The sequence below is a fragment of the Carassius auratus genome, chromosome 47, assembly GCF_003368295.1.
Source record: "Carassius auratus strain Wakin chromosome 47, ASM336829v1, whole genome shotgun sequence".
Classification (NCBI taxonomy): Eukaryota; Metazoa; Chordata; class Actinopteri; order Cypriniformes; family Cyprinidae; genus Carassius; species Carassius auratus.
The window spans coordinates 14,329,535-14,401,623 of record NC_039289.1 but is presented as its reverse complement, the minus strand read 5'-3'; the positions used below and the strand labels follow the sequence as shown (position 1 = coordinate 14,401,623).

General features: G+C 37.7%; 3 protein-coding genes and 1 long non-coding RNA gene across 4 annotated transcripts; 2 read left to right on the top strand and 2 right to left on the bottom strand.

Moving 5' to 3' along the window:
- Positions 1–19,278: 19,278 nt before the first annotated feature.
- Positions 19,279–24,085, top strand: LOC113065191 (mitochondrial import inner membrane translocase subunit TIM14-like). Its single transcript, XM_026236439.1, has 6 exons — positions 19,279–19,433; positions 21,494–21,545; positions 21,651–21,721; positions 21,812–21,891; positions 23,770–23,840; positions 23,935–24,085. Exons 1-6 carry the CDS (start codon positions 19,431–19,433, stop codon positions 24,003–24,005), a joined length of 348 nt encoding a protein of 115 aa, XP_026092224.1. The 5' UTR covers positions 19,279–19,430; the 3' UTR covers positions 24,006–24,085.
- A 231-nt stretch (positions 24,086–24,316) lies between these two features.
- Positions 24,317–35,274, bottom strand: LOC113065190 (fragile X mental retardation syndrome-related protein 1-like). Its single transcript, XM_026236438.1, has 17 exons — positions 35,152–35,274; positions 33,084–33,136; positions 32,901–32,994; positions 32,756–32,827; positions 32,534–32,682; positions 31,422–31,515; positions 31,219–31,335; positions 30,961–31,131; positions 30,796–30,874; positions 29,907–30,016; positions 29,742–29,828; positions 29,504–29,666; positions 29,203–29,412; positions 25,809–26,009; positions 25,507–25,590; positions 25,327–25,412; positions 24,317–25,242 (listed from the first exon to the last, which is right to left on the bottom strand). The coding sequence occupies exons 1-17, from the start codon at positions 35,200–35,202 to the stop codon at positions 25,096–25,098; spliced, it is 1,968 nt and encodes a 655-aa protein (XP_026092223.1). The 5' UTR covers positions 35,203–35,274; the 3' UTR covers positions 24,317–25,095.
- Positions 35,275–47,371: 12,097 nt separating this feature from the next.
- ttc14 (tetratricopeptide repeat domain 14) lies at positions 47,372–57,875 on the bottom strand. Its single transcript, XM_026236437.1, has 12 exons — positions 57,453–57,875; positions 55,689–55,807; positions 55,312–55,511; positions 54,892–54,976; positions 54,687–54,816; positions 54,452–54,607; positions 54,265–54,336; positions 53,552–53,671; positions 53,313–53,435; positions 49,940–50,057; positions 48,732–48,838; positions 47,372–48,319 (listed from the first exon to the last, which is right to left on the bottom strand). The coding sequence occupies exons 1-12, from the start codon at positions 57,587–57,589 to the stop codon at positions 47,638–47,640; spliced, it is 2,049 nt and encodes a 682-aa protein (XP_026092222.1). The 5' UTR covers positions 57,590–57,875; the 3' UTR covers positions 47,372–47,637.
- A 4,448-nt stretch (positions 57,876–62,323) lies between these two features.
- LOC113064636 (uncharacterized) lies at positions 62,324–63,820 on the top strand. Its single transcript, XR_003278863.1, has 3 exons — positions 62,324–63,163; positions 63,328–63,413; positions 63,545–63,820. It is a non-coding gene; the product is annotated as an uncharacterized LOC113064636 (long non-coding RNA).
- The last annotated feature ends 8,269 nt before the right edge of the window (positions 63,821–72,089 follow it).

Below are 72,089 nucleotides of genomic sequence, written 5' to 3'. Positions count from 1 at the left end.
CCGAGCTTTGGCCTAATTTTCACGCCAAAGTTCAGATGTGGGCCGGGACTCAGGCCTATTTTAAGCTTTTCCTTATTTTTATATTTTAGACATCCATCAGTTAGAAATGAAAACAATTTTATTTCATTAAGAAGTCATTTAAAGCTTTCTATAGATATATTTACATGTCTTTGGGACATGTATTCACTGAGTTTCTGTTCATTTTTGTGAACCGCTCCTGATAAAGACGAGACGGCAGAAAGCGCATCATGTTTGTTTTCTTTATTTTATAAAAGTGCAACATTTTGTTGATATTGAGAGTGCACACAAATAAAAGTAGATGCTTTACAGTTATTTGGCTGCTTGGTCATTAAGAAAAGCAAAAACTTATATTTAATGAACAAAAAAAATGCTCCAAAAGTTTTTCTAAATTAATTTAAAAAGATAAATAAAATGAAATTAAATATATTCACTTTGGACTCGGGCCGGTATTTCTGATAAGCTGTTGGTCAGGGGCCAGTCTAGGGCCTGAGCATCTCGGGCTAGGGCTTAAATTTGACTCTAGGCTGTAGGCTGTGGTCCGTGGTCCAACAGCACTCATCAATGTCAAAATGAATTAGACAGCCAGTCAAATCAAAGAATGCAGGTCTTACTGTCAATGTCACAATGCAACTAGAGTTCGTGGAAAGATGTAAGTAGTACTGTATTAGAAAACTGTTTTACGATAAAAATGTTCAGTGACGGACTGTAACAGACTATGTAGTGACGCAAACTACTCAACTTTTTATTAAATTTCGCTGTTTTGAATTGAAAATATGCGATCATGATTCATGTAGCCTAAATCACAAATTAATGTGGCAAGAGACGTTTAATTTTTGACTATAGACAAAAGGTGAATGTGCACATTTTAAAATAAAAATTTTATTTGAAATAGTGTAAATTGATTACTACTTCATATGAAGAGTTCAGATGCAAAAGCACCTAAGTGCCTAAGTGTTTTTTAAGGCTCCCATTTGTAGGTTCAGTAATTTCATTTTAATGGCAATGAAAAGTTTATTTTATTTCACACTGCAGTAAAATAACTGAACCTAAGCATAGGAGCATGACAAAATAATAATTTTGGAATAAAATTTTGGATGGCACTCTTCATATATAACTACAAACCTAGAACTTTTAGCATTCTTATTTACTTAATTAATTGCTTTATTGTTGTTATTATTATTACACACACAAAATCGAAGGGCCTCGCACGTCAACTTTGCACAGAGCCTCGCACTCCCCTTGTGATGGCCCTGTATACAGTACATGCAGACAGGACTGTAAATAAATGCTATCAATATTGCAATCAGTATTTTTCATATTCTATATGAAGCAATGCGTGTTTGTAATTTTACACATACAGTACACTATCAAAAATAATAATAATTCATGCACAACTCCAACATATACATGTATATATTTGAAAAATTCTATTTTACAATTGTATCTACATATATTTGTTATATATGTCATGTATCTTTCAATTGAATTGTGAATGTATATGTGCACACCAAATCTAAGAGTACACAAAATGTTACTGTGATCACATTGCAATGCTTCTTTAAAATGTCAGTTTAAAAATGTTGTATAAACATTTTACAACTACTGCAAATATATCTCATCTATAAGTCTAACCATAAAGGTTGGAAAATCAAGTGTTTTCTCACTAAAAACAACATTCCCTGAAAATGTTCCTGTGAGCCGATGTTTATTGCATGTTTCTGGCTCTTATTTTGTGGCTGTCATCCACACAGCATGTCTACGACAGACAATTACCACATCTGTACTGAGCCAACCTATAATCAGCATTATTATTTAACAACTGCCACAATAAATGCACTTCTGTTGATCAGATATTTTGCTTTTAGACATGTTGTCTCGTGTCATCTAGGCTCTGCATGCTTCCGTTTAATGGGAGCAAAGTACAATCAATAAAAAATAAATAAATAAATAAATGTTGCAAGGAAAAAGAAAGAAATAAAAATGTTTTGTGTGTCATTACTGCATAACATAACATTTCCCCCCCCACTAAAACAACTACAAATTAAGGTTTGTGAGTTTTCAGTGTGAGACTTTCACAAGTCCGTTTACTTAATAAGACATAATGTTAATAATTCAGTGAGGGACTGAAACCTTAAATAATAATAAATAAAATTTAAAAAAAACGTTTAGTCATCGACTGAATCATTACATATCAAATTACTGGAGTTGAATTGGAGGGGTTGGAAAATAAAAGAGATTTGTGTTGTCAGAGATTCCTTCAGAGCCAGAGAAAGTCTTTTTTTTAATGCACACTGAAATATCATTGAAAATAAGACCAGGCACATACAGCAAGAGCATAAACAAGGTCAGTTTCACCACCAATCTCACAACATTGCAGAAATAAAACCCGACCAGCTTTACTTGCATGTTCTAGTACTCATATTTCCTGACAAGAGCGGCTTTGAATTCCATTTGCAGTCACGCAGCTGAAACTTTAGCACATGTTAGGGTCAGTTAGCATGTCTTATGGTTCTGTTTGCAATTTTAGTCACTTTGTCGCAGCAAACTTGGTTAAAATCTTATTTCACTAATGAAACATCACAGCTGAAGAATTGAAATAGACCGTTTTTTTGTGTCGAGGAAGATACATTTGAACTGCTAGCACCAGTAAATTTAATATTAAGCTGCCGTAGCAAACGTGTATTAGCCTACACATTAGCCTGCTAACTGCTCGCTATCACCGGTCCTGTATTTCCCGTATCAGGTGAACCTGAAAAAACCAAGACTGAGCTCCTAATTCTGCAGTGTCTCCTGGACGTCCGGTAACATCAGCGCTAAAGCCCTCATTTACATTTGAAGATAACAGAGAGGTGAGACTCCAGTGGGTCTTTGGCCCTATTAATTACAGCTTTCCAGGTGGAAGCACTACTTCTGGGCTTAAATGTAGGGTTAGGGCCCTCTTTGCCGGGGTTTGTCTATAAATCTTTTAATTTCTGGTTTTAAGGCAAGTAGGTGCTCGAGACGCCGTGGCCGGAGAGCTCTGAGAGAGACAGAGTGCTCTCAGATTAATCCTCCATCAGTGTTGCTGTATTGAAGTCTAATAGCACAGGCTCCTCTGATCGCTCCTGCTAACCCACACCGATCGTTTCGGTCCATTTAGACTAGAGTCTGTGTTTTATTAACTGAAGTACGCTAGCATACATGTTTTTATGCCAAAATTATATCTTGCTTTCCAAAAACTAAGCCTGCTTTTAGGATCAGTAACATTTTTGCATTGTGACATTGTTATAATGTAACTATATATATATATATATATATATAACCATACTTCCCCAATTGATTGATTACAGTAGAAATTTCATTTTTATTACAATTTTATTTTAAATCCTGAAAGCATCAACATTTTGTTTCATGCTGTTAAAATAAAATAAAATTGTTTGTCTTTCTGTCTTTCTTTCTTTTCTTTTAAACGCCATACCAAATGTATTACTTTGCACTACATGAACATTCTAAACTTTAAATCACTGCTACAATGTAAAACTGACCCAAACCACCCTTTCAATCTACTATATTTGATATAGTTAACCCAATATTAGAATAACATACTTCATAGGAGAATCAGAATAAAGTGGCCTGGGGTCAGACGGTTGAACCCAATATGGACTGCGAGGCGATGGCTCCTGTGTAAATAGACTGTGATCAGCAGCAGTTGACTGGCCGTGGCTCATTGGGCTGTAATTGGTGGTCAGCGCCGCCCACTCCCTCCTTTAGCAGCCCATTAAGGCATTGGCAATGACGCCCCTGAGGGGGATGCGTTCATGACACATGATTGAGACAGATTTATCCGATGAACCTCCACCGGGTGACACATGATTACACACGTTAAGGCATGCAGCACTCATTCATCAGATTGTATTAGTGTACTGATGAATCACATAGGGGGAATGCCTTCTCAGCAGCTGAAAATGAATGAAAAACTTTTATGTCGAGAAGTGTGTTCAGCTGAAATGTAATTTATACGTACAAAAAATAATATCCCAGTTAAATATAAGTCTGTCAGTCACCATATACAGTAATTTTAACCCATAACTCAGTATGTAAAAAAAAAAAAAAAACACAACATTTAACAAATATGATTCATTTTTTAAACAGATATTTCAAACATTGTCCAAAAGGAATATTCCAGTTAAATACATTGACTTCCATTGCAAGTGCATTTCAATGCACGTGTTTGTTTTGAAATGTTTTAAGCATGAAATGAAGAGTAAAGGCATTGTAACCCTGTATCAATGCGGATTGCATAATTTCTGCTATAATGCACACATGAATGATCCCAGAATGCAATCTGTACAGAATGAGCAGTAAATGATGCACTCCGCCTGACTGACTGAGTCTCCCATGGGCGGCCCGACGCGGAGACGCTCATGCTTGGGTGGCGGTAGAGAGTCGACTTATTTAATATAGTCTATTCAGACTCAGATTGAATTTTGCCCAGATTTTGTTCCAGTGCAAATTCTGACATTTCAATACAGTCTCATTTAAATATGCCGCTGTTTGTCTGTTGTTAACAGAGGCACGAGAACGAAACTACTGCTATGAAACTTAGCTAATAAAAATAAAAGTAAGTATAAGTGAAAACTTTTGCCAATGAAAAGGTGAATGATGCATGGTGTGCATATGCATTAAGCATTGTTCAGTGCCATTTAATGTTATAAATATGTAATAAGCTCTGTCAATCACAAACTCCCAAAGATGACTTGCTCATTGCAACAACAACAAAAAACTTTATAGTTAGAATTCAGGGTTATTTGGGAATTCATTCTCCAAATGAAACCGCTAAACCGAAAACAATAGTCCTACTTAATAAATAAACAAGACTGTTTGATTTCCCAACAACCTGTGTGAACTTTCCAATACTAATTGTTAAGTATTTAGTGACTAATCTCAGTGAAGAAGACCGGTAGCACCGAAATCCCATAAGTATGTTAACTTCAGTGAAACAATCAACATATTGATTTGTAATTTGACAGATTGTGGTAAAAGCCCTTGAAATAAGAGGTTACCCGCTCTGCCCTCTACAGCCATAAAAAACTCATTTACATTTTGGCGCGAACTGACAGGAATCATCAGGAGAAGAAATCCCGAGGGACTCACCTTCCGGGAATATTCCACCATGAAGCAGCAGGAGCAAAAAAAAAAGAAGTACAGCTCCCTCCGTAAGGCTCAAGTCCTCTTAGATTCCCACGTTTAATAACGGTTTCCAGCTGAAAGCGTGCGTCCTCCTTCGCCGACTCGCCCCGCGTCCGTACCGCGTTGAAGACTGGATCTGCTCTCCCCACAAAACAAACACACGCAGGTTTTTTAGCAGTGTAACCCTGAGTCAGGCCTGCCTTTGAAATGCTCTCTAGCCCACAACACAGACGGCTTTCATTATCTGCCGAGTCGCAGCGAGGCCTAGCTTTAAAAGCTACTGATTTCTTTTTTCCTTTAGCCTCCCACACAAAGGAAGGGCAGTTTGTAAATTACTTGCTCGTTTCAGCCCAACAAAAGGTACTTTCATTGAAACTCCCCCTTCCATTTGATTTTGCTCAAATTTGATTACAAGGATTGAAAACGTAGAGAAGAAAAAAGAGGAAATAGAAAGAAAAGAAAAAACAGATGGCGTCTGCATTCAGCGCCTTGAATGGCTTTATCTGGGTGCCTTTTTAAACTGTGGCAATCCACAAGCATTTCGGTCGGCTTCAGAAAAGATCTTGACAAAAATGATCGGTTTGCCATTTCTCGTAAGGAAAAGTGCAAAGAAAAGCCTTTTCTCCCGCTTCCCTCCTTTTCTTCTACACTACAGCCCGGCTGGATCAAAATAATGGAGATTAGGTGTTTCATTAGAAATTATAGCTGGAAATGGAGTAGGCTGTCATATTAATAGCAACCTGCCTGTGGCCCTTCACCATGTGCAATTCACCTAGACAATAGACTGAGGGAGACCATATATTGAACCTCTGATTCAAGCCTGATCAATTTTCCATCATCAAGACGTTTAACAAAGACGTCGCATGCGGCTGGCCCATCGAGAGCCCCCTCCTTGCCAAAACAGTTCAAACTAAACTAAACACACATTCTCCGCCACAAAAAGAAGCATTCTTTCTGCAGAGAAAGGAAAGCGTTGCGGGCTATAATTCCATTTCTATGGCCCAACAGGCATTTGAGCATGCACTTGTTTTCAGCTGTAGATAATTACAGGCTGTGGCAGACGGGAAAAGAAGTGGGAACAAACAGAGCGCTGGGCTGTTATTCTGCATTTGTGTTTAGCAGAGGATGGTTGCACACTTGAATACGGAGGGCTGGTGGCTGCAAGACCGATAAAACGCACCACTGATAACAGGAATGTTCAAAACCATATTTGACAGGTGCTTTTATCTTATCAATATGTGTGGAATCCCCTGGAAATCAAATCCATGATCTTGCAGTTGCAAGCACCAAGGAAACAGTTATTTGGTTACGTCAAGAGTAATTTCGTTGCAAATCATCTAAAACATTCAATCTTTACCAAGAGTTTGTTCATCTGTACTCACAACCAATGGGAAAACAAAGGGTGCTTTCACATCTCTAGTTCAGTTCATTTGGTCCGAAACAAGGGCAAACAATTATATATTGAAGCATTTTTCAGCTTTTTTGGTTCCTTTTCACTTCACGCCACATTGATTGCTTTGGACCGAACCAGTTGAAACTTACCAAAATGCAGTCACTACTGTTCGATTGGTCAGAATTTATGTGCGGGATAATTCTAACATAAGAGGAAAAGCCAGCAAACAACACGGAGACAACACAACTATGGAGAGATGATTGCGCGGGCTGGTTTTGTCCCTCCAAACAATACATATATTGCAAACAATACATTTCTATAATGAAGCATGGATGCGGCTTGAAAACAATGTTCTAATGCAAACGGTGAGCGGCCATCGCTCGTAACTTCAAGCGGAGGCGTGCATTAATTCTGCTTAACCCTGACATGCTCATGGTCATCTGACCAAATTTCTATGAGGCTCCGCACCTCCTCACTACACCAAGTTTGTCCACGAGCTGCCATGCTAAAGTGCAAACTGTCAACAAACACTTCCTCATCACATAATGCACAACTCAACTGACTATGGCAACTGGTTTAGTCCAAAAATTATCTGTACTTTTTGCAGTTGGGTCTATCCGCTCCAGAGTTCGTTTGAAAGCGTACCGAGACCACCTCTTCAAGCAGGTCTCGGTACGCTTGTTTGGTCCACTTTTTGTGCGCACCCAAGTGCAATTGCTGCTTTCACACCTGCCCAAACGAACCGAACCAAAGGGGGAAACGAACTCTGGTACGATTCAACCGAACTAAATGAGGCAGGTGTGAAAGCACCCTAAGAGTTTCCAAGTAAGTTTTACTTGCAGCATGTTTTGCAGAAACCAGCTGGAATGCTATTGATGTTTCTGATATAGTAGTTTTGGTGGCTTTATAGCAGGAATATACATGGTTACATGATGTTCTGAAGTAACAACAATAAAAATTAAATGGGTCATGCAAAAAGCAAATGAGATCATGGCACATATTAGGCTTTTGGTGGGGTGGGGTAATACTGATTATGGGGGAGGATAATTGCAACAGAATACGGTGTGAAACTTCCAACCCAGGCTCATTGGATATATGTGCATATGTTCCTTTGTGAAAAGGAATTAAAGTTGTTTGTTTTAATGCCTCTAGTGTTCATTTCAACTAACTGCAATGATTTATACGAATACAGTATACATTTTGGAGTTCTGCAGAAATCTAGGTAAAGGTACATATTTCCAATAAGCCTGGGTTGGAAATTTCACACCGGTTTAAGGGGGGAAATGAATGAAACTTACTTGACAATGACAGCTCCTATTGTATATCATTATTTTAACTAAAGGATTAGTCTTACATAATGAATATTTGACAATATGCTGTGAGATTTTGAAAATATGCCACCTCCTATGTGGTAAACAATATGACATCTGTGAGTGAAAATATCTTGCATCTGATTTTACGATCGAAATTCATTTGATCTATTCATTTGAGTGAAAAGTGCTCATATAAATAAAAAAAATAAAACTGCAGCGGCTAGTCTTCCAAAGCATGGGAGTATGTTACATTAATGCTTCAAAGATGTGAGCATTTCACTTGTTTTAACAAGTGTTTAATTTCATGTGACCAGTATGTTGAGTCGAACTGCTTTATTCTTATTTTATTAACAGAAATATGATAAATTAATTGAATTAATCAACAAATTAATATCAAAATAGATGTTATGCGACCCTGGACTGAAGTATGCAATGTTAATTTGTGGTCACATTTACCCTTGCTTGGTGAAATGAAGTGCACAACACAGCTGACAACTGAGGTTTTTATTTTTATTTTTTCAGATCGCAAAACTTTGCAGAAATTTTAGTGGAATTTAAGTAAAAGTAGCAAAAAAAACTTTCAGAAGTGTGACACAGCTGTCAAAACAAAGTAGCTTTTTCCAATTAAAAAAAAACCTATGTTCTCTTTTCAGCTAGTAGAGATGTAGTACTTCGAAACGCTACATCAATGGTTTTAATCAGAAATTGTTTTGCACATATAGCTTTAGAGCTTCACAAAGCAGTAATAATTCATTCTAGTGAATCAGTTAGCAGACATTGCCTCTTAAAGTAGCTTCTTCTTTTAAACTTGTTTTTCTAAAAAGCACTTTCACAAATTATTGTGCAGTTTGTAACATAAAAAAATATATAAGCAGAATATAACTGCACGGATCTATATTTCCCCTCTAAGTAGCATTAGTATAGCTAGATACTTTTTGCTAGCAGCTAGTCGTGTAGCTAACTACTTTTATTTTTTTTAAGTAGTTTGACAAAAATAATTCAATTATTAGCAGGTTGTAACTTGACAAATTATGAGTGGCCCATCAGTGTAGCTAGTATTATAGCTAATTACGTTTTCTAAATGATAGCTTGACAAATTCAACAAATCTTGATTAGCTTGTAGCCCGATAAGCTCCGGTTTCAACGTAGCTTCCACAACACTGACAGAATGATGATTTTTCTTACTTGTAATCACTTGAAAAACCCGATATACATCAATGCAAAGAGAGAAATAGAGGGTCAGTGAGTGATTAGCCAGTGAGAGGATGTGACACTTCCTGTTTGAGATGGTTGAATCAACGGCTGATTCAATAGGACACCTGAACGACGCTCACTTACAGAAGGTCGCTGTGGCAAACACTGAGCAAAGCGAATGCGGCAAATTGAATTCCTATAATTACAGACTTTTGCCTTCGTCGCCATTCGCATGAGCTTTTGATAAGCTGAATGGAAAAAGGTCCAATTTCATTGGCAGGCATTCACATTTGGATTCTTTTCAAATCGTACGAGCCACAAATGTGTCATTCTAAGGAACAGCTGTTTGGATGTCATTCAGACATGTTCTAGCACGTTCTCACACACTAGGGAAAGCACTGACGGAGACTGTGACTGATACGACTGCTGTATAAGGACTTGGAAAGAGTGGCTCCGTTTGAAAACTGATACAGTTCATCATTTTCAGTGGAGTGGAACAATGTCAGTTTCAAAACAATGAACCAATCAGATGAGTCTGGGGGCGGGGCAAACATAATTGCACATGGATAAATGGTTTGAATGTTTATCTGCCTTATGCTCTGTTGAGCTCCATCTAATTGTTTTGGAGGTACACATCCTGTATGAACGCCCCTCTGAGGTGTGGACCCACTCACCGACCCATTCTGTTTGGGAAATTTTTACTGGCAAATTCCAGTCGGGAAAATGTACACGTTTGGGACTTTTTGGATAAAGGCCTTTTTTGCCAGCTAAATTTTGGCGAAAATTCATAAATGTGTTCCAACCTCTAGACTGACGTAGATAGTTTCTTAAAAGTCTCACTAACTTGATCATGATGTCATTGTGTGAACTATAGGGGGTCTGAGGCTTAAACTTCCCCAATATAAGTCAAAATTAAAGTTTGAGAGGTACTTATTAAACAGTTTTAATTCTACACAACACATACACGTTTCACTATGTTTATGACATGTTTTACTAGTCATTCGTTGCACATGTTTTACAAATGCTGCTGTTGTTAATGGAAGTAGCCACTAAACAGTACCGTTTCCATTACGTTATCAGTATCTAGCTGTATTTTCTAAACATATGTACTGTCATTATTTAGCAATCTGTTGTAGGATTGCATATCCTAACTTGGCTGTATTACAACTTAAAAAAAAAAAAAAAAAACATAATAATAATTTAACGCTTGTTTAACCTTTCTCATTTTGAGCCATTAACACAAAATTCAGTCGTCAGAAATACTGGTTAACCTAGAAATTATTTATTTATACTTTTGAGACAATTTTCTCCTTTAGGGTCATGAACATATGACCTATACATATTAATATATTTTCTTATCTCAGGTTCTCAACTACATTCTGACGGTACTTACATTTACAGGTATGCATTTAGCAATGCTTTTATCTGAAGATAAAATACAAATAAAAATTATAATAATATAAAAAGTTGCAATAATTTAATTTAATTTAATTTAATTTAATTTTAAACCAAAAATGTTAAACAGTTTAAAAAATCAAATGGTCTCATATATATATATATATATATATATATATATATATATATATATATATATATATATATATATATATATATACATACATACATACATATTAAAAAGACCAAAAAAAAAAATATATATATATATATGTATGTATGTATATGTATGTATGTATGGTTATATGTATTTATCTTGTTATATGTTAAATTATTTGATAAATGTCCTATCTACTGACAAACTGTCTATTTTATAAGTCTGATATGAGGATATGAAGTTAATTTATAAACTTAATTTATAATTTTTATTTTATTTTGTTTTTATTTAACACAAACAGCATACATCTCATTATAATAACGTGAATGATTTAGCAGTTCTGAAACAAGCTGAAACTCTCATTTTGAAGAGAGACCCTCACAAAATCTTGAAAAACTACATCAATATGTGAATTAAGTGTCACATGTTTGAAATCTCAGCCATTTTGTCTCTTTAGATTAAAAAAGCTGCACTTCTAATATAAATTTGACTAGGTGATAGAGCGACTTTAAATATAATTACATATCTTGTCAAATAATTTTTTTTTTTTTGCCAGCTTCCAGTAAACGCACTTAATCTCAGTGTTAGATAAAGGGATTATTAAAGCACATTACGCTTCTGCAGAGAAATCAGCAAATTTGATTCAAGATTTCCTGTTTCCTTTTGGCACACGTGGAAGTAAAATTGAGCAGAATGTGAGCGTGACGTGTGTGTGAGATTTTCTCATGACCTGATGTTCAGCCATTATCTGTGTAAAGAGAGACTCTCCGATCTATAACTCTCACAAACACAGACAGCAGACGGTGACGTGCTGGACTCCGTCCTCCTCAGACCGGCTTCAGAACAATCACGGAAGTCACTTAGGATTAAAAAAAGATGACCTACACTTCACTACCTAATGTGATGTTCTATGGCATTGCCAAAATGTGCAATCAGTTTATTTATTTTTTATTATTATTTAATGTAGATAAAACAATTTATTACACCCAACTTTTTTAAAGATGCAATCAATAATAATAATAAAACCACTTGTAAAGTTCACATATACTCATATATAAACTCATATATTCATAGCTCCATACTAATATATATTGTCAAAATATTTATAAAAATATAAAATTACATACATATATATATATCCACATGCATATAGAGACAGGAGAAAGAAAAATGTTTAGATAGATAGAGTTGAGCATTAGACATAACCCTTTAAACTAAATCAAGTTTAGTCTTTTGCATTCCTTGTGAAGCTGAAATATATATATATATATATATATATATATATATATATATATATATATATATATATATATATATATATATATATTCCTAACTGTGCACCCAAAACTGCCATTCTGTCCTTTTTAAACCAAATATACTGATACCTAACCCTCACTTTACTCCAAACCAGATCTAAATTCTGATCTGAATAACTGTCTGTGATTTGAGGGTTAATAAACCCCGTCGCCAAACTTCCACAAGTAAACACGCGTGCAAACAGCAAGCCCTTAAAGATGTCCTCTGAAGCGAAAAGCATTTGCAGAAAAACTCCCCACAGCAAGAGCCTTGAGCAAACGGCGAATAAACACCTCGCGTCCCCATAGTCACATCCTCAAGCCCAGTTATCAAAGTGTGCATCATAAACAAGCCCAGAACTTTTGATTTGCACTCCATTCAGGCGGCTCCCGGCAGGAATAGCCTTTGATATTAAAGCAAATAATTATCCAAACAAACAACACACATACAAAAAAAAAAAGATCCCCAAATACCTTGAGATGCCTAAAGGAAGCCTGCGGCCGGAGAGATGGGGCGATACATTTCTTCCTCTCATTCTCAGCAGCTTCCTCTCTCTGCGGCAGAAAGCAAATGCTTTGAGACTCGGTGGCATATTTAATTAGAAGCACTATCAGTGTGAGGATCTACCTCGCCAATCTCTCTCGAGTCAATCTTCCCCATCTCTGATTTTCTTTTATATTTATGCTGGAATATTTAATTGTAGACAAAAGGTTACTCAGGCTGCATTCACTGCACACAGGCAGAATAATCTGCTTTAAAAGGCTTGACATTTCAGGCTTTTGAAAAAGGCTGAACAAAAAAAATTATATCCCTGCTTTTGTTAATCAATGAAGTAGAACTCTCCTGAACAAAAGATTTAAATTGCTTGGTTGGTTTGATAAAACCAATAGAAATGGCTGCTTCCTCTGGGCTTTTTGTGTGGAGATGCAGTGCATGCACCCTCCACTGTAATTCCATGTGATTTGGGGGCAAAACTCTAATTTTTCGCCCGCCGTTGGCTTTTGCGATCCCTTTGAAGCTCCAGCCGTGCCAGGAGTTTGCAGGGGACGTGTTTGTCATTAGATGTGACTTTCGCCCCATCCACTACAATTTACAATTTCTATACTGTCCTTTGCTGGAGAATAAGCACTGTAATTATGCAAATGATGGGGGAAATAATTAAGACCTTCAACCGTTTATTTGTTGCTGGAGTGAAATCCATCTCGATGGGAAGAACCCTCTGAGTTTTGTCTTGTGTTTACTGCGAGTTTCCTGGATAAACCTACAGTTGATCATTTCTAGGAACAATTTTAAATGAAATGATATTTTCTGTGGAAGCACGTTCCAACCACATTAAAGGGGGTAATAAATGGTTTGGTAAATTATCGTTATGATATTAAAGCTCAAAGTTATGAGCCATGACTATGAGATAAAAAGTGAACACTGTGACACACTAAGCCATAAATATGGCAAAAAAAGTCTAAATTATGACAACAAGGAATGGGTTGTCACTTGTCTGAGGAATGGGTTTGAGGGTACCCACCTGGTAGTGTACCGTGGAACCAGGGGAGGTCGCTCAGGAGGGAGTAGTCGAGAGGAGGTGAGGCAGCGATCTCCACTGTGCCCTCCCGTTGACCCGCCAGCCCAGCGCCAAAGCACAAGATGGCCGCCAAACCAGCGTCACGAGGCAGGATAGACGCCAGCACAGTGCCACAGCACAAAGTGGGCACCTGTCCAGCCCAACGGTGCAAGATGGCCACCAGCTCAGCGCCAACGCCCAAGATGGCTGCAGAGACATTTTTGGATTATTTCTCCATGCTGTCAAAGATCCTAGAGATTCCCAAAACTGTTCACGTCATGTCTGCTGAGCCAGCACCACAGTATAAGATGGCCACCAACCCAGCACCGCTGCGCAACATGGGCGTCAGCCCGGAGCCACTGCAGAGGATGGCAGTTACAGTGGGTTTTCCTGAGTCGAGTCAGGTGCCCGTTGACTTTCCAGAGTTGAGTCAGGTTCCGGTTGACCCTCCAGAGTTGAGTCAGGTGTTCATGGACCCTCCAGAGTCAGGGTTAGTCACCGTCGATCTTCCAGAGTCAGGGTTAGTTACCGTTGACCTTCCAGAGTTAGGGCTAGTTCCTGTCGACCTTCCAGAGTCGAGTCAAATTCCAGTTGACTGTCCAGAGTCAAGTCAGGCTCCTATTGACCATCCAGAGTCAAATCACGTTCCAGTTGATTCCCCAGAGTCAAGGCAGATTCCTGTTGACCTTCCAGAGTCAAGTCAGGTGCCCATTGACTTTCCAGAGTTGAGTCAGGTTCCGGTTGACCCTCCAGAGTCGAGTCAGGTGCTCGTGGACCCTCCAAAGTCGAGTCAGCTGCTCATGGACCCTCCAGAGTCAGGGTTAGTCACCGTCGACCTTCCAGAGTCAGGGTTAGTCACTATCAACCTTCCAGAGTCAGGTTTATTCATTGTTGACCTTCCAGAGTCAGGGTTCGTTCCTGTTGACCTTCCAGAATCGAGTCAGGTGACCGTTGAATTTTCAGAGTTGAGTCAGGTTCCGGTTGACCCTCCAGAGTCTAGTCAGGTGCTCATGGACCCTCTAGAGTCAGGGTTAGTCACTGTTGACCTTCCGGAGTCAGGGTTAGTCAGCGTTGACCTTCCGGAGTCAGGGTTAGTCACCTTTGACCTTCCAGAGACAGGACTAGTCACAATGGACTTTCCAGAGACAAGGCTAGTCACCGTTGACTCGTCAAGGACAGAGTCAAGTCACTGGTGATCTTCAAGGACAGAATCAAGTCACTGGTGATCTTCAAGGACAGAGTCAAGTCACTGGTGATCTTCAAGGACAGAGTCAAGTCACTGGTGATCTTCAAGGACAGAGTCAAGTCACTGGTGATCTTCAAGGACAGAGTCAAGTCACTGGTGATCTTCAAGGACAGAGTCAAGTCACTGGTGATCTTCAAGGACAGAGTCAAGTCACTGGTGATCTTCAAGGACAGAGTCAAGTCACTGGTGATCTTCAAGGACAGAGTCAAGTCACTGGTGATCTTCAAGGACTGAGTCAAGTCACCGGTGATCTTCAAGGACTGAGTCAAGGCACCGGTGATCTTCAAGGACTGAGTCACGGTGATCTTCAAGGACTGATTCAAGTCACCGGTGATCTTCAAGGACTGAGTCAAGGCACCGGTGATCTTCAAGGACTGAGTCACAGTGATCTTCAAGGACTGATTCAAGTCACCGGTGATCTTCAAGGACTGAGTCAAGTCAATGGGGATCTTCATGAACAAATGCAAGTCATCAATAATCTTCATGAGCAGAGTCAAGTCAGCACCGATCCTCTGGAATCCAGTATAAACACCATGGGATTACCAGAGTTTCGTCCTCCCGTTGGTCTGGCCGCACAGATGTGGTGGTCTTCTGCTCCACCCTGGGGTGCTTCCGTCCTCGCCATACGGGTGTGGTGGTCTTCTGCTCCGCCTTAGGGGGCTTCTGCCTTAACCACAAGTATGTGGTTGTCTTCTGCTCCGCTCTGGGGGACTCCGGCCTCGACCACAAGGAGGTGGTGGTCTTCTGTTCCGCCCTGGGGGGCATCCATCCTGACCACACGGCTTTGGTGGTCTTCTGCTCTGCCCTGGGGGACTTCCACCCTGACCACACGGTTATGGTGGTCTTCTGCTCCACCCTGGGTAGCTTCCTCCTTGACCACATGGTGGTGGTTGTCTTCTGCTCCGTCCTGGGGGACTCCGGCCTCGACCACGAGGAAGTGGTGGTCTTCTGCTCTGCCCTGGGGGGCTTCAGCCCTGACCACACGGTTGTGGTGGTTTTCTGCTCCGCCCTGGTGGGCATCACGTGAAGTCCTTCATGGACTTATATTTTTGTGTTTTTGTTTTCTTTTGTTTTTTTCTGTCTGTTTCCCTCTAGGACCTGGCCCTCCATCCCTCCCCCTTATCCTCCGCCAGTTCACCTCCCTCCTGGACTCCTTGTTTTGTGTTGTCCTTCTCTTGTGTCTGTTTCCCCATTTTACCTGGTTGTCTTGTCTCTGTTTCCCCATTCTACCTAGTCCTCCTATCTCTGTGTACCATGTTATCTGTCCCTCCGTCCCTCCGTCCCTCCCCCTAGTCCACCGCCACTCCACCTCCCTCCTAGTTTCTTTGTCTGTTGGTTTTCCCTTGGTTTCAGGTGGAGCTTCTGGCAGCTGCTCATTGGAGGAAGGGGTAATGTCACGCTGTCAGTCTCTGTTTCCCTGGGTGTCCACTAGTGAGCTCACTTCTCCTTAGGCACTTCACCATAGGCACTATTATTCCTCTAGTCTGGTCCTGTCTTCACAGTAATTGCACTCCAGTTAATTGCACCAGGTGCAGGCAATCTATTGTCATTAGTCTCCTTATAAATACCTGTCTTTCCCTATTGTTTGTATGGAGTCCTTACCCTTCGATGTTCCAGTCTTCTCGTTCCCCGAGATTCTCCATTCCTCACATTCTGAGTTCCCGTTCCGTCCCTTTTCCTGTTCCCTTCTCTGTTTTGTTATTTTGTTTGTTTGGACTGCATTTCTGGTTTTGACCCTGCCTTGTCTGACAACGAATTTGGATATTCCTATTAAAGCATACCTGCGATTGGATCTCTCCCTGTGTTTTCACTGGTCGTCAAATCGTTACACACTGTTGACACTGTTAATGCTTTATTAGGTGGTTGTTCTGCACGCTTAGTAAACAAACTACAGCTAGTCCAAAATGCTGCAGCAAGAGTTCTTACTAGAACCAGGAAGTATGACCATATTAGCCCGGTCCTGTCCACACTGCACTGGCTCCGTATCAAACATTGTATAGATTCTAAAATATTGCTTATTACTTATAAAGCCCTGAATGGTTTAACACCTCAGTATTTGAATGAGCTCCTTTTACATTATAATCCTCTACGACTGCTACTTTCTCAAAACTCAGGCAATTTGATAATACCTAGAATATCAAAATCAACTGCGTGCGGCAGATCCTTTTCTTATTTGGCGCCTAAACTCTGGAATAACCTACCTAACATTGTTCGGGAGGCAGACACACTCTTGCAGTTTAAATCTAGATTAAAGATCCATCTCTTTAACCTGGCATACACATACCATATTAATATGCTTTTAATATCCAAATCCGTTAAAGGATTTTTAGACTGCATTAATTAGGTAAACTGGAACCGGAAACACTTCACATAACACCGTACTTTCTACATCATTAGAAGAATGGCATCTACGTTAATATTTGTCTGTTTCTCTCTTATTCCAAAGTCACCGTAGCCACCAGATCCAGTCTGTATCCAGATCAGAGGATCACTGCAGACACCCAGATCCAGTACGTATCCAGACCAGATGGTGGATCGGCACCTAGAAAGGACCTCTACTGCCCTGAAAGATAGTGGAGACCAAGACAACTAGAGCTCCAGATACAGATCCCCTGTAAAGACCTTGTCTCAGAGGACCACCAGGACAAGACCACAGGAAACAGATGATTCTTCTGCACAATTTGACTTTGCTGCAGCCTGGAATTGAACTACTGGTTTCGTCTGGTCAGAGGAGAACTGGCCCCCTCCCTGAGCCTGGTTTCTCCCAAGGTTTTTTTTCTCCATTCTGTCACCGATTGAGTTTCGGTTCCTTGCCGCTGTCGCCTCTGGCTTGCTTAGTTGGGGTCACTTCATCTACAGCGATATCATTGACTTGTTTGCAAATAAATGCACAGACACTATTTAACTGAACAGAGATGACATCACTGAATTCAATGATGAACTGCCTTTAACTATCATTTTGCATTATTGAGACACTGTTTTCCTAATGAATGTTGTTCAGTTGCTTTGACGCAATGTATTTTGTTTAAAGCGCTATATAAATAAAGGTGACTTGACTGTTACTATGGTTACCTTACATCTCAGCACATCATGAGACCAAGGAGCTCTACAAAAAAACTTGTGACATGGGCTGTGTTCGAAATGCCATACTATCATAGTACTCTTATTATTTCTGCAGTATCCAGTGTGTATGTAGTGCATAGTATGCACAATTTATTTTATTTTTTTTTGTATGCATGGATTACCTGGACGACCAGAATCTGCTAGATATAACTCAAGTACACTGAAATCTTCTGTGTTCATAATGGCATACTACCACACAACTCCTACTATACTGAAGTACACTGTGAATAGTAAGTGAATGTTCTGTATGCATGTAATGCCCGGATTACCTAAATTTCCTGAAATTAGATGTAAAGTAGGCATCTGACACTGCATGGAATACTGCTTCCCAGAATGCAATGCGCTCATTTGACGTTTTAGGAGATTAATTGTAATTAAACTCTGCGGCACGTTTCCGATCAAGTCAGATTGACGTTTCGTTTATCATAGCGTTTTATATACGTTATGTATGTACGTTACATACGTTATGTATGCTTAGCTGTAGTTAGGTTTTTGTCCCATTAAAGTGGCATTTATCTAATAAAATGTATGATTTCAGAATGTTATTGCGTAGCCTACTGTTTTATAATGCAGGCCTACTACAGTACTGAAGTATAAATATCTGCCTGTTGCTCTAGAAAATGCTGCTATAACAGAATGTATCACGATTTGCAGTTAGTGTAGAATATATTTCTTTTTCCACTGCCAAAAATATCATTGTTCTGTTAAAGAGAGCTCAGTTCTGTCCAATATGCAAATTTAATCAATTATGAAATGAGTTAAGTTGGGCAATGTGGCATTATTTGTAGGGATGCACGATAATATCGGCACAATATCGGTATCGGCCGATAAAAGCTTAAAATGACCATTATCGGTATCGGCCGATATGAATATTTCTGCCGATGAGCCAAACCGATATTCTCCAAGTGAAATAATTGACCTGTTTTTCAGATGTGAATGTCTGTCTACATTTGTAAAATAATAAATTTATGGTAGAATCAGTACAGAAGAGATACATGGATTTCTCTTCAGTAAAATTAAAGTTTAAATATATCAGTATATATTTGTATATATATCGATATCGGTATCGGCATCGGCCAAAATTATTTTGAAAATATCGGCATATCGAATATCGGCCAAAATCCAATATCGTGCATCCCTAATTATTTGGTACTATGAAGCCTTATCAAGCCTTTGTGAAAAGAAGGGTTAGCACATTTGTTTGTAAGATAATATTTCATGTGACAACACTTAAACATACTACTCTGAAACATCTGCTGCTTATTGTATACTGTTTGACACGCTTCCTTAAAAAATAGTAGGGCAGTATGCACTGTGTACTTGGTAGTAAGTAAGTATGGCATTTCATACACAGCCCACAGGCATGCTTTTGCGCCTGACGATTAGACGTCAGTTCGGGCTTTGCGACGTACTGGCTCGTTTTGCGGCAGCAGGTCGCTCTCTGAAGTTCAGAAGTCACCATAACAACAACAACACGTGAGCCAGACATTTAGCATTCAGATATGAATAAAGTTATGATTAAAGACGATTACAACACAGGATCTTAGCAGAGGAAAGCAGAGATAATGGTAAGTGTTTCCTCTTTCACTTTAACCCAATGTGACGCGATTTTTAATGCTTTTATCAAGCAGTTTAAAAGCAAAAGGGACATAGCATTAGCATATTGCTAACTGATAGTGACATTCAGTCCTGTTTTAGATTGACACCCTGAGCAAATCATCCATGTTTATAGATATTTGACGTATGAATATATTCCACATCTGTTTATTAAACATAGTATATTTTTACACTATAGAACATACATCTTCAAGTGAAACTTGTGCAATCTTAAATGGGTTAATATTGTATGCTACTGTGAGATATGATTATGATATATATATATATATATATATATATATATATATATATATATATATATATATATATATACAAACCCAATTCCAAAAAAGTTGGGACACTGTACAAATTGTGAGTAAAAAAGGAATGGAATAATTTACTTATCTCATAAACTTATATATTATTCACAATAGAATATAGATAACATATCAAATGTTAAAAGTGAAACATTTTGAAATGTCATGCCAAATATTGGCTCATTTTGGATCTCATGAGAGCTGCACATTCCAAAAAAGTTGGGGCAGGTAGCAATAAGAGGCCGGAAAAGTTAAATGTACATATAAGGAACAGCTGGAGGACCAATTTGCAACTTATTAGGTCAATTGGCAACATGATTGGATATAAAAAGAGCCTCTCAGTGTCTCTCAGAAGTCAAGATGGGCGGAGGATCACCAATTCCCCCAATGCTGCGGCGAAAAATAGTGGAGTAATATCAGAAAGAAGTTTCGCAGAGAACAATTGTTTGAAGTTATCATCATCTACAGTGCATAATATCATCCAAAGATTCAGAGAATCTGGAACAATCTCTGTGCGTAAGGGTCAAGGCCGGAAAACCATACTGGATGCCCGTGATCTTCAGCTCTTAGACAGCACTGCATCACATACAGGAATGATACTGTAATGGAAATCACAACATGGGCTCAGGAATACTTCCAGAAAACATTGTCGGTGAACACAATCCACCGTGCCATTCGCCTTTGCCGGCTAAAACTCTATAGGTAAAAAAAAGAAGCCATATCTAAACATGATCCAGAAGCACAGGTGTTTTATCTGGACCAAGGCTCTTTTAAAATGGTCTGTGGCAAAGTGGAAAAGTGTTCTGTGCTCAGACGAAACAAAATTAAGTTATTTTTGGAAAACTGGGACGCCATGTCATCCGGACTAAAGAGGACAAGGACAACCCAAGTTGTTATCAGTGCTCAGTTCAGAAGCCTGCATCTCTGATGGTTTGGGGTTGCATGAGTGCGTGTGGCATGGGCAGCTTACAGATCTGGAAAGATGAGCACCATCAATGCTGAAAGGTATATCCAAGCTCTAGAACAACATATGCTACAATCCAGACGTCGTCTCTTTCAGGGAAGACCTTGCATTTTCCAACATGACAATATCAGACCACATACTGCATCAATTACAACATCACGGCTGTGTAGAAGAAGGATCCAGTACTGAAATGGCCAGCCTGCAGTCCAGACCCATAGAAAAGATTTGGCACATCATAAAGAGGAAGATGTGACAAAGACCTAAGACAGTTGAGCAACTAGAAGCCTGTATTAGACAAGAATGGGACAACATTCCTCTTCCTAAACTTGAGCAACTTGTCTCCTCAGTCCCCAGACGTTTGCAGACTGTTATAAAAAGTAGAGGGGATGCCACACAGTGGGAAACATGGCCTTGTCCCAACTTTTTTGAGATGTGTTGATGCCATGAAATTTAAAATCAACTTATTTTTCCCTTAAAATGATACATTTTCTCAGTTTAAAAATTTGATATGTCATCTATGTTGTATTCTGAATAAAATATTGACATTTGAAACGTCCGCATCATTGCATTCTGTTTTTATTCACAATTTGTACAGTGTCCCAACTTCTTTTGTAATCAATGCTGAAATAGTCTGTATATAAGCGATGTGTTATGATTGACGTGTATGATGTGTGGTTGCGTTAAATAATGCAAATTGCCTCTCAATTAATGCAAATTGCACAATCAAGGGTTATTGTTTTGTGTATTTTAGGCCAGTACCATGGTGGCCGTGGGCATTACCCTAGCAGCAGCAGGGTTTGCAGGTAAGAATCCAGTACATTACGATAAATCTGCACAGGAACATGACACATTCCACATCTGCTGATTAATTATGCCTGATTGTTTTCTAATGGCCCATTTTTTTACAGGTCGCTATGCAATGCAAGCAATGAAACATATGGAGCCGCAAGTGAAACAAGCTCTGGAGGCATCCAAATCTGCAAGTTATATTCTTCCTATCATATAATCCATACTTTATCTTAATAAACTCAAGACAATTTTATTTTAACAGTTTACATGTGTGTGACAGGCATTTGGTAGCGGATACTACAGAGGTGGTTTTGAACCAAAGATGACCAGGAGAGAAGCTTCTCTTATTCTTGGTGTCAGGTAGTCTGTTTTCACAAATTATGTCTTTGTCAATGAAAAATAAATATCATGTTATACACTACAACTGCTTATTTCAAGTGTACATATAGCCTTTATTTACACAAAATAATGCACTTATTTAATACATTATAATCACTGTGTTATCAGAGGATACATGTGTATCCCTAGTACTGCTTTCCACCCCGTTAATATTATTTTACAACATCTTAATTTCCAAAATGTTATGTTCAACCCTTTTACACAACACTGAATATCTAAAATATATTATAGTGTGGTTGTTTTTTGTTCAGCCCTGTTATTCCACATTTCATAATTAATATCTAAAACATGCTTACTCTTACTTTACATCATTTACATTTCCACCATGTTGGTTTCCATCCTGTTACACAACACTAAAATATATTACATTGCGGTTGTTTTTAACGACAATAATTGTAATCAGGGAATAATGCACAACTGATAAAGTAGAATCTGAGTATTCAACTCTGTTATGTCACATTTCATCATTTATTTTCAAAAAAGCATTTACATTTCTACCATGTTATGCTCCACCCTGTTATATAATAGTGTACAGTATATTATGATGTAGTTGATTTTAACAGTCATTCGTTTGTATTCAAGGAATATGTCAAAATGTCAAAGTACAAACTTGGGTCTTGTTTCAACCCTGTTATTCTACATTTCATAATTAATATCTAAACTCTGCTTAATCTTTACATCATTTTTATTTAATTTCAGGTTCCATCCTGTCTCACAACAGTGTATATATTGTAATATCGTTGTTTTTAATAGCAGTCATTAATTTGTGTTCAAGGAATACATACAGCTGTTGAAGAAGAAATGCAAATGTTTCTTCAACTCTTTTATTCCACTTTGTATGATTTATTTTTCAAATCTGCTTATTTTACATTACGCACCAGTTACATGACAGGGTAGAATATTACAGAGTAGTTGCTCTTAATAATGGTTATCAATTTAAAATCAGATATGTAAAATAAATTTGAGTATTCAGCCCTATTACACCACATATTGTATGCATTTCTAAAGCATTTTCACTTAAGTTCCATTTTAAGTTCCATCCTGTTACACACATATGTAATTTTAAAATCAGAGAATATGTACAGCTGACAATTTGAGTATTTATTAAATACTGTTGTGCCATATTTTAGACTTTTCTAAAATCTGCTTAGGGGCTGTTCCCACAGAATGCAATTTTTTTTCTGTTTACTATAAGAGCATGTTGCAATTGTGGTCTGCCCTAATAACTATGGCAATAATGATAAAGTTTTAATCATTTAATCAATAATTTAGTCTATAAAGTTTTAATCACTCTTATTCTTTGAGAATAGTGAAGTCCACACCGTAACTATAATGGAAATGAAACAAAGGAATGATATCAATGGAATCATTTTCAGAACTACATTTTTCACCAAGTGCTGAACACTTAAAAACACCGACAGCCAATTAGAATCCATCCTGATTTAAAGCGCTCAAACATTTAAAGCGGCAAACAACATCAATGCATCACATTTTTATAATAAAGAGAATGTTAAAAATCCATTGGTGTGGATGCTAATAGTTACCGCAATCTTTCTTTGTATGAACAGGTCTGTATGTTATGGCAGTAGTGAGGACCCCACTATTCTCATAACACTCATTTCATCACAATTTCACAGTACTTCTAGGATTATTAGAACCTTACATGTATTATTATAGTTAACATCTTTGGTGTGAATGAGCCTTTAATCTGCTTTCTGAGTTAGTAAAATGTTTACGTAAATGGTAATCTAATCCAGATTAAGTATCATAAGATTAAAGGGAATTTACAAAGTTTGACCCATGTGTATTTCTGAACAGTTTTCATTCTCTTTCATTTAGTCCTACCGCTAACAAAAACAAGATCAGGGACGCACACAGAAAACTGATGATATTAAACCATCCGGACCGAGGTGAGACCTCATGTTTCGTAAAAGGCATTACATACAAAACTCTTCAGGATCTGAGTTCCTCTGAGCTTTCGGTGTATCTGTGTTTCTTCGGCAGGCGGAGCCCCATATCTGGCGGCAAAAATCAACGAGGCTAAAGATTTACTTGACGGACAGATGAAGAAATAGATCTTCGTCAGATGTTTGAACGAGCGCTGTCTGATGAACTTGAATTCTTACATGATCATTAAACACCATGTTGTCCTCTAGATCTGATCTCCTCTGTATGAAAATGAATTGATGCTGAATGTGGCAAAAACTGATTGATTACCTTTTTATTGTTGAAAAACCTGCATTGAGAATCTCTTGCCCTCATGCAAAATTCTCAACCCCATTCAGATTCCCTAAATAATTTCAAAAGTTACCACACCTTTACACAAAGCTGAAATATTCAGGAGCCTTGTTTGACCAAGAAAGACAAAAACAACTGATACACCAACTTTGAAAATTTGGCTGGAAGATCAAATGTTTATTTATGAATTACCTGCATACAAAAAAAACATATTGCACATCAAACAACCAGAATGATCTTAAAAAGAAAAAAACAAGGACTAAAGAAAGTAGTTTACAGAACAAAACATCTGGAAATTGATCTTTCAGTAGCCCAGATTTGTAATCTGCGTGCTAAGAAGTTTAAACAGGCAGTTTAGTGTTAAAAACCACTGCGTTGTTAACTTTAAATACTGTACATTTTAAAATAAATAAACCAAATAATTGGTTGCCACCATTACAACAACCCAACAGGCAAAAGATGAACCCAATGCAATCATTCAGGAAGTGTTGTACATACAGCATTTAAAATGGACAGTTGGCAGACCAGTTTCCAGACTAACGTTATTCTAAAAGGTCAAGAAATTATTTCAGTGCAAAACCTCCTTTTTCCCATAACCCCTCGTGAAGAAGTGGTTGCATATTAAAAACGTAACAAAAAGCAGCTAAGAATGTCTGCAAATCTTTCTGTATTCAGACAAGTGTTTTTTTTGTTTTGTTTGTTTGCTCTATAGCCAGCCAACAAAATGTTGAAACTATGCTCTGAAGGCACAACATCCGATCAGGAATACAGGTTTATTTGTTTCATTGTAATTATCGGTTCCATAGTGAAGGAACTGAAGAGTGCAATCGAGAATGTGTAAGTCCGTACGTCTATCTTTGGCAAGCTTGTACAAGCACTATTGTAAAACTGTAGAGGTTATGAGTTTGGAGAAAAGAAGCGGACGGATTAGGAGACTCCGTTGACGACGGCTGGCTTGGCTTTGGGTGTCTTCTCAGCAGAAGCTCGTGGCATTTTGCTCTGATCGTCTGCTTTGGTTGGGCCATTGCTCACGGCTTCAGCGGGGCCGTGCTCCGATATGAGCTCCACTTGACCCTGTGGACCACACAAAACATCTCAACATGTTCTTCATTTGAAAACTAGTCACTGCGATGCATAAAAGAAGAAATCTAGAGTCACCATGTCGTATTTGTTCTTCCTCAGATCTCTCGCGTTTCTCCGTCTGCTCTCAGATTCGGCTCGTGATATGTAGTCAGCCACAGTAACTGCAAAAGACATCAATAATTTCATTATCCAACGAGCTTTATAGGTCTATAATGAAATAGCTTTGCGTGAGGAACAGACTGTGTTAATTCCTACCGGAGCTCGGCTGTCTCTCCTCAGGAGGCTGGAGATGGCGGCGGCGGCTACGATTGCGCCGCTGGGGTTTAGCTTCAGCATCATCTACAAGAGACCAGTGAAAAGCCTGACCTTAAATACACAGTCGTTTTGGAAAAAGCCTAGAGTTAATTGCAATTTGTGGAATTGGTCATGTTTTGGGTACATGGATTGATTTTCACATTGATCTGAATAAAAACAACCTCAATACTAAGTAAAAGTGTTGCAGTTGAACGTTTCTAGACTTTATTTGAGACGGTAAGCTGCAGTGAAGCTGGTCCTACCGAGGCCGTCCTCGCTGAGGGAGGCGCTGTCAGACTCGCTCATGCCGTCCATGACTGTGCTGTCTTCATCTGTGCGGCGGCGACGCGAGCGCCTGCGACGGCTGGGGTTCACCTGCGACTCACTGCCATCTGTGTCTGCCGTCTGATCTGTCTCCGTGTTGTCCAGCAGACTGTACGGGTTTCCATCTGGATCCTTCAGGACTGACCGGAAACACAACAACTACAATTAATACTTACAGTGCAATGCAACATGCAAGGACACAAACCTATTCATTAATTACAGAACAACTAGATTTGTAAACATTTTCAGACGTGCTTGTCTGTGCAAAATTTTATTTATTAATAGTTTAGTAAATTTAGTTTTTCAAAAAAAGGTTTGTCCCCTCATCAATTTGTGGAAATGTTTTATTAAAAAGTTCCAGGGCCCGTATCAAGAATCTAAATGCAAAAAGTAGCTCCTAGTGACAAAATTCTAAGAAAATTCTTAGAAATGTGGGCATTTACTCATAAAATTAAAGAAAAAATCCTAGTAAAGAAAAAAGTAATTCAGAAAGCATCTTAACCCTTAAAAGAGGTCTTAAGGTCAAACTTGTTTGGAGCACAGACGAGGACTTTTAAGAGGCTTAAAGAGTTTCTTTAGCAGAGGAGAAAATGGCAGAAAGACGAAGAGGCAGAAGAAATGTGTTGCAGACAATGGATGACAGTGAGTTAATAAGACGCTATAGATTATAGAATAATTTATAATTTAATATATAAAGTAATCACTACATTATGATATTTGGCAACTGGGAAGATGCAACAATGCAATAGTGATGATTTGGGTCTGTCACAACCTTCTGTAAGCAGAGTGATCACACAAACAATTACAGCACTTTCAGAACATCTTATTGTGTCACAGTTCATTTAGTTTCCACTGGAGATTCCCACCTTGCAGGCTCTAAAAACTGCATTTATGAATATAGCAGGCTTATAGGTGCACACAAGCAGGGGGAATGAACCATTAATAGTTTGTGCTATACGCTCCCTTGTCTGCTTCTTGTCCCTTGCTGTGACACCCGGCTTGAATTTTCCTTTAAGAATGGCCTTGTGTTCATCCACTAACTGGGCTCACAGTAAACACTGTTCCTCTGTCCAGTTTGGCTTTCTCACCCTTCTTGGTTTTGATTCCATGTTTGATACATTAAAACCAACATTCAAACTGCACTTAAATAGGACAGCAATCACTGTAATTAGAAAGAGTGGAACAATTTGTATCATTCTAAGCCAATCAAATACCTTATAGGAAATTAAAAGCAAATAAAAACAAGGATTTAGATACGCACATATAGTGTGTGTGTATGTGAGAGAGAGAGAGAGAGAGAGAAAATGGTCAAATAGGATAAATTACGCATGTAAATTCAAAGTGAGAAATAGAATATACTTAAAATCACTCTTTTTTTCCTTCTTGTACAACCAACCAATCACAGTCTTCAAAAGATTGTGTCATACATAGCAACGGGGTCAACCCCGCCTCCTCACTAAGATGAAAGTTTTTGTCTTTTTCTTACTCAGAGTTGCTCTCCGATCGGTCCTGAATCGCTCTTAAGCGAAGACTCCTACGTAAAAGTTTTTAAGCTAAATTAAGAGTTTCTGAGAGGATTCTTAGAATCTTTATGAATACGGGACCTGACTTTTAGTTAAACTGTCACCACAACATAACTTGTTTCCTCTTTTTAGGTAAATCATGGCAATGTCTTACTATTCTTAGAGCCACAATTGAACTAAAACAAGGGAATTTTTTATTCATGGCCATGATATATAATCTTCCTCCTCCATAAAACATAAATCTTAGTGCCGTATGATTTTTGCGATGCCAAAAATGCAGATGAAAAGCCTTCACTACAACCTTCTCAAACAAAAGTCTGGTTTAACTTGGAGAAATAAAAAGACAGAAATATGCTACTATAGAACAGTAAACAGTCTCATTACTTTAATCACACATGCATTATTTGTTTTGATCTGATATGTTTTAATAAAGTGATCGGGTTGATATGTCACAAGTTTCTGATCAGATTTACTCTTTTGACTTGTGCACACTGCATGAATATACAGAGTTTCCCGCTGCTTGTAGCATGCTGTTTTAAAAAGCACACGTGAAATGTATTTACTTCAAGCAGCACATGAACAGTTGTGCTGCTTAATGTAACTTTAAAAAAATAAAAAAGGGTGTAAAAGTGCCTCTTCCCACACCCAAAACTAGTCGTCTGTTGATGAGAGTCTTAAACGAGGACTGGTGGGACGTGGTCGTGCTCCACTTCACATACGCTGAGTGAAAGGGGAGATTTATAATGACAGGACACTTATTTATGACACTTCCTCGTTCCGCGTGTCATACGTCATTACGTCTCGGTTTTCAATCCGATCAAGAGTTCACATGTCCTCTCACTCAGATTAAACACCACTTACGATCCGATCGAAATTTTAGCCAGATCAGGCCAATGCAATCTGATTGATGTGTTTACATGTGACTTTTTTATTCTGATTGTGCTTCTAGGCATATTAGGATCGGATTAGAAGGGTCCACGTAAACGCAGCTGTTGTTGATGAATTCATATTGAACCATGAAAAATTTTGACAAATAAAAGGTAATTTTCAAAAAAATTTAATCTCATTTAGCATTTCAATTTATATTGTTAAAGGTCATTGCACACAAAACAATACAAACTGTCGTCTTTAAGTATTGAGGATGATTTTTTTTGTCCTCTCTCTTCTTAAAAAGAAAGAGCATCCACTCCTGCGATTGTTTAGAAAGGAAGGAGCGTTCCACCTCCAAGAAGAGTGGGATTATCCAGACCGATTAAAGCTTACTTTCCAATGTCAGAGGCTCAGGTTGATGTTTTGCTAGCGATACTGGAACCACCTATTAAAAAGACGACCACCATTTTCTGTGAATCAATTGATCCTAAACAGAGACTGGCAGTTTGTCTAAGGTACGAATTGTAGGAATCTGAGCACTGGCGATTCACCACCATTGCCAGCAGTTTTACAGTGGCTCATAACGTCTCTCACAATGTGTTTTTATACAGTCTATGGTTTTTACGAATGCAAAAAATGCAGTAAATCGAACCCGTTCCGAATTTTTTTTTTGACGGACGAAAGTTTCGGAGGCAGTGTCCAATCGTGATTGACATAACGTGAGGTCGAATTTATTTTTTGACGTGCGAAAATTTTGTATGCCAATTTCGGTAAGTTCTTAAATGTTAAAAATGAATGAATATTCAATTATTCAAATAAATAACAGAAAAAATAAAAAATGAAAGGAGAATGCAGAATTTGGGGAAAAAACAAAGCTGTAAAACCTGTGCTGGTGATCACGTGTGTTTCCTGATGAAGGGCAGAAAGGGGGCCAGTATACCTGAGCTGATGGAGTTGGACGGCCCTCTTCCTGATCCGCGTCCCCTGCCCCCGGGTCCTCCGCGTCCCCGTCCCTCTCCCGGTCTCCTCCGGCTGTCCCTCTGCTGTCTGGGGATGTGCTCGGCCTCCTCTCCTGCCATGGACCAGTCTCTCATCTCCTCCCTGCGCTCAGAGTCCGTCTCCGAGGGGTACGAGTGCTCGGAGTTAGTGCCTGCAAAACAGCTTTCACTGAATCTATGATTTCCTCTGAATGTGTGCTGAAGCATGACCTGGACGTGTTTATTTCGAGAGGTTCCCCGTACCGTAGCCGGACGTGTGTGCGGGCCCCCGGCGGCCGCGGCCCCTGCTGGAGTACGAGCGGCTCTCCTCAGTCGCGGGGCGGTTTGGGACAGGCCTGTAGCCCATCCCGATCTGACGCAGCTGCTCGTCGATCTGCAGCCGCTCCAGCCGCAGCTGCTCCACCTCCTGCACCACAGACAAGCTTCAGCTTCAGCTCCTCCAACACTTTCAGCACCGCGCCGACAGCCTTCTCATACTCACCTTCAGATAAGATATATGGTACTCCAGCAGGACCTGAACGTTGCTGATGCTCTCCTTCGTTCCAACAAATGTAAATGGCACCATTCCCTAAGAACAAAGATACATTATTGAATGTATTTATATATAGATCTGGCTTCTTCTCAGTGCTACTGTCAGAGGTCTTACTTCCTGTCGGGGGAGTTTGTTGTCGTTGTCTCCTTCGATGCGTACTCTCACTACACCAGATTTATCCACAATCTCCTGGATAACCTTGCCACTTTTTCCAATAACCTTCCCTACAAAGAGAAGTGATTTGTCAGCATAATTTTGAAAGCTAAAGTTAACATGATAAAAAAATAAACTGACTCCATTTCCATGCTTTTGTGTTCTTTCACAAACCTTGAGAAACTTTGTGCTTCCCCACTAATCATTTACATTATCTTTTTTAAGATGATCACGTTCCCACCTCATATTATAAAAAGTTACGATTTGCGAGTGAACTCCTGTGCAGAAATTAAATTAAACTTATTTTAGAAATTTAAACTTTAAATGAAACTTAAATAAGAATTTTTACCTTGACAACTAACCAAAACAAATTTGTTGAAATACATATATAATATTAAAATAAAAGAATTAGGTTGCGAACAATTTCCCGTTGCACTAAAATGTTGTTACTGGTAAATAAAAAACTACTTTCAAAACATATTCTGTCATATAACTAAAGTACAATAGAGTTAAGTAAAGTATAAATTTCATATGAAAAACTAAAAAAAATTAAAAAATAAAATAAATAAAAAAATTCATAAATAAGAAACTATCTGAAAAAAGTTGATTGAAATTTTAAAATTACTAACCCTGAAATAAAAATAAATTAATGCCAAAAATAAAATATCTAAAACTTAAAACTAGAATTAAACCAAAAACGGAAAAATATACAAAATAAAGCTAATTAAAAGCATTAATAAATACTACGTACTATATATAAATAATTCTAAAACAAGGGAATTGCAGTCTAAATTATTTTACATTAATTTTAAGCTTTGTACAATTTGATAAAAATAAAATAAGTGCATACCAACAAGATTGCGAGGAATCTGCACTGAATCTTCCAGAAACTCCAGATAATTCCTTGCTTTCTGTACCGCCTCAGCCGTCTGCAACGAGACATTCAAGAATGCATGGTATCCGTCACACAGCGTCTGTCTAGCGTGATGCGTGTGTGTGCCGGGGGCGGACGCACCTCTCCGTACACCCTGAAGGTGCGCGTGTCCTCGTCCAGCTCGATGGCGGTCACTCCTGGCACCTTTCTGGCCTGCTGAATGTTACTGCCGTGGCTCCCGATGGCCAGACCCATGAGGTCCTCTCTCACAGTGAACTCCTCCTGAAACGCCGACGCCAGCTGCTTCGTACTCTACAAACACAGAGGTGTTCACGTTTGAGAGAGTAAACCTAAGTAACATTAACTGACCAAATAAATAACCGAACAGTATCCACGTACCTCCAGATGTTTGGTGGCCTCCTGGTTGCGGGACATGAGCAGGAGTTTGGTGCGGATGCTGCGTAAGTGCATGTCACTCAGCAGAGAGACGCGCTTGACGGTGGCTTCGCTCAAGGACTACAGGTGTTTGGGGAACAGTGTTGGTTAAGCTTTAGTGAGGTTTACACCTGCTCTCAGAAGTGCCGAGGTTAACTGGGACTCACCAACACAACCAGTTCACTCTGCTCCGGGCTGTAGACGATCCGAATGGCTCCGACCGCCTTTTTGAAGTCCTTGTGGGCTTGTTCGTTCTCACATCTAACACGAGCCAAGAAGAAACCAGCTCATGGTTTTAATCAACACTCTTGCCATTATACGTGTTACGATTCACACCAAAATCTTATGTGAAAAAAATGTTTTACAAAAGATAATTAAGCACATCTCACACCCAAATTGTCTTTGATATACAGTGGTGACCCTCATTACTGAATTAGTCTTTTTTTTGTGAATTTATTATTCTTATTATTATTATATTTATAATTTATGATCAAATGCATTTAAAATCCAATCAACTCTTATGATTAAATGTGTGAAATTGTGGGGAAATTATGCATGTGTACACACACACATACATATATATATATATATATATATATATAATTTGTTATATATTTTATTAACTTTTTAATATTTATATATATATATATTTTATTAACTTTCTTTTTAGGAAAACTTGAACAACTGGAAATTTAAAACAAATCTAATTCGAACATTTACTAATTTCTTGACAAATTCAAATAATTTGTTTTTAAATATTTATGTTACATTTCATTTTTATTTGAAAATATTTATTATTATTATTATTATTATTATAGATTATTATAGTTTTATAATTTTTAAATACATTATTAACTTTTTAAAAATAAAACTGGAAAATAAATGGACATTTTTGGAATTTTTTTTTTAAAGAAATTAAAGCCAATTCAAAACTTTAAGTAAAAAAAAATAACAACATTTGAATAACAACAAAAAATAATAATCCAAAAGCTATGCGATTAAAAACAAAACAAAACAAAAAAACACACCAAATACAAATGCCAGCTTCTATTTTGTTTAGATATTAATAGTAGTATTAGTAGTTATGAATTATTTACTTGTAATGCCATGTCAGCATCTAACGCTATCTTCATGACAAAAACCGAATTGGTATAATACAAGAGTTTTTGTTTAGATATTAGGTAGATACCAGTATCCCAGGATGCACCTCAGTAGGTATGATATGGTTGTGCTTGTGTGAGTGATTGCAGTGATGTGTCCGTCCTGAGGCTGTACTCACGCTGCTCTGAGGTCATCCGGGACGGGGACACTGCACTTGAAGAACGTGTTCTCCGTCACAGCTTTACTGCGGTTGACCGGGCGCAGGCGCTCGAACGTCACGATCTCGTTGTAGGTCGCGTCACACGCCGCGTACTCGATAACGTAGAACTGCAGGAAGCAGAAGCGAAAGTGAACTCGGAGCCCTTCAGAGGAGACGGAGAGTTTAGCGAGAGACACTCACGGCTCCTTTCATCATGCGCACTTTGGCCAGCCACCAGCCGCAGGGCTCCTGCTCGTTCGCTCGCGACAGGATCTGAACGCAGAACAACACGTGTTAAGAGCTTCGAGGCTGTACGGGGCTCTTACAGAAGCACGTCTGACTTCACCTCCACTTCCTCTCCTTCGCTGATCTCCTTCTTGCCGTCAGCGGGAGGAGGTAACCGCACATCGCTGAAGGGAACTTGTCTTTCAGGCTGCCAGCTGAGAAAAACATTGATATAATGATGCTCGTCTACCAAAGCGCATTACGAAAGCTACGTCATGATTGGAAACAATTAGCTTCTACTCACTTATTCTCAAACGAAACGGAGAGCGAGTCATCGTGAACGTCTTTGACAAAGCCCTGGAATAATGAGATTTATAAAAATTTATAATAATATATTTATATATATATATATTAATAACTTATTTATTTTGTTTTTTGTTTTATTAAAAAGTGGATCTACTAATGCTATTATAAAAGTTGTGAATTTTGCAGTGCAAAACAGGGTTAAAATCGTTAAAAAAGCGTTATTTGAATTAAAGCTCAATTCAAATAAAGTATACAAATTTGTCAGAAGAAAATAAAGAAAGAAATGACCTGGTACCTGACTGAAAAAAAAGTGTAAATATAAAATGGATTTAAAATAAAATGTATGTAAAAATCTAAAATAAAAATAAATTAAAAACATCAATAAAAACTATAATGGCATTTAAATAATAATAAAATAACAGCAAAAGACTAAGCTCTATTGAATAGAATTTGCTAATACTATTATATTATGAAATTGCGTTTTAACTAAAACTTCAAAATACTGTTAATAAAGCTGGAATAAATATTATTCTTTCTCAAAATAAACAAATAAATGTTGACATGGCAGCTAACTGCAATTATGTTAAATTAAAAATAATTTTTATTTATATAGAAAACTCAATCAAGTTTTCAAACTAATTCAAAATAACAATAAAAACAATATTTAAAAAAATACTAAAATAGCACTTGTCCAAAAGTTAAGCGATTCAAAAGACTAAACACCACAATATTAATATTTTTTTAAATGTATAACAAATTTATAATACAAATAGCTAAAATGTATAAAACGAACAAACACTGTAAACTTTTCCAACACATACATACATACATACATACATATATATATATATATATATATATATATATATAAATTCTAATTGTGTTTTCCCAGCTGAAATCACACAATAACTTTTCAATGAATCAAATTATTTGAAGTGTGGTTAAACATACAACTCATTTTGTCATAAAAGCAATAATATCGCATAATAGTATTCTGATGAATAAAACATTAAAACAATGTTTCAAGAGGAGTGTTGTTTTGCTCGGTGGTATCGATCAAATATAAACTCAGTGTATGATATACAAATAAACGGATACTTCAATCCCAGCTGCCTTTCAATGCCAACTGACTCCAGAATCACAGCTGGTCTCCCTAAACCTCCTCTCAAAATAGAGCGGTGTTAAAATATCTGCTGATGGACAGAGAACAGCTGACATGATAAACCTGAGCTAATAATTGAAGGATGAGATGGAGAGGGAATAACAACTTCAGTTAGACTCTCCAGAGCCACTAGTGTTTATTAATATAGAGATATATTCAAGACAGAAAGCTATAGACTCATGTATACAGTAAACTACACTAGAGACACACTGCTTGGATGTTTCTTGAGAGAAACTGGGAATACACGATCTGATCATTTCTGACCACACCTTAAATTGGCATCTTTTCTTTCAGCTGAACCCACACATCCATCTCATTTGTTCAGATAAACAGATTATTTTCATTATAAATGGCTCTGCATAGTTAATAGAGCATAATTTGCTTCACTATAATGATAGTGAAACCACCGAGAGCATCATTGAAATGAACAACAACACCTAATTACTGATTTTTATATTAGTGTTTAAGTAGTATTGTCTTTTATCTAAGCATTCATTATGGTTTTGTTCATATAAATCGCTGAAAGACGATTATAACCGAGCGCCCGACTGAATAATATTAAACACTTAGCAGATAAACAAACTGAAACCAAAAGTCAGTTACTCTAACCTTGAAACTCAGTTTCTCCTAATGCAAAACACTTTCGTACTTGAAGTCAAAGTTAAATAAACGTTAGCATTATTCTTGTGTACTGTTTTTGTTATTTAAATACCATCCTCGCGCAACTGCTAACCGGCTAAAGGCTAACAGCCACCGAGTCGAGTAACGTTACTATTTATATGCGTCGAAAGTAACGCAAAGATGTAGCTCGATTTCCAATATTTTCTGCAAGGTTTTATCATCCTCGCTGTCTTAAGAGATGAATGCGTGTGCACTGTAAAAGAGAATGGAGTAAAATATTTACCTTATAATAAGCTCCATTGGAGCCACGGACCTCCACCGTCAGTTCCTCCATGTTTAGCGCGAAAAGAATGCTGGGTAAAGTTCTAGAACTCTACTGGGTTTAACAGTGAACCCTGCGGAACTCCTTCACACTAAATACAGTACTTTAACCCGAGATGATGTATTGCAAAGAACTATAAATAAACTTTTACTATATAACTGTATTTTTTTCTTTACTTAACTCAAGTATAAATGTTTCTGTTGACTTTTACTTTTACTTTCACTACACAAACAGCTTTATGTGATTTGTTTTGTGAATCGCAAATCCGAATCCAAGACAACAGAGTTAAGGAGAATCCAAATAAAATATACTTAAACTTTAGCCTGTGTTTTGTGTGTGTGTGTGTTTATAAATTATAATATTTATTGATTATATAATTATTTATTTTTAAAAAGCTTAAGCATTATACATTATGAAAAAGTTAGTAATTTTCATTGAACCTTTGAAAACTGTTCATATTTGTAATATTTAGCATTGTTTAGTGTTTTCATGGTGTTCTGGGTGGCTGCTATGGTATTACTAAACGTCTGTTAAGGTGTTCTCAGTGTTTTTAGTTCATTGTTATGTGGTTGCATTAATGTGATGACTCACATGCTGGAGTTTAAAACTTATGGTCAGGTATTTGTTCAGATCACTAACCTCAGCTATCTGCAGTAGTAATAGTGTTGCTTACCTTATCAAGCACTCCTAATTATAAATCCAGCAACTGCAATGCAAACTGGGAAAACATGCGTCCCTCTGGACTTTACATATAAAATGAAGCAGAGGCATGCTACCAAATTTTATTTACTTACTGAATCAGTTTGAGAGATATTCAGTATATTCTATTGTTTATGTCATTCACTTGTACCTTTGATACTTGGTACATTTAATATAATTTATTACTTTTAGGCAATTATTTTTTTCCCATGGGCTACTTTAAATATATTCCCATAACTTTATCATTACATTTACTGGTGCATATGAATTTTACTAATTAGTAATTAAAGCTCTATTATATAGGCTACACTTTTTCACACATTTACAGCATGCATTATATATTTACATAATTGCTTAAAAAAAAATTCTTAATATTGGTATTTTAATGATCAGATTATTTAATAAAGAGAATACCACCAGTAGCTAACCAAAGCACCAAATATTCAGTTTTCTGAATATGACACATTTAAAGTTATTAAACAGAACTTTGATATAAACACTATCCCTTCTTTCTACTTTTTATTTTGCTTTATTATTTCTTTAATTTATGTATTTTAAATTGTGGCTGGAACAAAACTGCTATGCTATGACAAAATCACCAATAAAAAGCTATACAAATTGCAAACCATGCATTCAAAATTTCAGAAATTCATGTTGACTTGTTTGTTAATTTAAAATAAAATAAAATAACTGTCTTTCACTAACAGACTGAGATCACAAATTAAATGAAAGAAGTTGAAAAAATGAGGCAAATCTGATACTGACATCTAGTGGTAAAATACCAAGAATTTCATTTAGATATTCTCTCACTGTACACTGATTTTAGCCACTAATATTAGATAAAAAATAAATAAATAAATAAATAAAACCTTTTCAAGCAAAACAATGGCCTCTTAATATAATACTATATTAGTTGTTTAATAATATGTAGTTACATACATTTATTATGTATACATATTACATACATATATATACATTTATACTTATTCTTACTGTATATTTACTATAAAATATATTTAAATAATTATCATAAATATAAAAATAACATAAATCATAGTTATTCATTTAACATGAATAAAAATTAATAAAATGTAGTCTGTTCAAGCACTTGAAATGGCAAAGTCATATTAAACTAAAGTTAGCCGCATGTTTTATTTAAACAACACTAGTCCGTTATAGATTGATATTCATATTTAATATGCTTTAAGCATTTACATGCATTAACATGTTTGGGTGCCCAAAACTCAGGCAAGTTTCTTCAGTAAATGTTATTCATCATGAGCGCTTCATGTTTTTCTGGGAATAAATATTTGGGGCAAGGGTTCCTGCAATCACTCTCACCCCACATGTGTAAATCTGCAGGCAATATAACCCACAGTATGTGGCGCAGCAAATGTCTGACGGGCTTCTCCATATAAGCGTTTATGGTCTGACTGATAGTATAGCCCGTGTTCAGACTTAAACCAGTTTACCAATTCCATTATGCTAAGCCCGAGCACTCTCACCGCTGATGAATGATTATAAAAATACATAATCTCCAGAGGTACCATCATTGCACTACGACAGGGAAATTTCATTCATTCTATCCCATTTTTCCCTTATTTAAAAAAGAAATTACTGCCCCCAGTAATCAGATATACAGACGGGCTGTTTCTGGAGTTAAGCCCAACTTCTATTAGGATTTCGTCTTGTCTCATTTTTAGCAAACGCGTACACACCAAGATACTCCAGGGCTCATTTGGACAGACCCCTTACTTAGTTTCAATGTTTTTATTACTTTATAGTTGACAGAATTGCTCATATTTCAAAAGAAGGTTTCATTAACATTAGTTAACTATGAACTAAGAATGAACAAGCATTCATAAATCTTAGATAATGTTCATATTAACATTTTAACTGTTAATATTAATAACAGCAATGCACAGTGAACATGAACATTTTTTCTTAACTAACATCAATAAAGGTTAATACATTAACAAATGAGACCTTAATGTAATAATATATATATATATATATATGGTTATTGCAATTAAATATCAGTTTATATAAAATGCAACTTAAGAGTTCTTTTTTGGCCCCACCGGGTACCACTCATCTCCACTACAAATAAAAAAAAAAGAGGCTACAATTTGCACGAGCTCACCAAAATTGGACAGTTGAAGACTGGAAAAATGTTGCCTGGTCTGATGAGTCTCTGATGATTTCTGTTGAGAAATTCACATGAGTCAGATTCAGAATATGGAGTAAACAGAATGAGAACGTGGATCCATCATGCCTTGTTACCACTGTGCAGGCTGCTGCTGGTGCTGGTGGTGGTGTAATGGTGTGGGAGATGTTTTCTTGGCACACTTTAGGCCCCTTAGTGCCAATTGGGCATTGTTTAAATGCCACGACCTACCTGAGCATTGTTTCTGACCATGTCCATGCCTTTATGACCACCATGTCCCCATCCTCTGATGGCTACTTCCAGCAGGATAATGCACCATGTCACAAAGCTTGAATCATTTCAGATTGGTTTCTTGAACATGAAGATGAGATGACTTTACTCTTACGTCCCCCACAGTCACCAGATCTCAACCCAATAGAGCATCTTTGGGATGTGGTGGAACGGGAGCTTCGTGCCCTGGATGTGCATCCCACAAATCTCCATCAACTGCAAGATGCGATCCTATCAATATGGGCCAACATTTCTAAAGAATGCTTTCAGCACCTTGTTGAATCAATGCCACGTAGAATTAAAGCAGTTCTGAAGGTGACAGGGGGTCAAACACAGTGTTAGTATGGTGTTCCCAATAATCCTTTAGGTTAGTGTGAATATATACTTTTAAGATTTCAAGTACATCACAAGTGCACGTTAAAGGGTTCATCTGCTCACTATCTGTCAGAAAGTTGGAGACTGTTTAATACAAATTAAAAAATGTCCTATCATTATGAAATAATCTCAGTTTATATTTTCTCAGATGTCCATTCTGTGACACTCTGGTATGGTGTCATGAAGTTTGTAAAGATCAGTGTTTTGAGCTAGACCCATATAGTGCACGTAACTCTTCTAAAATCCTCCTGAATGAAAAATGATAACTATTTTCTCATAATCAGACAAAACTGAAGAGGCTGACATGGGAGCGAGTGTATCTATTAGTTTGCGCCCTCGCACATGTCCAATTTCTCTTCATTCTGTGTTGCTTTTTTAAGCTATAATTGAAAATTAGCCATACATCTTTTTTTTTGGAGAAGGGTAATTTATCACGGCCCATTGTTCCTCCATGACACTTATGCCCTGCCACTAACAAGGCTTCGGGAGACGAGCGATTCTGCTGTACGGATGCATTTTCACTGCTTTGTTGCTAATTGTGGCCTCCTTTCTATTGAATGGTGAGTCGAGTAAAAGAGCTTGTTGGCTCGATGCAGTGGAGCTCTCTGGTCCTCTCCGGCTATTATCACAGATACTCTTGATCTTTTCAAAAGCAGGAAATAGATTTTTTTTCCCTCCTGTACAGGAAAAAAATGTAATTTGCAATGCATCCATTAGTTCTTCATTAAAGCAAGATTAAATTGCACTGCAAATCACATCTGCCTTTGGATGATTAAAGGGTGGCATTTTATAGGCCAAAACTAATTACTATGAGAGAAAAAAAACGGGCATGTTTTTACATTAGATAGTGTGGTTTGTAATTAGATTGAAGCTAATTCCACTATTTCATCTCTTTTAATGAGATGAGCCTGTCCTCATCTTTCCCCTCATTCTTGTCAACCGGCACTATAATGGCTCCAAATGTATTATTTCGATAATACAGGGAGTTTATAATAATGAAATTTCCGAGTAACCTGCTACAAGTGACTGTTCCATCCTGTATTAAATTATTATACAAGGAAAACGAGGGGGGACAGTTTAGAGGTGGTGAACTGATGTCTAAAAAGAACGATTTCTGAGTGCAGTTTTACGAGGAGTCTTCATCAGTCTTCATCAGTTTGTATGGAGTCGTGATATGTGCTTGTTATGATGCACTTGGTGGTGCTAGGGCACTGATATTGGTTGATAAGGTGTTCAGAGTGGTTGCTAGGCCTTTGCTATGCTCATGCGTTGCTGCGTGGTTACTAAGGTGTTCTGTGTGGTTGCTAGGGTGTTGCTAAGTTTGTATGTTGTTCCGGGTGGTTGCTAGGCTGTTGTTATGCTATGATATTTTTGAGTGGTTACTAAGGTGTTCTGCATGATATTTTAGGGTGTTGCTAAGTGGTTGTTATTGTGTTCAGGGTGGTTGCTAGGACTTTCCTATACACAACAGTTGCCAAGGTGGTCTGTGTGGTTGCTAGGGAGTAGCTAAGTTGTTAGGGTGTTCCAGGTGGTTGTTAGGCTTTGCTGTGTTTTCTAAGTGTGTGTGGGTCGCTTTTCTAGCAATGATAAGTGGTTGCTACGGTATTAGTAGATGGTTGTCATGGTGTTCAGAGTGGTTGCTAGGCTAAAGCTGTGCTAAAGTTCACAACACTGCAGTGACGCTGCTGGCGTGTTATCTCTGTTATTGGGCGCACCAGAAAACACATCAGCAGCATCACTGCAGAGTCGTGAACGCACTCAAAACAGACCCGGAAGAGAAGACAATGCTGAATAAAGTCGTAGTTTTTGCTATTTTTGGACCAAAATGTATTTTCGATGCTTCAAAATATTCTAACAGACCCTCTGATGTCACATGGACTACTTTGATGATGTTTTTCTTACCTTTCTGGACATGGACAGTATACCGTACACACAGCTTCAATGGAGGGACTGAGAGCTCTCGGACTAAACCTAAAATATCTTAAATTCTCACGGGTTTGGAACGACATAAGGGTAAGTTATTAACGACATACGAGCAGGGCTTGATTGTTTTTAATATAAGTAGTTTTATTTATAGTAAATGTAAAAGCCTTGTCATGCCAAAAAGTGTAATGAATAAACCTCAGGCTGAAGGAAAAGTAAATTCACATCTGTAGAGTAAAACACATGAGAAGAAGGTTCAACACTCTTCAGCCATAACAACACACAAAACACAAATACACACACACACACACACACAAAAGTAATGTTTGCTTATTAGTATGGTTGAACTGGATCATCAAAGGTCAGCAGCAAAGACATTAGTTAATAAAATGGGATTAGATACTTGTGTTATTTAACATATTTAATTATTGCAGGTCTGTGTCATATTCAGAGTTTTCACTTCGTTGTTTTAATTCATTTTAATGAATTCTAAACCTGTTTATTTTATTATTTATTTATTTTTGCGAGTGGGTTGAATTAATGCACATTCCCATTTAGTCTAGAACTACATCGTGTTCACACAACACCTCTGTACTTGTCAGTCAGTAAATGGGAAAACAAAGGAGCTGGTGTTACTTTATTGAAAAAATAAATATATATATATATTTTCTTTTAAATTAAAAAGTAATGCATTACTTTACTAGTTACTTGAAAAAGGTAATCTGATTATGTAACTCGAGTTGCTTGTAACGCATTACCCCCAACACTGCTGCTGCGTGAATACTAATGTTTTCTGCGTGGTTGCTAGGAAGTCGCTAAGTGTAAGTTATGGTGTTTGAGGTGGTTGCTAAGGCATCCTGGTTGGTTGCTAAGGTAGTGCAGGGTGGTGTCTAGGGTGTTTTGCAATGCATTTGCTAAAGGGGTGTAGGTTAGGTCCTATAATGTGGCTAAGTAGTTGCTATGTTTGATAAGAGGTTGATATGGCATTTTTGGTGGCTGCTAGTGCTTTGTTATTGGTCAAGTTGTTCTGATTGCTAGGGCAGTGTTGGATGGTTACTTGTTTTTTTGGAGGGGGGTGGAGTATCCTATTAAGTGTTTAATCAGATAAAACACCTAATACATAAAAATACTACTTTCTAACTTACAGTACAAGCACTAAATATTGATAACATAATCTCCATTGATCTAATTGATTAATTTGCTATTTTTGTGGAATAAAAATGTACTAACTCATGCTAAATTCATCAAAGTAATGATTAAAAGAGTTGACTTTCCCCAAATGTATAAGCATGGCAGTTTCAGCAAGGTCCAGACTACCTTTCCTTGCAAAAAATATATGCAGTAGCACTAATTTTTAGAGCCGGAATCAGCCCATTTCTGCTGAAGTGAGATTGTGTGCCACCGTCCGCAGTCGTTGCAGGAATTCAAACCTCATAAGGTTTCAGCAGGAGCTTATGCTAAGCTTGTTAGTGTTTCTGATGCCACGTGTGATAGCGCCACAGAATTACCATAAATCAGCAGAATTAACTATGATCTTCAACAGCATGTTTCAACCTGGCCAACACAAGTTTGCAATATGCTGCACAGAATATTATGATAACAAACCATTCTAAATACCCATAATCTGCTTATGTCCCAGGTTCATATATATATATATATATATATATATATATATATATATATATATATATATATATATATATATATATATATATATATATATATATATATATATATTCCGAATTAGCACTTTTCTCCATCCCACACATGTTCCCGCACAACATCAACAGACGGAAACATTTGCATTTGATATAAAAACACGTTTTTAGATGGCACAGTGTCAGTGTTGACACAGATAAGATAATGCATAATGTAATAGGAATGTTTCTGTTGGCCGAGGTTCAAATTTGCATGTCTTTTGGAGGCGGCGTTCAAATAATGATACAAAGGACATCCTGCATTTCATCAGATGTGAATCCTAATGTGGCTTTAACTCAGAGCAAATGATTCTGTGCTGTAATAAGAAGCTTTCAGAATTATGTTGGGGGGGCAGAAAATTGCAAGTGCCTGGCACTTTTATCTTTGAATTTCACTTGTGCACAAGCCAAAAAAAAAAAAAAAAAAAAACCTTTCTTTGGTTACATTCCATCAGTATGAGGAATAACATTGTGAAAATTGTATGCATGCTAATGAAAAATAGAAATCCACCTACTTTACGATAAAATTAGTTTAATTTTCCCATGCCCAGTGCCTGGCTGGCCTTTCATAAATTACTTATGCACATCTATTATTAAAAAGGGGAAAGCAAATTAGAAAGTGTTCATATCTCTTCACTGGATTTAACCCAGGCCGGTCGCAGCAACCAGAGTCAGCACTTTTTCTCAATCCTGTCTCGAGAATACTGCTCTCTTGAAATTCCCATCCGCGTGTTTGAGTATTTCTATAGTGCTGTTGTAGACTCAGAGACTCTGTGTTTGCCAAATTAACCCAAATCTTTTCTAGGGTATGAGTGTAATGCAATTCACAGGCTTTTCTAAGCCTGTATATTCAAATGCGTTTGAATACATGGGAAGGCGCAGCACCTCTCAGAAAAGCGTGTTCGGCGCTAATCGTGTTGTATCATCAGTTATTGCCACAACAACAAGCCTGAAGACATGGCGCACAAGGATGGCACAATATCCACTCATTTCAATAGTGATTTGTTGCAAGTGAATTTGCTTACTGTAATTTTTCTTAAGTTTGATTGGATGTTTTTTTTTTGTTTTTTTTTGCATTGTTTAAACTAAAATGTCTGAACGTAGCCTACCTTTGAAAGTGCAGAGTAAAATAGTGTTTTGCTGATAAGAAGAAAAACATTTGAGCAAAAAGCAGGCTATAGACATCCTGTGAATGTGATTCTCACATATATATTTTTGTTCTTGATCTGATTAAAAAACAGCCAGACTAAAGTGAATGAACATGACATGCTTAAAAAGAATGTGCAGAGTTCGATAAAACAGTCTGTAAACAGATTTCAATTTTTTTTTCATGTAATTTTGTTATTTGAAGACTTTTTTAAACCACAACTGTATTGTTAAGTGTTGCTACTTTTCAAATGGTTTTTGAATGGCAAACAGCTTATGTGTGTGTGTGTGTGTGTGTGTGTGTGTGTGTGTGTGTTTGTGTGTGTGTGTGTGTGTGCGTATTATTATCTTAAACTATGAAAATGATTTAACCAAACTGGAAAGTTATTTTTTTAATTAATCAAATATTGAAATTGAAACATTATATATATATATATATAGAGAGAGAGAGAGAGAGAGAGAGAGAGAAAGAGAGAAAGAGAGAGAGAGAAAGAGAAAGAGAGAGAGTACAGACCAAAAGTGTGGACACACCTTCTCATACAAAGAGTTTTCTTTATTTTCATGACTCTGAAAATTGTAGAGTCACACTGAAGGCATCAAGGGCTATTTGACCAAGAAGGAAAGTGATGGGGTGCTGCTCCAGATGACCTGGCCTCCACAGTCACCGGACCTGAACCCAATCCAGATGGTTTAGGGGTGAGCTGGACCGCAGACAGAAGGCAAAAGGGCCAACAAGTGCTAAGCATCTCTCTGGGAACTCCTTCAAGACTGTTGGAGACCATTTCAGGTGACTACCTCTTGAAGCTCATCAAGAGAAAGCCAAGAGTGTGCAAAGCAGTAATCAAAGCAAAAGGTGGCTACTTTGAAGAACCTACAATATGACAAATTTTCAGCTGTTTCACACTTTTTTGTTATGTATATAATTCCATATATAATTCCACATGTGTTAATTCATAGTTTTGATGCCTTCAGTGTGAATCTACAATTTTCATAGTCATGAAAATAAAGACAACTCTTTGAATGAGAAGGTGTGTCCAAACTTTTGGTCTGTACTGTATATATATATATATATATATATATATATATATATATATATATATATATATATTTGTCTTCAAATGATAATGTACTTTGTTGTGGAGCATGACTTTGGTAATATAAATACTAGCCCTATGATGTGTTAAGAAAAGAAATAAAGGTATCAGTAAGATCAATAAAGGTGTTGAAATGATAAAGGTATAATTTGTTGAATTATTTCAGAATATATGAAAACATTATGTAATTGCGTGTATTTTGGATTTACGAAGTGCTAACAACATTATCTTTATGAAAACAAAATTGGCCATTTCATTTCCAAAATGACCACCAAAGTCACTTCCACCACATAATTTTATAAAATACAACAGTCCTACATGGCTTGAGATGTTGTGGATAGACAGAATTTACTAGTTTCATGGTTATGTGTTAAAACATTTATTCCCGCCGTAATGCCTCGCCTCACAGGTTTACATTTATGCCTACATTACTGTAAATATGTATTTTATTTTTTATTCTGCAGTCTTTGCATCACTGGAACATTAAGCTTACATTGTATTCAACCCAGAACATTTCTGTAAATAGCCTAAATAGTTTTTGTAAGGTGGGGCGGCAGTTACCGTTGCTGTTCGAAATTTCGCGGGCGATTTGAATTCCATTTATCATTTTGAATGGGAGTTTCGCGTGATTTCATTCATGTTATTGGTCACGCAAATCCGGGCTCTGACCAATTGAAAGCTGTTTCTTTGGTCTAAAAGTTACTTCTGTGCGATATGCTTCATTCATCGCTACACTATTGACAGTAGAATTTGGACAGGTTATTTATTTATTTTTTGCGTTTTCGCGTTGGTAGGCCTATGTGTGATTGCACCTAGGTCACAGCCACATGTTCTTATGAAAATAAATGATTAAACAAAAATACAAACACACAAGGATTGGATGGGCAGGAAGATTAATATTATTTATTGCTATTCTAATGAAGGTATATTCCTTTGTCCAAGAAGTTTAAAGGGTATTACGTTCTAATTATTCAAAAACTTAAGGCACTGGTAGGACTTTATTTTCATTTTCCTTTCGAACATGAAGTCATGCTCCAAGAACTCAATACTTCCTTTAGCTCAACCAAAAGATGTATTTTTCCTGTTTCGGCTTGAATTGAAAGCCTCTTCGTAGTCAGCATGTTCCTCAGTCTGATTATCCCTTCAGAGAATAGCTTCGTACAAACCAAATTTCTCCCCTGAAAGAGCCTGGCCAGTTTTCCATCACTGAGTGGCACAGAGGGATGATGGGTAATTCCTGGCTGGAAAATCTGCCATTTCATCAAACGCAGTCATGTCTGTCCTAAGCCCACAGACATTATTACCACTTAGCCTACTCAAGGACTAGTGGACCTTCAGTGCCACACATCTTCATACATGTGTGCTTGTATTCATTATATATCATGTATAATTGAAAAAATATATATATCTCTATAAACTTTAACCATATTTTAAAAACAACAAAATCATGTAATTACATATAAAGATTTACTAAAGTGGGTAAAACACACTCTAAAGTCCATCTAACTGCTAGCATGGGTAGATTAGGCTACTTTAAAAATGTAGCCCATTACTGATTCCAAATTACATGATAAAAAATTGTAGTGAGTAACATAATCCATTACAAATTTCAGGTTATGTAATCAGACTATTTTTAGATTACTTTTCACCTAACTCATTTACTACATACATTTGAAAAGGATACCATATCATGTACCATACTGATATAAAAATACAATTAGAATGAAAATATTCAATTTGATGTTAGTGACAACATGAAGTGCATTAAACATAAAGGCTTCCCAAACGGTTCATGAAGGAACTGCAGGGAGTTTGTGAGTTTAATGGAAATCTAACAATTAGCTAAAAAATAATTTAAAATTCAACGAAATCATTTTAAAATAACAATCAAAACAAAACACTTACTAAAAAGATGAAATATTTTAGTTGTTTATCTGCAGGTCATATGACCATTAACCAACACCAGAGAAGCGTGAACACAGATATGTTATTAATTTATTCCCTTAAAATCTCAGTACTTCAAGTAAATATATTGGGTGCTAGGTTCGACCGACAGAGTTTGGAATTCCCTGCTTTATGGAAATAAGAAATAGTCGTGCATTTAATGTGTTTCAGAGACAAAAGCCTTTCAAAGACAGAGACTTGATAGGTTAGATTAATTGGTTACTTTTGATAACATGATTATGATATTCACACAAGTATTTTATTTTGTCAATGAATAAAATCAAACTTTCTTGATAGTCTTTTTCTTTGTTTCTCGCTTCATTGAAAATGACCTGCATGTGTTGTATCTTGACCTTAATGGACTGTGTTTCAACTAATGTAAGGCTGAATTATATATAATATTATGAGGCAAAAGGACATTAAAAGTCCATTACAGAGGAAGCCCAGTGTTGTACTGCCCTCTGATGGACTGCAGTCAATTTGAAAAAAAAAAGTGACTTTCCTATTAATATTCCTTATGTACAGTAGCAATATCAACCTAAAACATGAATCCAATAAATACATTAACTATATGAATATTCATAGTACTTCAAACTCTCCATCTTAAATGTTTTTAGATGTTTGTACGTGTTTTTTTTTTCACTCACAAGCATGGATTTTACTTCGAGTTATTTGTTTTTAATCATACTGTATTTTCAAATTTTTATAATCCATATACCATCAAAAAGAGCATTAAACTGAACTTTAAGTTGTTCAGCTTGACCAGAGCATATTTTGATGGTTTGGCTTTCTGAAACCCTGCTGGAAGACCCCTTTGCATTCATAACCTTTAATACACAGGGTTTCATCAGACAAAGAGCAAACCATGACCATTACATTCATTTATTTGAACACTGACATTATACTGAATGCAGATTATAACACCGAGGCATCATCCACCTCACAGATTTTGGCTTTGCTTGGCAGTTTTTAAAGGCAGGCTCTCTCCCAAATTATGAAAATAAACCGTTCTGATCAACGTCATCATTCACTATCATATATATTTCAATCACTATACTTGAGGGCTAAACCTGCTAGTTCTAGTAATGAAAGCACTACTAGTGTTACTCCTCACAGCCACGAAGAGCGACTCTTACTTCTTCAGCTTTTTTTCCTTCTCAAATTCAGCAATTTGACTGAAAATGTTAAACAAGCCGGAAGGGACATCTTTTTTCAGGGTTGCACCTGAAGACTTCCCTTGGTCTTCTTGATCTCGACCCGTCTTGTCATTCCCGCCTCGTTCCGATTCACAACGTTTTCTGCCTAGCAAGGAAAATTCCTTGGAGTGTCGATCGGATTTGAGGGAGTATTCGGACTGGGTTGAGGAGGAGGAATCCCTCAGGCTTCGGTGTTGATCTGTAGCTTGGCCGTTCGCTTCAGGACGTCCCAGTCTAGACGCTTCCGGCTGGGCTCCATACTTGACGTTCTCCAGGCTTCGGTCCATAGCATCATCTAACCTACCTCTGCCGTCTTCGTTTCGGCTTTTGCCCCAAGACGGTTCTCCTTCGCTGATGAGTTTGCTGATGGATTGCTTCTGGTTGATGTATGAAGCGGACGTGTTAGCAGGAGCTGGAAACCAATCATCTTCCACCGTTTTATCGCTACATGACGACACTCTCCTCTTGTGTTTCTTACTGCTGTGAGATGAGCGCCGGCGCTTGTGTTTCCGTTTCTTCGATTTTTTGCGACTCGATGCGTGCGAGTCTTCGCTCGTAGTTGAGGACGTATCAGAGGATGTGGAGGAAGAGGTCGACCGCTTCCTTTTCTTCTTCATTCTAGATGGAAGCAGACATCACATTGAAACGAGCAGGGCATTGTGAGCACCCATCAGAAAATGGGGCAGGATAAAACCGTAAAATAGAAGAGTTCTTACCTTGTTTTGATGGAAGAAATACTCTAGATTTCAGTGGTCACATACACACTGCAACGTTTGTGTGACTGATTTATAAATCAGGGCTAGGTAATATAGTTTAACACTTTCTGGCTTTCTGTGCTCTTTTCTTTTATGTAGAAGGCAGCCATATAGGATTTTTTTTCTTTTCTTTTTTTCATTAAAGTTGTACCCATAAGTGTTGACACACTTGAAACACATTACAGAACAACTGTATTTAGCTGCAGTGTGTATGGGACCACAGATGTGCTTAACAGGAATAAAAACATGAAGAAATCTGGTGCGGTTGACGTTACCTTCTCTCTTCTTTTAGGATCTTACGCAATTTCTCTGCGCTTGTTTCCACAGTCTTAGCTTTTTCCTGCTCTTTGGCAGCTTCCAGTTCTTTCAGTTTAAGCGATTTCTTTAAAGCAGTTCATTGACAGGGTAAAATTTGAATAATTTTCAGGAAAATCGAGCAAGCATGCACGTGTGCAAGGCATAAGCAATTTTGTTGCCGTTTTCACACCCCAGGCATCAGGATGTTAAAGCAATGGAAAAAAATGTGAGACAACATGTTATATTTAGCAATGATCATGAGATGAAATTACCGTTGTGCCAGGAACAGAATACAAACCAAAGGTGGAGGGGTTTTATTTCCACATGGGGCATTTTTGTCAACCCAGTGCAATGAGGGTTAAAGGTCCCATCAGTCAGGTTTCACAGATCCAAGATCAGATCGACACATAAATAACAAAAACACTTCATCAGTACTCCAAAAACCGTCAGTTAAAAACTACTTCTTGAGAGTTAAAACTGCAGACTTGATTTATGAACCGTGCACCAAAAATGAATCCCTGCTGAATATTAACTCACCCTCAGGTCTTCCAAGATGTAGATGAGTTTGTTTCTTCATCAGATTTGGAGAAATGTAGCATTATATCACTGGCTCACCAATGGGTGCCGTCAGAATGAGAGTCCAAACAGCGGATAAAAACACCACAATAATCCAAAAGTGATCCACACCACTCCAGTCCATAGGCTGATGTCTTCTGAAGACAATAGTTGCGTGTTTGTAGAAATCAAGTCCTTCATTAAGTCCATAATCCATAATAAAGCTTCCTCTAGTGAAAAATCTCCTGTTGTGTCTCGCATCAAAATCCAACCATCATATTTGTTCAGAGAGGTTTTGGCTTGTAAACACTGATTTCTCTCCTGTTAATTGATGGACTGGAGTGGTGTGGATTCCTTGTTGATTGATGTTTTTATATCATTCTGACGGCACCCATTCACTGCAGTGGATCCATTGGTGAACAAAATATGCAATGCTACATTTCCCCAAATCTGATGAAGAAACAAAAGTCATCTTGGACAACTTGAGGGTGAGTAAGGACTCATTTTGAGCTAAATTGTTCCTTTAAAACATGACACATCTGTGTACACGAAACACTGTGGCTACTATTCTGACTAAATTCGCAGTAGCAGCCAACCATGTATTCATGACAGGCAGGTTTATCCAGCTCACCTGGATACGTAACTGAAGTTTCGCCAAGGCTTCGGAAGCCTCTTGAAACGTGTCGTCTAACACGGTGGCTCTTTTGTAGAGACCCTCAGCAGTCACCAACTTTTCTTCCTCTTCAAGTCTAAGCAGAAAAAAAAAAACTGAGTTACAGGCATACCAAACTATTATAAAACGGCCAATTCACCTCTGCACAAGAGCTAAATTTGACATTAATGACTTCCTATCTATAAGATCTATTATATTGTATTAATATTCTTGAAGGTTCATGTATTACACGTTATCCTGTTGTTACGACATTGCTAAATGGCTGGTATGGTCTTTTAGTAGCATTAATTTTGGATATGTATAGGTGATTTCAAGGGTGCTTTGGGCGGTTGCTTAAGTCAAATAGGTTCAAGTGTCTATGATGTGCTGGGCTCTAAAGCTGCACTTACATTGTATTGTTTAAAGGGGTCATATGTTGTGTTTTTGGTGTAATGAAATGTGTTTATGTGGTATAAGGTTAAAAAAAGAACATTATTTTCCACATACTGTACATTGGTTCTCGTCTATGCCCCATCTTTCTGAAATGTGTTGATTTTTTCAAAAGCTCATCGTTCTGAAAAGTGAGGTGTGCTCTGATTGGCCAGCTCTCCAATGCGTTGTGATTGGCTGAATACCTCAAGTGTGTGATCGAAATGCTAAGCCCCAAACCATACTGTGATGCTCTGTCCCGGTGTTATAACAAATAGTGCTACATATCAGATTATGCTACCAACACTACAGTTATCCTACTGTAAGGGTAGGTTTAGAGTTGGGGGGGGGGGGGGGGTTAGGGGTGGAGATGGGTGGTTGAGGGGGACAAGGGTGGGATTAGGTGGGTTAAGGGGTTGAGACATGTGGGTTTACAGGTGGAGACGGGTGGGTTTAGGGCGAGAAGGCTGGTTTAGGGTAGCCTGACTACGTCAGACTTCCTACTTCCGCTCAATTTCATTTTGCTTCTGTGCTCAGTCTGATACAGCGTCAGAGCTTTCAGTCTGCCACCGGTCTGGAAACAGCCGGGCCAATCAACGAACAGAGGGCGGGCTGAGAGCCGTGACGTAGATGCTAAGCGCAGAGTTTTACATTGTAGGTTAGAGAAATCGAAAACCGAAACGACCGCGGAAATGGGAAACGAGACACGGGATGCAATTCGCTCTGTTATGGAGAACATTCAACTCTTTTTCAAACTGAAGCCAGAACAAGAAGAGTGTTTGATAAACATTTTAAATGGAGGTGATGTTGTGGCCCTACTCCCGACTGGTTTTGGGAAAAGTTTAATTTATCAATTGTTACCGTTAGTTAGTGAGAAACTGGGGAGGCCAAAGGCCGGCAAGGCTATAGCTGTAATTGTGTCCCCCTTGGTTGCACTCATGGAGGATCAGGTCAAGGAGGCAGAAAAACTTGGTCTGTGTGCTGCACAGCTTGGCGTGCACAATGATCAAGATATAATGGCGAGGTATTACAGCCTTATTTTTGGTAGCCCCGAATCCTGGATTGTGTTTACAACAGGTTTACAGTTCAATCATAGATTTGAGTTCGATGCATGATTTCTGTGCTTCGATGCGGCTGTACAGGCGCATAACATGCGTCATAACTAAACGCATCTGATTGGCTTACGGGTAACCAATGATTTTAAACTTCAGACAAGCGCCCCCTAGGGGTGGAGATGGGTGATTGAGGGGGAGAAGGGTGGGTTTAGGGGGAGAACGCTGGGTTTAGGGTTGGACACAGGTGGGTTTAGGTGGGTTAAGGGATTGAGACTGGTGGGTTTAGGGGTGAAGACAGGTGGGTTTATGGGCGGAGACTGTTGGGTTTAGAGAGAGAAGGGTGGGTTAAAGGGTGGAGACGGGTGGGATTAGGTGGGTTAAGGGGTGGAGATGTGTAGGTTTAGGGGTTGAGACGGGTGGGTTTAGAGGTGGTGATGGGTGGGTTTAGGGGTGCAGATGGGTGATTGAGGGGTATAAGGGTGGGTTTAGGGTTGGAGATGGGTGGGTTTGGGGTGGAGATGGGTGGGTTTAGGCGGAGAAGGCTGGGTTTAGGGGTGGAGATGGGTGATTGAGGGGGAGAAGAGTGGGTTTAGGGGTGGAGACGGTTGGGTTAAGATGGGTTAATAGGTTGATACGGGTAGGTTTAGGGTGAGACGGGTGGGTTTAGGTGGGTTAAGGGATTAAGACGGGTGGGTTTATGGGTGGAGACGGGTGGGTTTTGGTGGGTTAATTGTAAATTGTAAATGCAGCGTAAATCGGGGGAAAGTCACTGCAATGCATAATTTCTTGTTGCCTTTTAGTGGAATTTACTTTTTTGTAGGGCTGGGAATCAATTCCAGAAAGAATCGATTGCGAGGCGTTGGGAATCGAGAGTCACTTCCAAAGGTTGGAATCGGTTCCATCAAGGGGAATCGACTCCTCATTCAGAGTATTTTTCAGTTCAACAAAGCTTATCTATGGGAGTCTCTCTAACGGAAGGCTACATCCGACAAAGGCTGCACACATTTAAATTCACAAAAACAAGCCGGCACTGATCATTTGAATTTTAGGACCACAATTCACCTAAGCCATAATTACAACAGTTGTGAGAAAAGATTATTAAAAATCATATATATATAATTGAAAATAATCTTTCAGAGGTTATTTTACGGTGGAACTGGCTTGTCTACAATTTTGAGCGCTGCATGAACGAATAGATCATGACGTCACTGAGGTTCTTGCTCTTATTACCATCTAATATATATATATATATATATATATATATATATATATATTTTAACATTTCTATCAGCCAATGAATTATAAATAATACGTCACGAGCATAGATCAGTGGACGAGAGCACATCTGATTGACAGAGCTCTATCAGTCATTAATGGTCTGGTTATTTAGTTTCAGTGTACGGTTTGTTAATATTATGCAAAGTATACAAAGTAAACTTCATCATTCAGCTGAACTGTGCACATTTATTTTAGACACTTCATGTCTTATTTAATTCATGCGATAAACGCATGTCCCTGCTGAGCTGGGCTATGACTAATTTCACGGGCAAAGCTGAAAAAACTAAAATGTTCGTATCGTCATTTTTTTTTTCAGCTTCATATTAAGGATGCATTATACGACTTATCCTGCAGTCATCATGGTGAGATTAGGTTCCTTTTAATCTAAAAAAATTGATAAATTAAAATAATTGGAAAAGAATCGAAAACAATAGTGAGGAATCGATTCCAAGAATCGATTCCAGGACCAGAAATTGGAATCGATTCCAAAAATTGTGGAATCGAACAGCCCTACTTTTTGGCACATGTAAGCATTAAATTAATTTCTACCGGAGAACCAGAAGAAGCAAAACTATTTCTAGATAACTTACTGTCCTCCTCTTTCCACCAGTGTCTGGCAGAGGTATTTCTTAGCATTCCTGTGTGTGGGGCAGTTCTCCAACGCCAGTTCAAAGTCATCGATAGCTTTTATCAAGCTTCCTTTGGTTGCATATCTACAAAAAAAAAAAATAATTCAACCGCTTCAGTAATTATGTAACAAGCTAGAACAATAAACATGTAAATATTACTCGTGTATAATATATATGAACAAGTTTTTATCATGACTCACAGAGCTCCACGTGCCACAAGAGCCTCCACATTGTTTGTGTCGATCTCTAAGGCCTTGTTGTACTCATTCATTGCATCTACATGACGACCCGATTTGAAATGGTCAACACCAGCTTTAACACTGTAATGAAATGAAGAATTCATGCAGTCCCTATTAGTTTATCAGTGCTGGGGGCAATGCATTACAAGTAATGCAAGTTATGTAATCTGATTACTTATTCAAGTAACGCATTAAACACATTCAAAAAAACACTTTGTACAATATTGTAATGCACTACTTTTTAAAGTAACTTTCCCCAACATGTTATCTTATAAAAGTGCTAGTTTATGATAGTTTGATAGTCATTTAGTGTATATGTAGCAGAAATATTTATAAAATGAGTTAGAACATCCAGAACATCCACAAAAAAGAAAAGGAACAATGTAAAAAATGTGAAGAAATGTAGTTCTGTTGGTTTTTCAAAAGCATTTTCAAGAAACATTTAATTTGAATAACTCTTAAATGTCAAATAACTTCCTTGCAGCTAAAAAGCATGAGTGCACACATCTTAATCATTCAAATTATTAATATTTATCCTCCTGACAAATTTGACTATGTAATTCAGAAATGAAAAACATGACATTAAAAACATCTGAATGCATTTTTTAATAAAACAATCATTAAAAAGTGAGTTGATTTAATAGAACACAAGGGAACATTTGCTAAATACAAACCATTTCAAGGCCCAGGACACCGACTGTTTCTTCCGAATAGCTGTTGCAAAATCATCTTCCTTGAAGCGTTTACTGTGTATACACACACACACACACACACACACACACAAAAAAAATGCAATTAAAAAAAATAATAATAATAATAACACCACCATGAAAACTGGGAAGGACATAAAAGCCACAGTACCTCTGCAAGCCCCTCATGAGTGAAGGAGTTTGTGTATCACTTATTCCCAGCTTCCCCAGGAGGAAGTGCACATTTAAAGGGTTGGACAGACCAAGAGAGCTCTCCAAGAGCTTCTCATACGTCTGGCTGCTGTCTGCGACCACCTTTTCCCCACGGCTGAACGAGCGGAGGAAATGATCAACAACAGGAAGTCTGAGACGAACCAGTCAATATTCATTTTCTCATCTTTACGTACATATAATGAAGAGGAAGATCTTCTTTGCTTATGACTCCCAGCTTAACTTTATCCAAGTGTGGAGCCAGTGAGGATGGATACAGTGATAAGGTCAGCTTCTCGTGATAGCGGTCAATGTCCTTCAGCCCAGCTGTGCCACAAAACATCCCTTTATCAAATCTAATCACTTTAGGATCAATATATAGAGCTAAAAGGCGGCTCATACCTCGAATCAAATCCCCAATTTGGTAGTAAGACAGAGGATCATCGTGATTTCCAGTGGAAGGAACTTCTCTTAATGGACAGAGGGCCTTTAAATGGACAACATTTATTTTTATAATCTTAACGAAAATGAAAAGCATTTGAAAAAAAGAGTTTAACATTTCTTTAAACCATCTTATATCGTTATCATATGACTGAACGCACAATTAAAATACAAACAATAAAATGATTATGATAAAGGTCAAAGATGAAAATGGTTTTCAAGCTTCAAAACAATAGCAATATTTCATATAACAATAAATCTTTTCAGGCATATTTAGATCAAGAACCATTAGACGACACACATAATTACAATTCTGTTGTTGGTGCCATTACTGGTCTAGAAATACACACTTCGGAGGGAAATCAATAACTTGGATGCCACCTTTATCTCCAGATCCTCGATATCTCGCTCCAGTCCTCCAGCTGTGCAGAGAAGAGTTACGAACAAGCCGAAGTCTCGCACTGAATTGATTCTTCCGATAAGCATGTCTCCTCGCTCCACATCCCTGTAGAAGAGCTCACGTCTCTCCTCAAAACACACCTCCATGAACTGCTCCAGCGGAGGCATGACGGCGTACGCCTCTGAAACCACACATGCATTATTAGAAGAAGAGTTCAGCGTCTGATCGCCCGCATGCCATTCCCATTCACTTTTACGAGATGTTCTACAAAAAAACCTTTTGTGATGGGTTTGGAGCAACATGATTGCATAACACCATAAGACTTTGAATTTCATGAGAAACGAATGAGGCAGTTCACCTCCAGGGTCCTCCTGCCATTCATCTGCTGGTGTAGAGGTTTTCCATGACGCTGCAAACAGAAGATCAGCTTTCCTTGCTATGAACTGCTCCAGAACAGGACTCACTTCTTCTTTATCCCTGTTTCAAACCAATGTCATAACACTCATTTACTGTCCATACTAGCGATGCACCATATATCGGCCACCATATCAATATCGGCCGATAAATGTACATTTTCCTTTTACCATTATCAAACCGATAAGATAATTTGGCCGATATCTTAGAGCCGATAAATAATGCATTATTTCCCGCAGAGACACTTCAGATGCTCACGGTTCACCATGATGGTTTTAATTGCTTGAAATATCATTGGAAACACTTCAAAAATGAAAAAAGGTGAACTGCAACATGTGCAGGGCAAGTCTGTAATATTATAATGAGATTATTAGCTACTGTAAAATAATGTAATGTAATCTTTGTTCGCCCGTGTTTTAGTGTGCATCCACAACAGATCCTCACGACTAGCACAGTTAAGTCCGCTTGTGCATTTACAATCTTTTGAGCGAGTGTACATTGTAATATTTTGTTTATTGTATGCATATAAATCAGGTTTTTCTCATATAGAATGCGTTTGGTTAAGCTATAAAGAGAATATTCCCGTAATAAAAAAAGTTGTGAATTATTTGGGTTTATTTGCCATGTTACAGCACGCTCAGAGCCCGAATATACTGAAAACAATGAGAAGAAACATTATTTGAGTTGAAAAGGTTGTTTTTGAAAGTCAGTGCATAAAATAAAGCTAAAGGCCTATAATTCATTGTAGCCTATAATAAACCTGTTTTAAAAGACATTTTTAATACATTTTCATTGAGGAGTATCCTAAGCTAATAGCCTGATTTTTTATTTTATCATGTCTGTTACGTGGTGATGTGCTATGAAATTGGTGCGAAGCAAATTAATTGTAATATAAATTTAATATTAAAAGTAACCTAATAAAAATAGCCTAAAAAAACAAGTATTAATTGGATTAATTTGTACTCTTAATAATAAAATATTTAATGATTTAGACAATATCTGTAGTCCATACATGCTGGACTTCTTCCAACACCATCGTCTTATCGCCTTAAATTTTTTAAATAAAAAAGCATAGTAATGTTGTCCAGTAACTTGTTACCATCAAAAGTATTATTGTATTTATTTGTAAGGCTGCTTTATGTTTGATTTATGCTGAAGTGTTTAATGCCTTTTAATGATGAGACTTTTTAGGTTATCGGACTCTCAAAAATTATGTAAAAATGTGGACTTAGATTTATCGACCAACATACCAGTTATCGGCTTTCATATTTATGAAATAATATATTCATATTTCAAGAATTATCGTATCGGCCGAAATTGTCATATCGGTGCATCCCTAGTCAATATATTATCAAAACGATATGAATAATATTCTCACTTGCCAAAATGGTCTATGGAAGCCTTTTACCACTCCGGGATTAAGAAAATAACTAAAAATAACTCTTTTCTCAGATATAAACGGTGTATTGCAAGAAATGCACTCTATAAACACTTCTGAGAAGAAACTGTGTGGAAAAGAACAGAGCAAACATTCTGTTAAATATCTCCACAGACAAAGTCAGTCTGTAGCCACTTGCAGCCGAGTAATTCAAGCAAAAACTAATCAAATAGGTGTTGCTGGCTATTTAAAGGATATCTGTCAACACAAACATGACATGACGGATACAAACAATCGTGTGCGTGCAACTATTACCAGATCGTCTCTTACCTTTGACTGGTAGTTTTGGAGAGATCAGCAGCCACATTTTTAAAGTCTGGGTTCTCGCTTTGCTCGCACTTTAACAGTGAGAGCAGACTGTCCCCATGATAGGACACAGACTGTCGGAGAAGATCTCTCTCCATCATCAGTGTCTCCAACAACACATACTCACACTCGACGCGTGCAGGACGATACTACACCAGCACCGCTCTCGATTCAAACAAGACGTGAAGTACCTGGTTAACTAGGTAACTAAATCATCAGCTAAGATCGCGGACATTCGCGGAGACTCGAGAAGTTATAAAAGTGTGTGAAATTGAGCAGAAATGGCTGCAGCTGCAAACGTGCTCGTTCCAGAAGCGAGACGTGGAAACCGGAAGTGAACCGGAAGAACGACTTGACTCTAGCCATTTTTGGGCATCCTTAAAAATGATGTGTGTTAAATTCGTCGACAATGCATTAACGCTGTTTGTTTTTATTTGAACGGAAGCATTCGCCAAACAAGAGGCGGTAGTTAACGTGAAACGTTTAGTTGCTGAACTCGGCGATTTAAAAAAATATAAAAAAAATTATCAAACATCAGGTCCGGTGGTTTTCAAAATAAAAGTCATCAACAAAATAGTTCACACACATACCATACATCTTATCGTTGTGAGGAGGATATTGCATTGCCTCCAAAAGTGGATTTGGAGGTATTACAGTCCAAAATAGTAAATAATCAAGTTGATTTGGTGAGTGAATTTTAATAGACATGTGAACCAAAAATACGTTAATTTTATGCAAGTTTTTACAGATGGATCTAAAGACCCGATATCAGGAGTTACAGGTGCTGCAATTGTAATTCCCAGCCAGAAGAGTGAGATGAGCAAAAGAACATAAGATCATTTAAGTGTATATGCTGTTGAGATGTTTGCCATTTTGATGGCATTAGAATGGATAGAATACACGAAGTCAAACAGAACTTTAATTTGCAGCGACTCTGACTCTGTATTACAGAGCATCAAGGCAGAGAATCATGGCAAAGAATCATCAGGAGGTTTTTAATGATATTATGTCTACCTATTTAAGAATTAAAAATAAGGGAGGTGATGTTATATATATGTGGGTCCCAGCACATATGGGTATTATAGAAAATGAAAAGGTAGACAACATAGCTAAGAAAGCACTTCAAAAAGAGAGTAAAGAAGCAGTTATCAGCCTGTCAAGATCAGAAGGAAAGAGTATAGTGTGGGAAAAAATATTAAAGAATGGCAAAAAAGGTGGGATCAAGAACAAAAAGGAAGACATTTACACTCAATTTAAAAAAGAGTTGGTCCTGTGGAAAATAAGGCAGGAAACAGAAGAGAAGAGACTATTGTAACCAGATTAAGAATAGGGCATAATAAATTAAATAGCACTCTTCATATAATGGGGAAACATACTGGGTTTTGTGATCAGTGCCAAATACCTGAGACTGTAGAACATGTGCTTATTAATTGTTCAAAATATAGATTTTTGAGGGTAGATATGATAAAAGACATGGGAAAAATAGAACTAACAGGACGTGGAGTAACAATTATAATGGACTGCAGTGAACAAGGAGTGAAATACTTGATTTGTTTTCTGACCAAAACAGGACTAATGACAAGAATATGACAACTAAAGTATATGGGAAATAACTAGAACCAGAAGATGTCAGTAATACAACGTCAACGATGCAAGCTGCCGTTAAAACCCAAAGAAGAAGAAGAAGACATTGCATTGCATGACATCCATTGATTTTCTGAAACAAACAATATACCGATATACGTATTATTGTCTTAAAACACAATTAAGTATTTAGAAACTCTCTCTCTCTTTAAAAAAAAAAATAAAGTTAGAAAAAAAAAAGTTACTGGAAGAATGTTTTGTGGAGCGATGTGACCAGACTTCTGGACCCTGCGTTATTGTCTGGTAAATTAAAGGTAAAGCTTATAAACAGGAGAACAGCATCCATGGTCAAACATTGAGGGGGCCCAGTCCATTTTAGGGGGTGTGTTTTACTGGTGCAGGACGTGGAAATCATGACTTTATGACATTGCGGATTCTTTGAAGTATCAGACCATTTGGACAAGTATTGTAATGCCTTTTGGTGCAAAGTACACATCCAAATCTACTTCTGCTTGGCTCAGGGATCAGTCATAGAAAGTACTCGAGTGCCCTGTTCAGTCTCCAGATTGAACTCTCATTGAAAACATTTGGTTGGATTTGAAAAAAGCAGTGGCAATATGAAAATCAAAGATTAAAAGCTTTTTCAGCTGAGGAATGGGCCAAAACTGCAGTAAAGAGGTGACCAAAGCTTCTGAGCACTTATAGTTTTAAACAATAAAAGATTCTATATATATATATATATATATATATATATATATATATATATATATATATATATATATATATATATATATATATATATATATATATATATATATAACAGTTATTGTGATCAACTTAGTTTATAATACGCCAAATTCCATCTTCTAAGATCAAAGTTACTTGCTGGGAATCTGTAACAATGAAGAAGCTTGTTTATAACAGAAGACAATAGTCATCTGGCTCTCTGTGTTTGCAGAACAACATTGACAGAGTCTGGAATGCAGGATCCACCCGTGACCCAGAATCTCATTCATTCTATCAACAGAAACACAAAGAGCTGATACATTTTTAATATTCACACAAACCAGGAAATAAAGTGGTTTCTCCACTCCTGAACAGGTTAACAACACTCTACAACAATTTTGTATTTATTAGTACTGGTAAATTATATACACACATACATACATACAAACAAGCATATGTGTATATATAACTAATAAAAACTAGTTATTTGAAATGGTAATATGCATGGGCATCTCTGTTTGGGTTATGAGGGCACTTCTTTGTTCTTTGCCATAAAGGAGTGGTGATGTTGTTGTAATCAAGAGCAGTCAGAGAAATTGTTAAGCTGTATCAGGAAAATTAAGCATTACATTGGTGGGTGGAGATTAAAGGCAGTATATTAATCTTGCATTACTCAGGTCAGGTTATCTCTCAGAATACACTTTCCTGGCATTAGGTTTGGTAAACAAAAAAAAAAAAACTTGAAAGATGTTTGGATTTATTATATTTTTTGGATTGGCTTTACCGATTGTTAGATCAATACCAACAGGTAAGGCATCTATTTAAAGCAAAAATATTTGTATGTAAGTTTATGTGATGTATATGTATCTGAGATGATTTATATGTATATGTAACTTTTTATTTACCAAAGAATCTTGAAAAAAAAATATCGCAAAAAATATGTATAATTCTAATAATAAATCAGCATATTAGAATGCTTTCTGAAGGAAACGTGACACTTTATACTGGAGTAATGATGCTACATTTTTTTAGTATATGCTTATTCTGTATATTGCCAAACTGCACATATTTTTATACTTATTTAAATGAACAGTGAATTATAATTGCAAATGCTTGTGTTTTTTATTCAGTAAATTATGTGATGTTATAATATAATTATATGAGCCATAATAGATACAGTAACACATAATTATAATGTAGACAATTTGTGACTTATTTAAATGATATAAATCCCCTAAGATATAAGGCAATCGTGAGGAGTGATTTCTAAAACTTTTCTAGTTGTAAAATCTTTTCTGGATCTTAGATTTTCCATTTTCCTCAACCCTGGACCATCGAGATCCACTTTTCTGCAGAGTTTCGCTCCAACCCTAAGCAAACACACCTGAAACGGCTAATCAAGACCTTCAGGATTACTACAAACAAAGCCACTAGAAGGAGAATGAAGGAGAGATTTCACTACGCTGAATAAACAACTTTTTAGAGGAAACAGCGTATAATTGGATGAATTGACAGCTAATCTTCAACATGTTATATACTAAACAATACTTTTGGATGAAACTATTTGTAGAGTTTACACTGAAAAACAAACTGTTTTATAAAAAAAGTCACTGACTTTTTGCGATAGGGGGGATTCAGCTTATGGCACTCATTCATGGTATCCATAAACGGCCACTGAGTGTCGCACAACTCTGACTGAAGCTCAGTGACATCAAGGCTGTAATGTGATTGGTTATTAAGGCACACATGATCTACGTTGGCCATTATGCTTTCTCAAATACTCTGATCTCGTAAGACAATCTCTGCTACAAAGTTGTAGGTACAGTAAGTGATTAATACAGGTTGCAGCTAAACTCTGCAGGAAAGTGAATCTCGGTGTCCAGAGCACCCCTGCCACAGACCATCTCTTGGGGTAATTTATTGGATGGTAAATAAATGTTTTCTGTGCCATCTTAATATCAAAGTCATGCGTGAGTAATGTATCTGTATGACTTCACCAAACAGAACACTTTGGCTTCATGCTTCTACCAGAGCATTGCTCCATTTGTTTGTGAATCTTGAACAGTCCATCACAGCAATATTGGCTTTAAAGTCCAAAAATAAGCCCATAAATTACTCACCCTCAAGGCATCCTAGTTGTATATTGCCATCTTATTTCAGATTAATCCAGTCAGAGTAATATTAAAAATCATCTTTGGTCTTTCAAGCTGTTTCATGCCACTCAGCAGGTGTTGCTTGCATCAGTCCAAAAGAAGTGAAATCAAGGGCATCCATCCATAAAAAAGGGGTGAACATATGCCCCATGTAGCAAATCGATGTGTTTTTGAAAGAAAACTATCCATATTCTAAATGTAATAATCACTTTAATCTAACTTGCGCTCACAGTTGTAAATGAGGCAGTTCCGGGGGAATGATGAATGAGGTCAGCTTTGCGCATCATGGGCACATTTTTATTCTTGAGTGAATTTTTTTTTTCACAATCACAATGTTTTGGTTTGTCTAACCAGAGGAGGGTTCTGGAAACCTGTTTGTCATTATTTTCACAATTCTGCTTGATGCCACAGACTTCTCCTTTATAAGATAAAAGAAAGCATACCTAACAAAACATACGAGTGAAAGGGATTCAGTAGTGAAACTGCTCTTTGCTAAAGAAGGTGACCTTTTACTCTTATATTTCAGTTCTTGCTCTACAATTCCATAAATGCCTAATTGATTGTGTCTTACATTAGAAATCAAACCAAGTAAAGTCAAAGCAAAAATACTTTCCTACAAGTAAAAAACAAAACGTGCTATGCAGGTTATTTTGATGTCGGTGTCAAAGGAAGGAAAGCATTCAATAATAGAATTGAGTTTGTGGTTTTGTGCTGCATTCTTCCATTTTTGCTTTTTTTATACTATAGGTCACTCTTGCCTGCCATCTATAGATGCTTTTCTTCTGTCTCATCTACTGATGTTATTTTCTTCTACCTCACTAGCTGCAGAAACATCTACAGCTCCATCAGCAAATTCAACAGCCCCTGCACTAACATGCATAATAGCTACAAAGGCATCTATGGCTCGTTTAACAAAAACTCCTGCACCAACATGTATATCAGCTACAACAACATCCACAGCTCGATCATCAATAACAACCCTTGCCCCACTGTCTACATCTCGCTCAGCAGTCACTGAACCATCATCTACAACTCAATCAAGACCACCTACACCAACTTTAAGTTCACCTGTACTAACATCAACCACTCTGTCATCAACAACGATTGCACCATCAACTGCATCAACATCGATATCAGCTGCATTAACATCTACTCGAATACCAACATCTTCTCAAATGACTGCTCAACTTACATCTTCAACTCAACCAGCAAGTCAGTTTATATTTTCATCTCCAGATTCTGTCCCACAGAGTAAAAAAGCTATTTTATTTTGCCTGTTCATTCATTTTTATTAACCCCCATTCAGATTTTGTTTTTAAAATGGACTTTTATTCACCTTATCTAATATGAATCTAATATGAGGTTTCATTTAACAGATAGGACAACATTAGCTCATGCAACTTTCAAATTGAGATGCTTTGTTGAGCTGAGCAATGAAGAAATCATTACATATATTGAAAAGGTGAGCTATTATTAATATTATTAAGGTGAGAAAGAGTTGGCTGACAGCAGAATAATTAGATATAGAAGCTGTTGTTTTATTAAGGCTGTAAATTACCAGATGTTACCATACCTTTTTTTTTTTCATTACAGTTTCTCAAGCACTTTCAATCAAGCATTAGTGGGACCATCAGGATTACTGTGAAGAAATCAAGAAAAATGTTGGCCTAAAGATCTTATGGAAATCCCAACCCTCAGCGCTCCTAAGCCTGGCATTCCTTTTTAATAGTCCCCTCGTTTCCCATAATATTGGTTGCCATCTTGTGTCTGGACCATACACACTTCCCCCGAGGTGGTGGCAACCCCTACAAACTGCTGTCTTTGACTCCCTTTAATTATGGTCTTTGTATCTATTTTTTGTTTCCTCTGTATACTTGCAGTTTTACTGTTGTAATTAAATAATACTATACAATGAACACATATTATTGTTGTCAGTTTTCCTCTTGTTTGGAAACATTCTCAGGGTCTGAATCTGGTAAAGAATTAATACCATTACCATTACCATTAATACCAGACAGTGCTCACTTAACACATCTGAGATGATTTGACAGATGCCAGATCTTTCAGTCATGATAGCTGATCTCTGGCTAATTTGGTTCTTCAAACAAGCTAACACCAGATATATGGATACTTGAATCCATGAACAGTGCAGTGATTGTCTGGCAGCAAGACAGCAACGTCATGACATCAGACTATTAAAGGGTTAGTTCACCCAAAAATTTACTCTGTCATTAAATTCTCACACTCATGTAGTTTCAAACCCGTAAGCCGTTTGTTCATCTTCGGAACACAGTTTAAGATAATTTTGAGAGAATCTGAGAGCTGTCCGACCCTGCATAGACAAGCAACGCAACTGAAATGTCCTCACATGTAGCAAGGAGATCTGTAAAATAAGCCATGTGACATCAGTGGTTCATCCACAATTATTATTAATTAAAAAGCTACGAGAATACTTTTTGTGCGCAAAAGAAAAAAAAAATTCAACAATTTGTTTACTGGAAGAAAATAGTGACTGGAACATACTTTAAGTATTACCTTCACTTAAAATTATTTGGTCTAATCCTGTTTATGCTAAATATGCTGCTCCAGAGCAGGTTAAAATTTATGGACATGTTGCAATGACAACAACTCCAGTATGAGCTTCAGAGAACCTAACAATTTTGGATCATGTCAAATCACCAACAACAAAATCCAGCTAACTGTTTAATCCATGTATGAAGAACGGGCCCCAGGGTAGGTTCATAACAAATTTTAGTTCGTTCCCGATTTAAAATTACATGATAAAAACTGTAATTCATAACGTAATTTATGGGTTACTCATTTCAGGTATTGCTTTCTGACTACTTTTTAGATTGCTTTTTCTTAAACTTACCATTAAATGTACCATATTGATATCAACATCATAAAATGCATTACACATTTCTTTACATCAGGGTTTTCCCAAACTGGGCTTAATGTAAGAACTGCAGTGGATATATGAGTTGATAAAAAGCTAATAGTTAATCAAATCATAAAAATGGAAATTAAATATAATTTAAAAGCTGAAATGCTTTTATTTGTTTACCTGCATGTGACCATACACCATTACACCATGTGTAATTAACTGGCATTTGTGAATAATATGTAATCATGTGATCCATAAAAAGTAATTTAAAAATGTCATATACTCTAATTACAAATACTTTATTTTTGGAATCTGAGTACACAATCCAAGGTACATGTAATCAGTTACTACACAGCACTGCTAAAAAATCAAAGCACACTGGAATGTTTAATAAACAACAAATGAAATGAGTGAGCATCTCCAACATTACCAGAAGTGAACATTAAAAAACAAAAAAGCATGATATACGGGAATATTCTCAAAAGATCCATTTCATCTTTTGTTTGGAATAAAACTATAATTGAAATAAGCAGCTTAACTGTAATGTGCATGTGAAGGTCAGGTGAAAGCATGGAAATTCCCACAGCTGAGTCACAGAGGGAGCTGCCTCTTTAAATGCATTCTTCTGATGCCTTGATGAACACAAAGGCCTTGTGGCATAAATGAGGGCTATAAATTGATAGTGCTGACAGACATGACTACATCTCGAAACAAAAAAGTTAATGTCTGAATTATATTTAAACTGGCAGGCGCTTCACAAATTCAGGTGTTCAATTTTGGCAGAATATTCAGCATTGCACACCCAGGAAATAGAGGAGTATAAATGCATGATCTCCATCTGCTGTTAGTCGCTCACCAGCATGTGATGAAAACCTGAAGCAGCATTTAGAGCAAGTCATTAATTCACAAAGTGTGAAAAGCTGGTTAAGATACTTTAGTTATAAACTGACAATTGCGAGAAATATACTCAGTTCTGAAAAGTATTGGAAAAGAATAGCACAAACATTCTTTTAAACTCACACTTCAAACTGTCTTATATTGTTATTTTTAGAAACATGTTTTCAAAAATAAACCTCCTTGACACAAACATTTTCATTTTGGTATTCTGGTATATTTCTTTTGGGAAGTATTATATCTGATTGTGAGTGTAACTGGTGTGCAATGATAATATTCCATTCCATAATTTTGCAATCATTATGTGAATGTTACTTTTAAATGTTGAAATAATAAGCACTAAGTAGCAGCATTTAAAAAAATAACAACAACATTCAACTAACATCCTGCAAACATTCATTGAACAATGTATATATAACATTGTTGTACTAACATTTTGATTACATCATTAAAGACCAGATCGCTTTATACAAACGTTCTATTAATGTGAAAGAACGTTTGCTCAGAACTTTGAGACTATCTTGCCAGAATGTTACCAAAGTTCTACATTGCCACATTTCCTTGTAGCTGGTAATAGTGTTTTTAAGGTGCCAGTCATCTTCATTTAGAATACATCAAAGTCCATCTTCTGAGAACAAAGCTACTTGCTGGGAATCTGTAACCATGAAGATGCTTTTCACATTCTACACTTACAGAAAACAATAGCCTGCTGGCTCTCTCACTCTCTGTCTTTGTAGAAAAGCGTGAACTATTGACATAGTTTGATCCTTTGTAAATTCATTTCAGGTTTGCTGGAATGCAGGATCCACCCGTGTCCCAGAATCTCATTCATTCTATCAACAGTAACACAAAGCACTGCTATATTTGTAATATTCACACAAACCAGGAAATAAACGTCTCTAGGTTACGTATGTAACCCTAGTTCCTTGAGGGAATGAAATGCTGCGTCGAAAACGCTTTTGGGAATGCGCTTAGCGTGAGCGACTCTGAATATCGTGTGTAATCGGTCCAATGGAAGAGCGTGACGTCACAGGCGGGGTGACGAAGTGACCAGGAAGCTATAAAAGCACGTGCCGTGCAGCTGGCATTAGCTTCGAGTACCAGCAAGCGCCGGCAGGGGTGCCGGGCGTGTGGCTCCTAGATGCAGCATCTCGTTCCCTCAAGGAACTAGGGTTACATACGTAACCTAGAGACGTTCCTCTTCAGGAGCTCCAGCTGCGTCGAAAACGCTTTGGGGAACAAGTACCAATGACAGAAGTGCCTGGAGTGACTGGCATGTCTAAGCCATAGAATTTTATGAAGGTAGAAGGCATGGACCACCCCAAAGCATTGCAGATGTCCAGAATGGATACACCTGCTTTGGAAGGCCTTGGAGCCCACCATACCCTGAGTAAAGTGAGCCTTGGCTCCCGACAGCGGGGGACGACCAGAGGAGTCATAGGTGGCATTGATAGCCTCGACTATCCAATGACTAGTAGTCTGCTTAGAAGTAGGAGAACCCTTCTTGGGGGGACCATAGCATACAAGCAATTGTAAAGGTGCAAAATCCAGATCTCCTCCTCTCCTCAGAGAGGTAATGGCCAACAGAAAGGCTGTTTTAAGCATCAGATGTCTATCTGAGATATCTTGAATAGGTTCAAACTGAGGTTTGCACAATGCCTCTAACACCACAACCAATTCCCACGGGGGAATACGGGACCGTACTGGAGGTATCAGCCTCAGCGCACCACAGAGGAAATGTGTAACTAAAGGGTGTCTTCCCAAAGACTGGCCATCGAGAAGGGCATGGTAGGCTGCAATGGCTGTCACGTAGACCTTCAACGTGGAGTGGATCAACCCTGCAGAGAGCCTGGCCTGTAGGAACTCCAGAACTGTACCAACTGGGCAGTTTGCTGGGTCTAGCTGGCGGTCTTTGCACCATGAGGTGAAGAGTTTTCACCTCAGGGTGTATAGTTTCCTCGTAGAGGGAGCTCTGGATTGGAGAAGGGTCTCAACAACCTTGGTTGAGAGACTGGATACTAATACATCCACAGCTTCCACAACTCTGGGCGAGGGTGAATTATCGTGCCCTGCGCCTGTGAGAGTAGGTCTGTTTTAATCGGTATTTCCCATGGAGAGCCGTCGAGGAGCGAGACCAGGTCTGCGAACCATACTCGGCCCGGCCAGAACAGGGCTACTAATAACAGACGGACAGTGTCGATCACTCTCCCTGGGTGGAAGGAACCGCAGAGCGTGCTTTCCGACTCCAGAGATTGGGCGCCGGATCTGGCGGAAGTGGAAGGAGATAGGGACTCGCCCGTCTCAATTTCCTCCGCCAAATCCACTTGCGAACCTCACGAGTGCAGGTGCCGTTCTGCCTCAGCAGAAGTGGGGCCAGCACCGCAGGGAAAGCTAGTGAAGGCGCCCTCCCCAAAGAGAGTCCTCCGGGAACGAAGCAGCCGCACAGACATTCTCTCGCAGTGTGGACAGTCGGCCCCTCGAGAGCCGACTCAGCATGCTTCGAACCCAGGCATACCACGCACCTGTAACGCGATCCATATTCGCCCTTAACATGCTTAGTTTTCGCCTTGCTCTTAGACATGACTTGGAGCTCTACTGGACAGACAACAGTAAATAAGACTCACAAGACAAACAAATGACATTCACACACAGAGCACTTGCTGAAGACATGAACTAACGCCAGCTGCGCGGCACGTGCTTTTATAGCTTCCTGGTCGCTTACGTCACCCTGCCTGTGACGTCACGCTCTTCCATTGGACTGATTACACACGATATTCTCACGCTAAGCGCGTTCCCCAAAGCGTTTTCGACACAGCTGGAGTTCCTGAAGAGGAACAGAAGATACATAGGTTTTTTATACAGTCCAGACCAAAAGTTTGGACACACCTTTTCATTCAAAGAGTTTTCCTTATTTTCATAACTATGAAAATTGTAGAGTCACAATGAAGGCATCAAGGGTTATTTGACCAAGAAGGAGAGTGATTGGGTGCTGCGCCAGATGACCTGGCCTCCACAGTCACCGGACCTGAACCCAATCCAGATGGTTTAGGGGTGAGCTGGACCGCAGACAGAAGGCAAAAGGAACAACAAGTGCTAAGCATCTCTCTGGGAACTCCTTCAAGACTGTTGGAAGACCATTTCAGGTGACTACCTCTTGAAGCTCATCATATATATATTGATTCATATTTTATTCTGTGCATCTCTGTTTAGGTTATGAGGACACTTTTTACAAACTATTTGTTCTTAACCATTAAGGAGTGGTCAGTGTACCTGTAACTAATAGGACGTGTATCGATGCAGAATGTAAGAGAAATCGAGCATCCCGTTAGTTCAGTCAGGTCATGTTAGTCATGCTTGCATCAGCTGACAGTCAGCTGTTTCTGACGTGTACCAATCCAGTCTTGACACCTATCACCTGCGGTCTATTTAAATTCCCATTATTCAGTGTCTCTCCATCGCATTGCTGCTTGCAATTAACTCCCTCCTCCAACCCCAACTACACCAACTGAACCTGTAATCTGATATAACTTGTTCTTTCTTTACAGTGTCTTCATTGGAAGCAGTCTCCACCACATTTTGTTAACAACTCATGTAATTGTGAATTATAATTATGTATGCTTATAATGGTTCTGTTCTGTACCCCAGGGGGGTTTGTCTTGCTGCTCTCCCCGCTCTGTCCAAGCATGGCTGCATGTGTAGTGTGTAGTGTTGCCCAGAACATAACCATACCGCCAAAATTAACTGTATGCAATTATAATTGTCATTAAATATACTTGACGGAAGTGGTCCTGATTGAAAGTGTTCAACTATATCAGGACCATTATAAAAGGTTATTGTTAGCAGTTTGATATAACACTCTATATTTGATTGGGTGTGCCTGTCTAAAATATATCTGATATTTTTATTATCTGTAACCATAATAATAAATAAATACATAAATAATTATTATTATTTTGACAAATTGTTTTATCTATTTATTTATTTATTTTACACTAGTGACTCATTCTGAGAACCTGTTGTATAAGTAAAAATGTATGGGTGGGTGGAGTTTGAGGACAATACAAGTTTGCATTACTTGTGTTAGGTTGCTTTTCTGAAACTAGGTTCAGTAGCAAAAAACTTGAAAGATGTTTCAATTTATTATATTTACTGGATTGGCTTTACTGACTGGTAGATCAATACCACCTGGTAAATATTTGATTATGTGATGTATATGGTATCAGTGTAATCATAACTAGTATTTGCTGCTGCAAAAAAAGGATTTAATATATAGGTGTACATATAACTCAATTATTAATCTATATGCATGCAAATAATTTACTGTATTTAAGTGTAATATATGTTAAACTATGGGAATATACTGTGAGATATAATAAGCTCTATTTAGGGATATATCAGTTTTCTATAGTTTTACCATTTCTGAATAATAAAATAATCTGAAAAATTACAATTAGGTTGTCAGTTAAAAAGAAATGCAATGTGTAGGCTTAAATTGATCTTTGCTTAAGTTCGTTGATGAAAAGAACCAGTTTGAGTCAGAGGAAACTTGATGTGAAAAGGTTTAGGTTGGGTTCTTGAGGACTCTTAACTCTGCATCTTTCCCTGGAGTTTCTGCATCTAAAAAAACCCTTTTCTGATCTGGTGATCAGTGATCTATAAACGGTGACAATGTCACACCCTCAGGACTTGAGTGAGCCAGTGAGGAATGGTAGCTTTGGAGGGAAAGTTTATGACCCTTTGTCCTCAGGCATATGTTTTATGGACTTTGATTGGATGTTGATGAAGAAACTATTAAAGATTCTGGTAACACTATTACCTTCCATAGGTATCAACATATAATATAAATGAACATTTAGACCATTAAGATACCAAACATGGCATACCCGGGACCTCTTTTAACAATAGAGTCCGAGTCCAAGTTCGAGTACCCCAACTCTACTATTTAACGTTGGTGGAATATTTGAATCAGGTGGCGTCTGGTAATTTGTTAACTTAGCCACTGTGCTAAATAAAAACCTTGGATTGTTTTGGTTATTTTCTATGAGTTTGTGGATATGCTCTGCCCTAGCAGTTTTTAGAGCCTGTCTATAACTGGACATACTGTTTTTCCATGCAATTCTAAAAACTTCTAAGTTAGTTTTTCTCCATTTGCATTCAAGACTACGAGTTACTTTCTTGAGAGAGTGAGTATTACTGTTATACCATGGTATAGTACGTTTTTCTCTAACCTTTTTCAATCTGATCGGGGCAACAGCTTCTAATCTTTAGAGAAAATAGTGCCCATGTTGTCAGTAATTTCGTCTAATTCATGTGTATTTTTGGGTACAATTAGCAGTTGAGATAGATCAGGCAGGTTATTTGCGAATCTTTCTTTGGTGGCTGGAACAATAGTTCTGCCCAGACGGTATGGCTGCGACATATAGTTAATATCAGTTATATGCAGCATGCACGATACAAGGAAATGGTCTGTAAAATCATCACTTTGAGGTACAATATCTATAGCAGTAAGATCGATTCCATGCGATATAATTAAATCTAGTGTATGATTAAAACGATGAGTGGGCCCAGTGACATTTTGCTTGACTCCAAAGGAGTTTATTAGGTCAGTAAACGCAAGTCCTAATGTATCATTTGCATTATCAACGTGAATATTAAAATCTACCATGATTAGCACCTTATCAACTGTAACTAGAAGGTCTGAGAGGAAATCTGCAAATTCTTTCAGGAATTCTGTATACGGCCCTGGTGGTCTATACACAGTAGCCAGAGCAAGAGATACATTAGATTTCTTTTGCATGTCTGACAGTGTAACATTTAGCAGAAGTATTTCAAAAGAGTTAAACCTGTATCCTGTTTTCTGGGTAACATTGAGAATATCACTATATATTGTTGCAACACCTCCGACACGACCAGTCTGACGGGGCTCATGCTTATAACAGTAGTTTGGTGGAGTAGACTCATTTAGACCAAAATAATCATTTGGTTTTAGCCAGGTTTCAGTCAAGCAGAGTACATCAAAACTATTATCTGTGATCATTTCATTTACAATAACTGCTTTTGGTGTGAGTGATCAAATTTTTATAAGCCCAAACTTAAAAAATTGTTTTTGTTCATATACTTTAAATTTTTCTGGTTTAATTACGATAAGATTTTTTTCTAGATCCTACATTATATTTATATTTTGACCTCACGGTTCGGGGAACAGACACAGTCTTAATAGTTTTTACAGCGCAAGTACTTTTATCATTTAAGCGGGTGGAACAAAACTCATCATAATGGTTATCTGAGAATTGTCTTACTAGTCACATGGAGCGAAGTGTCCTGGAGATGTTGTTAGAGAGCAGCTCCGCTCTGACTCTG

Bases quoted from the DNA above. Each gene is read 5' to 3' on its own strand.
- LOC113065191 (XM_026236439.1), top strand. The intron at 21,722-21,811 runs GCAAGTTATATT...TGTGTGTGACAG, and splicing joins CTCTGGAGGCATCCAAATCT to GCATTTGGTAGCGGATACTA. The intron at 23,841-23,934 runs GTGAGACCTCAT...TTTCTTCGGCAG, and splicing joins ATTAAACCATCCGGACCGAG to GCGGAGCCCCATATCTGGCG.
- LOC113065190 (XM_026236438.1), bottom strand. From the start codon at position 35,202: ATGGAGGAACTGACGGTGGAGGTCCGTGGCTCCAATGGAGCTTATTAT. The intron at 31,516-32,533 runs GTGAGTACAGCC...GGCTCGTGTTAG, and splicing joins CCGGATGACCTCAGAGCAGC to ATGTGAGAACGAACAAGCCC. The intron at 29,667-29,741 runs GTGAGTATGAGA...TCTGTGGTGCAG, and splicing joins ACCATATATCTTATCTGAAG to GAGGTGGAGCAGCTGCGGCT.
- ttc14 (XM_026236437.1), bottom strand. From the start codon at position 57,589: ATGATGGAGAGAGATCTTCTCCGACAGTCTGTGTCCTATCATGGGGAC. The intron at 55,808-57,452 runs GTAAGAGACGAT...GGTTTGAAACAG, and splicing joins TCCAAAACTACCAGTCAAAG to GGATAAAGAAGAAGTGAGTC. The intron at 54,817-54,891 runs GTATGAGCCGCC...TTTGTGGCACAG, and splicing joins AATTGGGGATTTGATTCGAG to CTGGGCTGAAGGACATTGAC.